Below are 72,089 nucleotides of genomic sequence, written 5' to 3'. Positions count from 1 at the left end.
CCCTGATATACAGCTGCCAACCCCGTTCGTAAGTGTAGTTCCTAAATTAGATTTTTTCTCTATTGCTTCACCACATAGGGGATTCTTTGGAGGAGTTTCCAGTACATTAACCTTTCGACGAACTACTTACCTTAACAAGCTACAGCTGTTCTTATTCTCAGAAGGGATATTGCCTGAGATACAGCTGCCTACCACCTTGGTAAGTGTAGTACTTAAATGAGCTTTTATGTCTCTCCCCTCACCACAAAGAAGATTCTTTTGAAGAGCTCCAGTACATTAACATTTCCACGAACTACTTACCTTAATGAGCACCAGCTGTTCTTAATCTAGAAGGGATATTCCCTGATATACAGCTGGAAACCCCGTTCTTAAGTGTAGTTCTTAAATGAGCTTTTTTCTCTATTGCTTCACCACAAAGCAGATTCTTTGGAGGAGATTTCAGTACATTAAACTTTCCATGAATTATTTACCTTAACAAGCTACAGCTCTTCTTATTCTGATAATGGATATTGCCTGATATACAGCTGCCTACCACCTTGGTAAGTGTAGTTCCTAAATGAGCTTTTATCTCTCTTTCCTCACCACAAAACAGATTTTTTTGACGAGATTAAAGTACATTAACCATTACAAGAAGTACTTAATTACTAAGCAACTGCTATTCTTATTCTCAGAGGAGATATTTACTGATATACAGTTACCTACCCAGTATGTTCATGGAGTTCATAAATGAGCTTTTTTCTCTCTTCCCTCACCACAAAGCAGATACTTTGGAGGATTTTCCAGTACAATAACCTTTCCATGAACTACTTACCTTAACAAGCTACAGCTGTTCTTATTCTGAGAAGGGATATTGCCTGAGATAGAGCTGCCTACCACCTACGTAAGTGTAGTACGTACATGAGCTTTTACGTCTCTTTCCTCACCACAAAGAAAATTCGTTGGAGGAGTTTCCAGTACATTAACATTTCCACGAACTACTTACCTTTACTAGCAACAGCTAGTAAAGGTAAAGGTTTACTTTCCTAAACTACTGTTATTCTTATTCTCAGAGCAGATATTTACTGATATACAGTTACCTACCCAGTATGTTCATGTATTTCCTAAAATCGCTTTTTTCTCTCTTCCCTCACCAAAAAGCAGATTCTTTGGAGGAGTTTCCAGTATATTAACATTTCCAAGAACTACTTACCTTTACAAGGTACAGTTGTTCTTAATCTAGAAGGGATATTCCCTGATATACAGCTGCCAACCCCGTTCGTAAGGAAGAGGATGCAACGAGAGAAATAAAGTAAAAATACTGGAAGACAGATACACAAAACAGAGAAAAATTATTTAAAAAGGAAGAAAAAGTAAATAAAAAGGAAAATAACAGAAAAGGAACAACCCAAACAAATAAACAAACACAAAAAAATTGATAAAACAAACCTGTAAAAATGAAAAACAAACAAACAAAAAACAAACAAACCAAAAAAAAAACAACCAATGATGTTTCAGATGTGAAAAAATTAAAAAGAAAATTTAAAAAAAAGTTAAAAAAAGTTTGAAAAGAAAAAGAAAAAAAAAAAAAAAAGGAGTCCTCTTTGTTTGGGTGGTTTCTCCCCAGTCTCTGGTTTCCCTGCAATGGACTGCAGTCTGTTTTCCTGATTGGCTGGTTTGACTTGATTTCAGTTGGCAAGGGGTGGATCTGTTCTGACCCTTCTCCCCTGTTGGTGCAATCCTGGGTCTCTTGAGGTTCGCACAGCTTGCAGCCAGGCCTTGGGCGTCCTCTGTAGATGGGGAGGTGAGCAGTCTCATGAACTGTGGCTCCTCTGTCTGCTGTGGGGCCGCTGCCTTTGATGCCTGGACTTGACTAGGCTGTGAACTCAGCAGGGCGGGGCACCTCTGGCCTGTTTTGCTCAGCTGAGAGTTGCTTGCCTAAGGGAGGCGGCCTCCTTGGCATAGGTGGATATGGAATGCAGCTGCGTTTTGGGCTGGGAATTAGCTTCCTCTGTGACGGGCCCGTTTAGCTGTCACAGGAACTGTTTGTTCCTCCCTCTGGTGTTTCCATGCCCCTGGTAGCTACGCGGAGCTTTTGCTTTAAGTTTAGAAATTCCTGTTCATGTAGTTCCTAAATGAGCTTTCATTTCTCTTCCCTCACCACAAACCAGATTCTTTCGAGGAGTTTCCAGTACGTTAACCATTCCAAGAAGTACTTAATTTACTAAGCAACTGCTATTCTTATTCTCAGAGGAGATATTTACCTATGTACATTTACCTAACCAGTATGTTCATGGAGTTCCTAAAATCGCTTTTTTCTCTCTTCCCTCACCACAAACAAATTCTTTGGAGGAGTTTCCAGTACAATAACCTTTCCAAGAACTACCTACCTTAACAAGCTACAGCTGTTCTAATTCTCAGAAGGGATATTACCTGAGACACAGCTTCCTACCACCTTGCTAAGTGTCGTTCTTAAATGAGCTTTTATGTCTCTTTCATCACCACAACGAAGATTCTTTGGAGGAGTTTCCAGTACAATAGCATTTCCACGAACTTCTTACCTTAACTAGCAACAGCTGTTCTTAATCAAGAAGGGATATTCCCTGATACACAACTGTCAATCCTGTTCGTAAGTGGACGTCCTAAATGAGCTTTTTTTCTCTATTGCTTCACCACAAAGCAGATTCTTCGGAGGAGTTTCCAGTACATTAACCTATCCACGAATTATTTACCTTAACAAGCTACAGCTGTTCTTATTCTGAGAAGGGATATTGCCTAATATACAGCTGCCTACCACCTTGGTAAGTGTAGTTTCTAAATGAGCTTTTATCTGTCTTTCCACAGCACAAAACAGATTATTTTGACTAGTTTCCACTACATTAACCATTCCAAGAAGTTATTAATTTCCTAAGGTACTGCTATTCTTATTCTCAGAGGAGATATTTACTGATATACAGTTACCTACCCAGGATGTTCATGTAGTTCCTAAATGATCTTTCATCTCTCTTCCCTCACCACAATCCAGATTCTTTCGAGGAGTTTCCAATACATTAACCATTCCAAGGAGTACTTAATTTCTTAAGCTACTGCTATTCTTATTTTCAGAGGAGATATTTACTGATTTACAGTTACCTATCCAGTATGTTCATGTAGTTCTTATAATCGCTTTTTTCTCTCTTTCCTACCACAGAGAAGATTCTTTGGAGGAGTTTCCAGTACATTAATATTTCCAGGAACTACTTACCTTAAAGAACAACAGCTGTTCATAATCTAGAATGGATATTCCCTGATATACAGCTGCCAACCCCTTTCGTAAGTTTATTTCCTAAATGTGCTTTCATCTCTCTTTCCTCACCACAAAACATATTCTTTGGAGGAGATTCCAGTACATTAACCTTTCCATGAACTACTTACCTTAACAAGTTACAGCTGTTCTTATTCTGAGAAGGGATATTACCTGATATACAGCTGCCTACCACCTTGGTAAGTGTAGTTCCTAAATGAGCTTTTATATCTCTTTCCTCACCACAAAACAGCTTCTTTTGACAAGTTTCCAGTACAATAACCATTCCAAGAAGTACGTAATTTCGTTAGCCCCCGCTATTCGTATTGTCAGATAGATATTTACTGATATACAGTTACCTAACCAGTATGTTCATGTAGTTCCTAAAGTAGCTTTCATCTCTCTTCCCTCACGAAAAACCAGATTCTTTCGAGGAGTTTTCAATACATTAACCATTCCAAGAAGTACTTAATTTCCTAAGCTACTGCTAATCTTATTCTAAGAGGAGATATTTACTGATAAACAGTACCTACCCAGTATGTTCATGTAGTTCCTAAAATCGCTTTTTTCTCTCTTCCCTCACCACAAGGCAGATTCATTGGAGGAGTTTCCAGTACAATATCCTTTCCATGAACTACTTACCTTAACAAGCTACAGCTGCTCCAATTCTCAGAAGGGATATTGCCTGAGATACAGCTGCCTTCCACCTTGGTAAGTGTAGAACTTAAATGAGCTTTTCTGACTCTTTCCTCACCCCAAAGATTCATTTGAGGAGTTTCCAGTATATTAACATTTCCTCGAAATACTTAACTTAAGTAACAACAGCTGTTCTTAATCTAGAAGGGATATTCCCTGATATACAGCTGCCAACCCCATTCATAAGTGTAGTTCCTAAATGAGCTTTCCTCTATCTTTCCGCACAACAAAGCAAATTCTTTGGAGGAGTTTCCAGTACATTAAACTTTCCAGGAACTATTTACCTTAACAAGCTACAGCTGTTCTTATTCTGTGAAAGGATATTGCATGAAATACTGGTGCCTAAATGAGTTTCCAGTATATTAACATTTCCTCGAAATACTTAACTTAAGTAACAACCGCTGTTCTTAATCTAGAAGGGATATTCCCTGATATACAGCTGCCAACCCCGTTCATAAGTGTAGTTCCTAAATGAGCTTTTATCTCTATTTCCTCACCAAAAAACAGATTCTTTTGACGAGTTTCCAGTACATTAACCATTTCAAGAAGTACTTAATTTACTAAGCAAGTGCTATTCTTATACTCAGAGGAGATATTTACTGATATACAGTTACCTACGAAGTATGTTCATGTAGTTCTTAAAGAGCTTTCATCTCTCTTCCCTCACCACAAACCAGATTCTTTCGATGAGTTTCCAGTACATTAACCATTCTAAGAAGTGCTTAATTTCCTAAGCTTCTGCTATTCTTATTCTCAGAGGTGATACTTACTGATATACAGTTACCTACCCAGTATGTTCATGTAGTTCCTAAAATCGTTTTTTCTCTCTTCGCTCACCACAAAGCAGATTCTTTGGAGGAGTTTCCAGTACAATACCCTTTCCACGAATTACTTACCTTAACAAGCTACAGCTGATCTTATTCTCAGAAGGGATATTGCCTGATATACAGCTGCCTACCACTTGGTAAGTATAGTTCCTAAATGAGCTTTCATCTCTCTTCCCTCACCACGAACCTGATTCATTCGAGGAGTTTCCAGTACAGTAACCATTGCAAGAAGTACTTAATTTCCTAAGCTACTGCTGTTCTTATTCTCAGAGGAGATATTTACTGATATAAAGTTACCTACCCAGTATGTTCATGTAGTTCCTAAAATCGCTTTTTTCTCTCTTCGCTCAACACAGAGCAGATTATTTGGAGGAGTTTCCAGTACAATAACCTTTCTACGAACTACTTCCCTTAACAAGCTACAGCTGTTCTTACTCTCAGAAGGGATATTGCGTGAGATACAGCTGACTACCACCTTGGTAAGTGTAGTAATAAATGAGCTTTTATGTCTCTTTCCTCACCACAAAGATGATTCTTTTGAGGAGTTTTCAGTACCTTAACATTTCCACGAACTACTTATCTTAACTAGCAACAGCTTTTCTTAATCTAGAAGGGATATTCCCTGATATACAGCTGCCAACCCTGTTCATAAGTGAAGTTCCTAAATGTGTTTTTTCTCTATTGTTTCACCACAAAGCAGATTCTTTGGAGGGGTTTCCAGTAAATTCACCTTTCCACGAACTATTTACCTTAACAAGGTACAGCTGTTCTTATTCTGAGAAGGGATATTGCCTGATATACAGCTGACTACCACCTTGGTATGTGTAGTTCCTAAATGAGCTTTTCTCTCTCTTTCCTCACCACAAAACAGATACTTTTGACGAGTTTCCAGTACATTAACCATTCCAAGAATTACTTAATGTACTAAGCAACTGCTATTCTTATTCTCAGAGGACATATTTACTGATATACAGTTACTTACCCAGTATGTTCATGTAGTTCCTTAAGGAGCTTTCATCTCTGTTCCCTCACCACAAACCAGATTCTTTCGAGGAGTTTACAGTACAATAACCATTCCTAGAAGTACTTAATTGCCAAAGCTACTGCTATTCTTATTCTCAGAAGAGATATTATCTGATATACAGTTACCTACCCAGTATGTTCATGTAGTTCCTAAAATGGCTATTTTCTCTCTTCCCTCACCACAAAGCAAATTCATTGGAGGAGTTTCCAGTACAATAACCTCTCCACAAACTACCTACCTTAACCTGCTACAGCTGTTCTTATTATCACAAGGGATATAGCCTGAGATACAGCTGCCTACCACCTTGGTATGTGTGGTACTTAAATGAGCTTTTATGTCTCTTTCCTCACCAAAAATAAATTTCTTTTGAGGAGTTTCCTGTCATTAACATTTCCACGATCTACTTACCTTAAAAAGCAACAGCTGTTCTTATTCTAGAAGGGATATTCCCTGTTATACAGCAGCCTACCACCTTGGTAAGTGTATTACTTAAATGAGCCTTTATGTCTCTTTCCTCAGCACAAAGAGGATTTTTTTGAGGAGTTTCCAGTACATTAACATTTCCACGAACTACTTACCTTAACTAGCAACAGCTGTTCTTAATGTAGAAGGGATATTCCCTGATATACAGCTGCCAACCACCTTCAAATGTGTAGTTCCTAAATGAGCTTTTTTTTCTATTTCTTCACCACAAAGCAGATTCTTTGGAGGAGTTTCCAGTACATTAACCTTTCCACGAACTATTTACCTTAACAAGCTACAGCTGTTCTTAATCCGAGAAGGAATATTGTCTGATATACAGCTGCCTACCACCTTGGTAAGTTTAGTTCCTAAATGAGCTTTTATCTCTCTTTCCTCACCACAAAACAGATTCTTTTGAAGAGTTTCCAGTACATTAAACATTCCAAGAAGTACTTAATTTACTAAGAAAGTGCGATTCTTATTATCAGAGAAGATATTTACTGATATACAGTTACCTACCCAGTATGTTCATGTAGTTCCTAAATGAGCTTTCATCTCTCTTTCCTCACCACAAACCAGATTCTTTCGACGAGTTTCCAGTACATTAATCATTCCAAGAAGTACTTAATTTCCTAAGCTACTGCTATTCTTCTTCTCAGAGGAGATATTTACTGATATACAGTTACCTAACCTTTATGTTCATATACTTCCTAAAATCGCTTTTTTCCGTCTTCCATCACCACAAACAGACTCTTTTGAGGAGCTTCCAGTACAATAACCTTTAAACAAACTACTTACTTTAACTAGCTACAGTTGTTCTTATTCTCAGAAGGGATATTGCCTGAGATACAGCTGCCTACCACCTTCGTAAGTTTAATATTTAAATGTCCTTTTATGTCTCTTTCCTCAATACAAAGAAGATTCTTTTGAGGATTTTCCAGTACATTAACCTTTCCACAAACTATTTACCTTAACAAGCTATTGCTGTTCTTAATCTAGAAGGGATATTCCCTGATATACAGCTTCCTAACCCGTACGTAAGTGTAGTTCCTAAATGAGCTTTTTTTCTGTATTTCTTCACCACAAAGCAGAATCTTTGGAAAAGTTTCCAGTACATTATCCTTTCCAAGAACTATTTACCTTAACTAGATACAGCTGTTCTTATTCGGAGAATGGTTATTGCATGATATACACCGGCCTACAACCTTGGTAAGTGTAATACTTAAATGAGCTTTTATCTCTCTTTCCTGACCACAAAACAGATTCTTTTGACGAGTTTCCAGTACATTAACCATTCAAAGAAGCACTTAATTTTCTAAGCAACTAATATTCTTATTCTCAGAGGAGATATTTACTGATAAACAGTTTCCTACCCATTATGTTCATGTAGTTCATAATATCGATTTTTTCTCTCTTCCCTCAACACAAAGCAGATTCTTTGTAGCAGTTTCCAGTACAACAACCTTTCCACGAACTACTTACCTTAACAAGCGACAGCTGATCTTATTCTCAGAAGGGATATTGCCTGAGACACAGCTGCCTACCACCTTGGTAAGTGTAGTACTTAAATGAGCTTTTATGTCTCTTTCCTCACCACAAAAAAGATTCTTTTGAGGAATTTCCAGTACACTAACATTTCCACGAACTACTTACCTTAACTAGCAACAGCTGTTCTAAATCTAGAAGGGATATTCCTTGATATACAACTGCCAACCCCGTTTAAATGTAGTTCCTAAATGAGCTTTTCTCTCTCTTTCCTCACCACAAAACAGATTCATTCGACGAGTTTTCAGTACATTAACCATTCCAAGAATTACTTAATTTACTAAGCAACTGCTATTCTTCTCAGAGGAGATATTTACTGATATACAGTTACTTACCCAGTATGTTCATGTAGTTCCTAAATGAGCTTTCATCTCTCTACCCTCACCACAACCCAGACACAAAGGAGTCTTCTTTGTGGTGAGGAAAGAGACATAAAGCTCATTTAAGTACTACACTTACCAAGGTGGTAGTGGTGAAGCAATAGAGAAAAACGCTCATTTAGGAACTACACTTACGAACGGGGTTGCCAGCTGTTTATCAGGGAATATCCCTTCTAGATTAAGAACAGCTGTTGCTAGTTAAGTTAAGTAGTTCGTGGAAATGTTAATGTACTGGAAACTCCTCAAGAAAAATCGATTTTAGGGACTACATGAACATACTGTGTAGGTAACTGTATATCAGTAAATATCTCCTCTGAGAATAAGAATAGCAGTAGTATAGGATATTAAGTAATTCATGGAATGGTTAATGTACTGGAAACTCCTCGAAAGATTCTGGTTTGTGGTGAATGAAGCGAGATGAAAGCTCATTTAGGAACTATATGAACATACTGGGTAGGTAACTGTATATCAGTAAATATCTCTTCTGAGAATAGGAATAGCAGTAGCTTAGGATATTAAGTCCTTCTTGGAATGGTTAATGTACTGGAAACTCCTCTAAAGAATCTGTTTTGTGGTGAGGATAGAGAGATGAAAGCTCATTTAGGAACTACATGAACGTACTGAGTAGGTAACTGTATATCAGTAAATATCTCCTCTGAGAATAACAATAGCAGTTGCTTAGTAAATTAAGTACTTCTTGTAGTGGTTAATGTAGTGGAAAATCGTCAAAAGAATCTGTTTTGTGGTGAGGAAAACGAGATAAAAGTTTATTTAGAAACTCCACTTACTAAGGTGGTAGGCAGCTGTATATCCAGCAATATACCTTCTCAGAATAAGAACAGCTGTAGCTTGTTAAGGTAAATAGTTCGTGGAAAGGTTAGTGTACTGGAAACTAATCCAAAGAATCTGCTTTGTGGTGAAGCAATAGAGAAAAAAGCTCATTTAGGAACTACAATTACTTATGTGGTTGGCAGCTGTATATCAGGGAATATCCCTTCTAGATTAAGAACAGCTGTTGCTAGTTAAGGTAAGTAGTTAGTGGAAATGTTAAAGTACTGGAAACTCCTCAAAATAATCTTTTTACTGGTGAGGAAAGAGACATAAAAGCACACTTAAGTACTACACTTACCAAGGTGGTAGGCAGCTGTATCTCAGGCAATATCCGTTTTGAGAAGAAGAACAGCTGTTTCTTGTTAAGGTAAGTAGTTCGTGGAAAGGTTATTGTTCTGGAAACTCCTCCAAAGATTCTACTTTGTGGTGAGGGAAGAGAGAAATAAGCGATTTTAGGAACTACATGAACATACTGGGTAGGTAACTGTATATCATTAAATGTCTCCTCTGAGAATAAGAATAGCAATTGCTTAGTAAATTAACTACTTCTTGGAATATTTAATGTACTGGAAACTCGGCAAAAGGATCTGTTTTGTGGTGAGGAAAGAGAGATAAAAGCTCATTTAGGAACTACACTTAACAAGGTGGTAGGCAGCTGTACATCAGGCAATATACCTTCTCAGAATAAGAACAGCTGTAGCTTGCTAAGGTAAATAGTTAGTGGAAAGGTTAAAGTGCTGGAAACTCCTCCAAAGAATCTGCTTTTTGGTGAAGCAATAGAGAAAAAAAGCTCATTTAGGAACTACACTTACGTCGGGGTTGGCAGCTGTATATCAGAGACAATCTCTTCTAGATTAAGAACAGCTGATGCTAGTCAAGGTAAGTAGTTCGTGCAAATATTAATGTACTGGAAACACCTCAAATAATGTTCTTCTTGGTGAGAAGAGAGACATAAAAGTTGATTTAAATACTACACTTACCAAGGTGGTAGTCAGCTGTATGCCAGGCAATATCCCTTCTGAGAATTAGAACAGCTGTAGCCTGTTAAGGTAAGTAGTTCGTGGAAAGGTTATTGTACTGGAAACTATTCCAATGAGTCTGCTTTGTGGAGAGGGAAGAGAGAAAAAAGCGATTTTAGGAACTACATGTATATACTGGGTAGGTAACTGTATATCAGTAAATATCTCCTCTGAGAAAAAGAATAGCAGTTGCTTCGTAAATTAAGTACTTCTTGGAATGGTTAATATACTGGAAACTGGTCAAAAGAATCTGACAGTGGTGAGGAAAGAGAGATAATAGCTCATTTAGGAACTACAGTTACCAAGGTGGTAGGCAGCTGTATATCAGGCAATACCCCTTCTCAGAATAAGAACAGCTGTAGCTTGTTAAGGTAAATATTTCTTGTAAAAGATAATGTACTGGAAACTCCTCCAAAGATTCTTCTTGGTGGTGAAGCAATAGAGAAAAAAGGTCATTTAGGAACTACACTTACCACGGTAGTAGGCAGCTGTATATCAGGGAATATCTATTCTAGATTAAGAACAGGTGTTGCTAGTTAAGGTAAGTAGTTCGTGGAAATGTTAATATACTGGAAACTCCATCAACGAATCTACTTTGTGGTGAGGAAAGAGACAAAACAGCTCATTTAATTATTACACTTACCAAGGTGGTAGGCAACTGTATCTCAGGCAATATCCCTTCTGATAATATGAACAGGTGTAGCTTGTTAAGGTAAGTAGTTCGTGGAAAGGTTATTGTACTGGAAACTTCTCCAAAGAATCTGCTTTGTGGTGAGGGAAGAGAGAAAAAAGCGATTTTAGGAACTAAATGAACATACTGGTTAGGTAACTGTATATCAGTAAATATCTCCTCTGAGAATAAGAATAGCAGTAGCTTAGGAAAATAAGTAATTCTTGGAATGGTTAATGTACGGAAAGTCCTCGAAAGAATCTGGTTTGTGGTGAGGGAAGAGAGATGAAAGCTCATTTAGGAACTACAAGAACATACTGGGAGGGTAACTGTATATCAGTAAATATCTCCTCTGAGAATAAGAATATCAGTTGCTTAGTAAATTAAGTACTTCTTGGAAAGGGTAATGTACTAGAAACTCGTCAAAAGAATCTGCTTTGTGGTGAGGGAAGACAGATAAAAGCTCATTTATGAACTACACTAACCAAGGTGGTAGGCAGCTGTATATCAGGCAATATCCTTTCAGGTAAAAAAAAACAGCTGTTGCATGTTAAGGGTTATGTACTGGGTTAGAAAGGGTTATGTACAGGAAACTCCTCAAAAGAATCTGCTTTGTGGTGAGTGAAGAGAGATAAAAGCTCATTTAGGAACTTCACTTATGAACGTCGTAGGCAGCTGTATATCAGGCAATATTCCTTCTGAGAATAAGAACAGCTGGAGCTTGTTAAGGTAATTAGATCGAGGAAAGTTTAATGTACAGGAAACTCCTCAGAAGAATCTGATTTCTGGTGAGGGAAGAGAGATAAAAGCTCATTTAGGAACTTCACTTATGAACGCGGTAGGCAGCTGTTTATTAATAAATACCTCCTCCGCATATAAGAACAGCTGTTGCTTGTTAAGGTAAGTTGTTCGTGGAAAGTTTAATGTACTGGAAACTCCTCAGAAGAATCTGCTTTGTGGTGACGGAACAGAGAAAAAAGCTGGTTTAGGAACTATACTTACGAAGGAAGTAGGTAGCTGTATATCGGGGAGTATCACTTCTGAGAATAAGAACAGCTGGAGCTTGTTAAGGTAATTAGATAGAGGAAAGGTTAATGTACTGTAACTCCTCAGAAGTATCTGATAGGTGATGAGGGAAGAGAGGTAAATGATCATTTAGGAACTATACTTATGAACGGGGTAGGCAGCTGTATATCAGGCAATATCCCTTCTGATAATAAAAAGAGCTGTTGCTTGTTAAGGTAAGTAGTTCGTGGGAACGTTAATGTACTGGAAACTCCTCAAAACAATCTGCTTTGAGGTGAGGGAACAGAGAACAAACCTCATTTAGGAACTACATTTACGAAGGTGGTAGGCAGCTGTATATCATGGAGTATCCCTTCTGAGAATAAGAACAGCTGGAGCTTGTTATGGTAATTAGATACAGGAAAGGTTAATGTACTGGAAACTCCTCAGTAGAATCTGATTTGTGGTGAGGGAAGAGAGGTAAAAGCTCTTTTAGGAACTACACTTACCAACGGAGTAGGCAGCTGTATATCAGGCAATATCCCTTCTGATAATAAGAAGAGCTGGAGCTTGTTAAGGTAAGTAGTTCATGGAAAGGTTAATGTACTGGAAACTCCTCAGAAGAATCTGATTTGTAGTGTTAGAAGATAGAAATAAACTTATTTATTAACTACATGAACGTACTGGGTAGGTAGCTGTTTATCAGTAAATATCTCCCCTGAAAAAAGAATAGCAGTAGCTTAGTAAATTAAGAACTTCGTGGAATGTTTATTGTACTGGAAACTCATCAAAGGAATCTGCTTTGTGGTGAGGGAAGATAGATAAAAGCACATTTAGGAACTAAACTTACGAATGTGGTAGGTAGCTGTATATTAGAGAGTATCCATTTTGAGAATAAGAACAGCTGGAGCTTGTTAAGGTAATTAGATCGAGGAAAGGTCAATATACTGGAAACTCCTCAGAAGAATCTGCCTTGTGGTGAGGGAAGGGAGATAAAAGCTCATTTAGGAACTACACTTGCGAACGGGGTAGGCAGCTGTCTAACAGAACATATCCATTATGAAAATAAGAACAGCTGTTGCTTGTTAAGGTAAGTAGTTCGTGGAATGGTTAATGTACTGGAAACTCAGCAAAAGTATCTGTTTTGTGGTGAGGGAACAGAGAAAAAAGCTGATTTAGGAACTGCACTTACAGAGGTGGTAGGCAGCAGTATATCAGGCAATATCCCTTCTGATAATAGGAATAGCAGTAGCTTAGTAAATTAAGTACTTTCAGGTATGGTTAATGTACTGGAAACTCCTCAAAAGAATCTACTTTGTGGTGAGGGAAGACAGATAAAAGCTCATTGAGGAACTAAACTTACGAATGTGGTAGGCAGCTGTATATCACGCAATATCCCTTCTGATAATAAAAACAGCTTTTGATCGTTAAGGTAAGTAGTTCGTGGAAAGGTTAATGTACTAGAAACTCCTCACAAGAATCTGCTTTGTGGTGAGGGAACAGAGAAAAAAGCTCATTTATCAACTACTCTTACGAAGGGGATAGGCAGCTGTATATCATGGAGTATCCCTTCTGATAATTAGAACAGCTGGAGCTTGTTAAGGTAATTAGATCGAGGAAAGTTTATTGTACTGGAAACTCCTCAAAAGAATCTGATTTGTGTTGAGGGAAGAGAGATAAAAGCTCAGTTGGGAATGACATGACCATACTGGTTAGGTAGCTGTTTATCAGTAAATATCTCCCCTGAGAATAATAATAGAAGTAGCTTAGTAAATTAAGTACTTCCTGATATTCTTAACGTACTGGAACCTCCTCAAAAGAATCTGCTTTGTGGTGCGGGAATAGAGATAAAAGTTCATTTATTAAGTACACTTACGAACGTGGTAGGCAGCTGTATATCAGGCAATATCCCTTCTGAGAATCAGAACAACTGGTGCTTCTTAAGGTAAGTAATTCGTGGAAAGGATAATGTAGCGGAATATCCTCACAAGAATCTGCTTTGTGGTGAGGGAACAGAGAAAAAAGCTCATTTAGGAACTATACTTACGAAGGTGGTAGGCAGCTATATATCAGGGAGTATCCCATCTGAGAATAAGAACAACCAGAGCTTGTTAAGGTGATTAGGTCAAGGAAAGGTTAATGTGCTGGAAACTCCTCAAAAGAATCTGATTCGTTGTGAGGGAAGAGAGATAAAAGCTCATTTTGGAACGACATGAACATACTGGGTATGTAGCTGTTTATCAGTAAATATTTCCACTGAGAATAAGAATAGCAGTAGCTTAGTAAATTAAGTACTTACTCGTATGGATAAGGTACTGGAAACTCCTCAAAAGAATCTGCTTTGTGGTGAGGGAACAGAGAAAAAAAGCTCATTTGGGAACTACGCTTACAAAGGTGGTAGGCAGCTGTATATCAGGGAGTATCCCTTCTGAGAATAAGAACAGCTGGAGCTTGTTAAGGTAATTAGATCGAGGAAAGGTTAATGTACTGGAAACTCCTCAGAAGATGCTGATTTCTGGTGAGGGAAGAGAGATAAAAGCTCATTTAGGAACTACACTTACGAAGGTGGTAGGCAGCTGTATATCATGCAATATCCCTTCTGATAATAAGAACAGCTGTTGCTTGTTAAGGTAAGTAGATCCTCGAAAGTTTAATGTACTTCACTCCTCAAAAGAATCTGCTTTGTGGTGAGGGAACAGAGAAAAGAGCTCATTAAGGAACTACAATGAGGAAGGTTGTAGGCCGCAGTATATCAGGGTGTATCCCTTCTGAGAATTAGAACAGCTGGAGCATCTTAAGGTAATTAGATCGAGGAAAGGTTACTGTACTGGAAAGTCCACAGAAGAATCTGCTGCGTGGTGAGGGAACAGAGAAAATAGCTCATTTACGAACTAATCTCACGAAAGTGGTAGGCAGCTTTATATCAGGCAATATCCTTTCTGATAATAAGAACAGCTTTTGCTTGTTAAGGTAAGTAGTTCGAGGAAAGGTAAATGTATTGGAAACTCCGCAGGAGAATCTGATTTGTTGGGATGGAAGAGAGATAAAATCTCATTTAGGAACGACATGAACATACTGGGTAGGTAGCTGTTTAACAGTGAATATCGCCCCTGGGAATAAGAATAGCAGTAGCTTAGTAAATTAAGTACTTCCTGGTATGGTTAATGTACTGGAGACTCCTCACGAGAGTCTGCTTTGTGGGGGAGGGAACAGAGAAAAAAGCTCATTTAGGACCTGCACTTACGAAGGGGGTAGGCAGCTGTATATCAGGGAGTATCCCTTCTGAGAATAAAAACAGCTGGAGCTTGTTAAGGTAATTACACAGGGGAAAGGATAATGTACTGGGAACTCCTCAGAAGAATCTGATTTGTGGTGAGGGGAGAGAGATAAAAGCTCATTTAGGAACGACATGAACATGCTGCATAGGTAGCTGTTTATCAGTAAATATCTCCACTGAGATTAAGAAAAGCAGTAGCTTAATAAATTAAGTACTTCCTGGTATGGTTACTGTACTGGTAACTCCCCAAAAGAATCTGGATTGTGGTGAGGGAACAGAGAAAAAAGCTCATTTAGGACCTGCACTTACGAAGGGGGTAGGCAGCTGTATATCAGCGAGTATCCCTTCTGAGAATAAAAACAGCTGGAGCTTGTTAAGGTAATTACAAAGGGGATAGGATAATGTACTGGGAACTCCTCAGAAGAATCTGATTTGTGGTGAGGGGAGAGAGATAATAGCTCATTTAGGCAGACAGGTTGCCAGGAGTGCAGAATCCATATAGCGGGAGACCCCACGACACAATGCAGGGTGTGGAGCAAGACACACATGGCAGCGACGAGAAGTTCGGGTCCACACCGGATTCGGATAAGGGAACCCAGCGCGGCAGTAATAGGGAACGGGGGAAGCCACCACAACACTTCGCCAACCCCTGAAGGGCCAACAGCTGCGCGGGACACACACACAAAGCAGCAAAAGTGAGTCCCCCATAATCCCTTCCCCCAACGGGAGACCCAAGCCCGACAAGAAGGTATATCTACCTCCCTCCCCCTCCCCACTCCCGTGGGAACAAAGATTCCCCAAATCAGGCGGGAAGCTCCCATCAGGCGCTGGGAAGCCAGTCTAGCAGGGGAAGGGTGGAACAGCCCCAAGCCCCCAAAGGTTCCTGAACTGGCAGAACCGGCCCCGTCCCCTTCCCAACAGGGGCCAGGGACGGCCGGCAGGGCAAGCCCCACCCGAGGCGCCTAGACCTTGCGGACTCTTACAACTAAAATCTCAGGCGCTGTTGGGCAATACCAGCCCAGCAGGGTCACTTGAGCCTGATCTCGTTCCCCCTCCTCGCAGCGGAGGCGAGGTCTGAGGGTGCCAAGCCACACCCGGACAGTCGATCCCACCGGGCCCCACACATACTGCCTCCCCCCACAACGGACTCGCGGGAGGGCGCAAGCACAACCCAACAACCCAGGGCTCGCTCTGGGAGGCAGACCCCGCTAAAGTGCCTGTTGTAGGGGACTCACAGTGCACAGGAGGGCGGGGCCCCAGCGAAAGCGCCTGCTCTGGTAGGCGTGCCCTGCACTGGTGGGCGGGGCCACAGCGACAGCACCTGCTGCCGTAGACACGCCTACACAGAAGGGAGGGAAGACCTACACAGAGCTCCAGATGCGCAAATCACAAAGAAACATAACTCAGTTCATCAAAGGACAAGCCAACTCGCCAGCTCCCAAAAGCAGCACAACTGAAGAGGAGATGAAGAATAAAAAAGCAAATGAGGCCATGTTAACAGGAATGATCGAAAGCGTCAGAAATGAAATCAGAAAACAATTCCAGGAGTTTAGAGCGGAAATCTGGAAGGACACCCAGGAAGCCAAGAAAGAAATGGAAGCAAAACTGGATACAATGCAAGCCTCGTTTAAAGAAATGGAAGCAAAAATGGATACAATGCAAGCCGCCTTTAAAGAAAATCTCCACACCCTGAGAATTGAAATGCATGAAAAAAATAGATTTAAAATACAACTCTTTAAAGGAAGAAATTTCCACGATCAGAGCTGATATGACAACCATGAATAGCTCTCTGACATCCATAAACTCCGCAATTGAAACCATAACACAAAGAGTTGACCATATGGAATCCAGAATCTCTCGCCTGGACGATGAAGCAGCTGACAACAACCAGAAAATGACCACACTCCAAGAAAAAGTGAAGCTTCAGGGAAGATTAATCCAGGAACTAATGGACAAAGACAAGAGATATAATCTGCGCATAATTGGAATAGAAGAAGGAGCCGAATATCAGAGCAGAGGGCTTAATCATGTTCTCAATAAAGTTATTGCAGAAAACTTCCCCAATCTCACAGGGGACCCCATCCAGGTAACCGAAGCCTATAGGACACCTGGCAGGCCAGACCCCAGGAAAACCACCCCAAGGCACATAATATTCAGGACTACAGACCTCAAGATTAAAGAGCAAATTCTGAATTCAGCCAAAGCGAAGAAGGAAACTTTTTTCAATGGGAAGAGGATTCGAATAACATCCGACTTATCCACACAAACTTACCAAGCTCGAAGTGGGTGGAAGAACACCATCCAAGTACTTCAGAATAACAATTTACAACCTCGGATCAAATATCCAGCGAAACTGGAGTTCACATTCGAAGGGAGAACCAGATCTTTCCACACCAAAGAGGAGCTAAAGGAGTATGTGAATAAAAAACCAGCCCTACAGCGAATATTAAGAGGGGAAGCCCACCCAACAGAGATCGTAAAAGACACACAGACAGAACCAGAAAGAAACTTCAACAGCCAAAGTCCAGCAGAAAGACCAGCTCACTAAAGACAAGAAGAAAAAAAAAAAAAACAGGAAAAAACAGCCCAACAAGAAAATGGAAGGAGAAAAAACACCCTTATCCTTGATCTCTTTAAATATAAATGGCTTAAACTCCCCGATCAAGAGGAGCAGACTGGCAGAATGGATCCGCAAACAAAAAGTTGACATCTGCTGTCTACAAGAGACCCACCTTACAGCAAGGGACAAAAACAGGCTTCGAATGAAAGGATGGAGCAAGATCTACCAAGCAAATGCACCCACCAAAACGGCAGGTGTAGCCATTCTGATCTCAGACAAGCTGGACTTCTCTTTAAAGTCCACTCAAAAAGACAAAGAAGGACACTACATATTAATACAAGGAAAAATCCAGAACCAAGACATCACGGTGATAAATGTATACTCACCGAACAAAAGAGGCCCGACATATGTCCAGCAAATTCTCACAGAATTACAGAGCAAGATAGATGCAAACACAATCATAGTGGGTGACTTTAATACTCCTCTCTCTCCAAGAGACAGATCCAACACCCAGAGGATTAGTAAGGGAGCTGAGGACCTAAATAACACCATTTCCCAAATGGATCTAACAGACCTATATAGAACCTTCCACCCTACAGAGACCCAATACACCTTCTTTTCAGCAGCCCATGGATCATATTCCAAAATAGACCACGTCATAGCCCACACAAAGAACCTCAGCAAATACAAAAGTATTGACATCATCCCATGTATTATATCTGATCACAGCGGATTAAAGGTAACCCTCAACAACAAAGGATACCACAGAGCCTATACACACTCTTGGAGGCTAAACCCCACGCTGCTATCCAACACTTGGGCCACAGATCAAATTAAAGATGAAATCAACGAATTCATAAGCCACAATGACAAAGAAAACACATCACAAAGAAACCTATGGGACACAGCTAAGGCAGTACTGAGGGGCAAGATCATTGCACTCAGTACCCACATTAAAAGAATGGAAGCAGAGCAGGTGAATACCCTCACGATGAAACTAAAACAACTGGAGAAACAAGAAATGACAGAATCTAAAACGACTAGGAGGGGAGAGATTACAAAGATTAAAGAAGAGATAAATCTGATTGAAAATAGAAAGACCATTCAACAAATAAATAAGAGTAAAAGCTGGTTCTTTGATAAAATAAACAAAATTGACAGACCCCTTGCAAGACTCACAAAAAAAAGAAGAGAAGAGACTCATATTCGTAAAATCAGGGACTCCACAGGAAAAGTTACAACAAGTACACACAATATTCAAACAATCATAAGGAGCTATTTCCAAAACCTCTACTCAGCAAAAAACAATAATTTTACAGAAATGGATCAATTCTTAGAGAAGTACAAACTGCCCAAACTGAACCAAGAAGAAATAAATCAACTAAATAAACCAATAACTTACGGTGAGATACAAGAGGTAATCAAGAACCTGCCTACTAAGAAAAGCCCAGGCCCAGATGGATTCACAAACGAATTCTACAAAACCTTTAGTGAGGAGCTAATTCCAATACTCCTCAAACTCTTCCGCGAAATAGAAACGGAGGGAGAAATCCCAAACTCATTCTACGAAGCTAATATCATACTCATCCCCAAACCAGGCAAAGATCCAACAAAAAAAGAGAACTACAGACCAATATCACTAATGAACACAGATGCAAAGCTCCTCAATAAAATATTAGCTAACAGGATCCAGAAAGTGATCAAGAATATCATACATCATGACCAAGTAGGCTTCATCCCTCAGTCACAAGGATGGTTCAACATCCGTAAATCAATCAATGTAATTCACCACATAATCAGAACTAAAATCAAGAATCACATTGTTATCTCAGTCGATGCCCAAAAAGCCTTCGACAAAATACAACATCCATACCTATTAAAAGCTTTGGAGAGAACAGGAATAGATGGAACATTCCTCAAAACAATAAAAGCCATATACAACAGACCAACTGCTAATATCATATTAAATGGAGAGAAACTTAAATCATTCCCCCTAAACACAGGAACAAGACAAGGATGCCCACTCTCCCCACTTCTGTTCAACATAGTGCTGGAATCCCTAGCCATAGCACTAAGGCAAGAGGAGGACATCAAAGGGATCCACATCGGCAAGGAAGAAATCAAGTTATCCCTATTCGCAGACGACATGATCTTATATCTCAAGGACCCAAAAAACTCAGTACCCAAACTCCTACATCTAATAAACCAATTTGGCAAAGTAGCAGGATACAAAATCAATCCACAAAAGTCAGCAGCTTTTCTGTACACCAGCAATAGACAAACAGAAAAGGAAATTATGGAAACAATTCCATTTACAGTAGCCAAAAAAGGAATAAAGTACCTAGGGATCAACTTAACCAAGGACGTGACGGACCTATTCAATGAAAACTACAAAAATCTAATAAGGGAAATCAAAGAAGACACAAGAAGATGGAAAGACCTCCCATGCTCATGGGTAGGCAGAATCAATATAGTGAAAATGGCCATATTGCCCAAATTGTTATACAAATTCAATGCAATACCTATCAAAATACCAGCCACATTCTTCACTGAAATAGAGAAACCAATCCATAAATTCATATGGAACAGCAAAAAACCTAGAATAGCCAAAGCAATTCTAGGCAAAAAACATAGTGCAGGAGGTATCACCATACCAGACTTCAAGCTCTACTACAAGGCCATCATAACAAAAACAGCATGGTATTGGTATAAAAACAGATCGGAAGACCAGTGGATTAGAATTGAAGACCCAGAAATAAAACCGCACTCTTACAGCCAACTGATATTCGACAAAGGAGCTAAAGACGTACAATGGAATAAAAATAGCCTCTTCAATTACTGGTGCTGGGAGAACTGGGCAGTCATATGCAGAAAACTCAAAGTAGACCCAAGCCTATCACCATGCACCAAGATCAACTCAAAATGGATCAAGGACCTCAACATCAGACCTGAATCCTTGAAACTACTGAAGGACAGAGTAGGAAAGACACTAGAACTTATAGGCACAGGAAGGAACTTCCTGAATAGAGTCCCAGGGGCACAACAAATAGGGGAAAGACTCAACAAATGGGACTACTACAAATTAAAAAGTTTCTGCACAGCTAAGGTCATAGCCACCAAAATAGAAAGACAGCCAACGATATGGGAAAGGATATTTACCAGCACAGCAACAGACAAAGGCCTGATATCTGTCATATACAGAGAACTCAAAAAACTAAGCCCCTCCAAGCCCAATAAACCTGTTAGGAAATGGGCAAAAGAGCTAAAGAGAGACTTCACAAGAGAAGATATAAAAATGGCAGAGAAACACATGAGGAAATGCTCAACATCCCTGCTAGTAAAGGAAATGCAAATAAAAACAACCCTGAGATACCACCTCACCCCAGTTAGAATGGCCTATACTCTGAACTCAGGAAACAACAAATGCTGGAGGGGCTGTGGGGAAAGAGGAACCCTTCTCCATTGTTGGTGGGAGTGCAAATTAGTACAACCACTTTGGAGAACAGTATGGAGGTTTCTCAAAAAGCTCAATATAGACCTACCCTATGACCCAGCCATACCACTCCTAGGCATCTATCCTAAACAGCAAAACCCAAGATATCAAAAGGACATTTGTACTTCCATGTTTATCGCGGCACAATTCACAATAGCCAAAATTTGGAAACAACCCAGATGCCCCTCCACAGATGAATGGATCCAAAAAATATGGTACTTATACACAATGGAATACTACATAGCGATTAGGAATGGTGAAATATTGTTATTCGCAGGGAAATGGTCAGAACTCGAGCAAATAATGTTGAGTGAGACAAGCCTAGAACACAGAAAACAAAGGGGCATGATCTCCCTGATATATGACTGTTAACAAAGGGAGATGGAGAGACAGTAGAGACCAAGTCTGTGAACACTGTATATGTGCTTGATACATTGTATATTGCATATGGGTCTACCTGACCTAGACAAAGGATGGAAAAACAGGTTGTAAGATATCAGAAGAAATGTACACACGGCCCTATTATGTAACTGCACCCTCTTTACACAACACCTTGTAAAAAAAATTATGTTCAATTAATAATAAAAAAAATTAAAAAAAAAAAAAGCTCATTTAGGAACGACATGAACATGCTGCGTAGGTAGCTGTTTATCAGTAAATATCTCCACTGAGATTAAGAAAAGCAGTAGCTTAATAAATTAAGTACTTCCTGGTATGGTTACTGTACTGGTAACTCCCCAAAAGAATCTGGATTGTGGTGAGGGAACAGAGAAAAAAGCTCATTTAGGACCTGCACTTACGAAGGGTGTAGGCAGCTGTATATCAGGGAGTATCCCTTCTGAGAATAAAAACAGCTGGAGCTTGTTAAGGTAATTACACAGGGGAAAGGATAATGTACTGGGAACACCTCAGAAGAATCTGATTTGTGGTGAGGGGAGAGAGATAAAAGCTCATTTAGGAACGACATAAAAATGCTGCATAGGTAGCATTTTATCAGCAAATATCTCCACTGAGATTAAGAAAAGCAGTAGCTTAATAAATTAAGTACTTACTGGTATGTTTACTGTACTGGTAACTCCCCAAAAGAATCTGGATTGTGGTGGGGGAACACAAAAAAAGCTCATTTAGAACATGCACTTACGAAGGGGGTAGGCAGCTATATATCAGGGAGTATCCCTTCTGAGAATAAAAACAGCTGGAGCTTGTTAAGGTAATTACACAGGGGAAAGGATAATGTACTGGGAACTCCTCAGAAGAATCTGATTTGTGGTGAGGGGAGAGAGATAAAAGCTCATTTAGGAACGACATGAACGTGCTGCATAGGTAGCTGTTTATCAGTAAATATCTCCACTGAGATTAAGAAAAGCAGTAGCTTAATAAATTAAGTACTTCCTGGTATGGTTACTGTACTGGTAACTCCCCAAAAGAATCTGGATTGTGGTGAGAGAACAGAGAAAAAAGCTCATTTAAGACCTGCACTTACGAAGGGGGTAGGCAGCTGTATTTCGGGGAGTAAACCTTCTGAGAATAAAAACAGCTGGAGCTTGTTAAGGTAATTACACAGGGGAAAGGATAATGTACTGTGAACTCCTCAGAAGAATCTGATTTGTGGTGAGGGGAGAGAGATAAAAGCTCATTTAGGAACGACATGAACATGCTGCGTAGGTAGCTGTTTATCAGTAAATATCTCCACTGAGATTAAGAAAAGCAGTAGCTTAATAAATTAAGACCTTCTTGGTATGGTTACTGTACTGGTAACTCCCCAAAAGAATCAGAATTGTGGTGAGGGAACAGAGAAAAAAGCTCATTTAGGACCTGCACTTATGAAGGGGGTAGGCAGCTGTATATCAGGGAGTATCCCTTCTGAGAATAAAAACAGCTGGAGCTTGTTAAGGTAATTACACAGGGGAAAGGATGATGTACTGGGAACTCCTCAGAAGAATCTGATTTGTGGTGAGGGGAGAGAGATAAAAGCTCATTTAGGAACGACATGAAAATGATGCATACGTAACTGTTTATCAGTAAATATCTCCACTGAGATTAAGAAAAGCAGTAGCTTAATAAATTAAGTCCTTCCTGGTATGGTTGCTGTACTGGTAACTCCTCAAAAGAATCTGGATTGTCGTGAGGGAACAGAGAAAAAAGCTCATTTAGGACCTGCACTTACGAAGGGGGTAGGCAGCTGTATATCAGGCAGTATCCCTTCTGAGAATAAAAACAGCTGGAGCTTGTTAAGGTAATTACACAGGGGAAAGGATAATGTACTGGGAACTCCTCAGAAGAATCTGATTTGTGGTGAGGGGAGAGAGATAAAAGCTCATTTAGGAACGACATGAACATGCTGCGTAGGTAGCTGTTTATCAGAAAATATCTAAACTGGGATTAAGAAAAGCAGTAGCTTAATAAATTAAGTACTTCCTGGTATGGTTACTGTACTGGTAACTCCCCAAAAGAATCTGGATTGTGGTGAGGGAACAGAGAAAAAAGCTCATTTAGGACCTTCACTTAGGAAGGGCGAAGGCAGCTGTATATCAGGGAGTAAACCTTCTGAGAATAAAAATAGCTGGAGATTGTTAAGGTAATTACACAGGGGAAAGGATAATGTACTGGGAACTCCTCAGAAGAATCTGATTTGTGGTGAGAGGAGAGAGATAAAAGCTCATTTAGGAACCACATGAACATGCTGCATGGGTAGCTGTTTATCAGTAAATATCTCCACTGAGATTAAGAAAAGCAGTAGCTTAATAAATTAAATACTTCCTGGTATGGTTACTGTACTGGTAACTCCCGAAAAGAATCTGGATTGTGGTGAGGGAACAGAGAAAAAACCTCATTTAGGACCTGCACTTACGAAGGGGGTAGGCAGCTGTATATCAGGGAGTATCCCTTCTGAGAATAAAAACAGCTGGAGCTTGTTAAGGTAATTACACAGGGGAAAGGATAATGTACTGGTAACTCCCCAAAAGAATCTGGATTGTGGTGAGGGAACAGAGAAAATAGCTCATTTAGGACCTGCACTTACGAAGGGGGTAGGCAGGTGTATATCAGGGACTAAACCTTCTCAGAATAAAAATAGCTGGACCTTGTTAAGGTAATTACACAGGGGAAAGGATAATGTACTGGGAACTCCTCAAAAGAATCTGATTTGTGGTGAGGGGAGAGAGATAAAAGCTCATTTAGGAACGACATGAACATGCTGCGTAGGTAGCTGTTTATCAGTAAATATCTCCACTGAGATTAAGAAAAGCAGTAGCTTAATAAATGAAGTACTTCCTGGTATGGTTCCTGCACTGGTAACTCCCCAAAAGAATCTGGATTGTGGTGAGTCAACAGAGAAAAAAGCTCATTTAGGACCTGCACTTACGAAGGAGGTAGGCAGCTGTATATCAGGGAGTATCCCTTCTGAGAATAAAAACAGCTGGAGCTTGTTAAGGTAATTACACAGGAGAAAGGATAATGTACTGGTAAATCCCCAAAAGAATCTGGATTGTGGTGAGGGAACAGAGAAAAAAGCTCATTTAGGACCTGCACTTACGAAGGCGGTAGGCAGGTGTATATCAGGGACTAAACCTTCTGAGAATAAAAACAGCTGGAGCTTGTTAAGGTAATTACACAGGGGAAAGGATAATGTACTGGGAACTCCTCAGAAGAATCTGATTTGTGGTGAGGGGAGAGAGATAAAAGCTCATTTAGGAACGACATGAACATGCTGCGTAGGTAGCTGTTTATCAGTAAATATCTCCACTGAGATTAAGAAAAGCAGTAGCTTAATAACTTAAGTACTTCCTGGTATGGTTCCTGCACTGGTAACTCCCCAAAAGAATCTGGATTGTGGTGAGTGAACAGAGAAAAAAACTCATTTAGGAACTGCACTTACGAAGGGGGTAGGCAGCTGTGTATCAGGGAGTAAACCTTCTGAGAATAAAAACAGCTGGAGCTTGTTAAGGTAATTACACAGAGGAAAGGATAATATACTGGGAACTCCTCAGAAGAATCTGATTTGTGGTGAGGGGAGAGAGATAAAAGCTCATTTAGGAACGACATGAACATGCTGGGTATGTAGCTGTTTATCAGTAAATATCTCCACTGAGATTAATAAAAGCAGTAGCTTAATAAATTAAGTACTTCCTGGTATGCTTACTGTACTGGTAACTCCCCAAAGGAATCTGGATTGTGGTGAGGGAACCGAGAAAAAAGCTCATTTAGGACCTGCACTTACGAAGGGGGTAGGCAGCTGTATATCAGGGAGTATCCCTTCTGAGAATAAAAACAGCTGGAGCTACTTAAGGTAATTACATAGGGGAAAGGATAATGTACTGGGAACAACTCAGAAGAATCTGATTTGTGGTGAGGGGAGAGAGATAAAAGCTCATTTAGGAACGACATGAAAATGCAGCATAGGTAGCTGTTTATCAGTAAATATCTCTACTGAGATTAAGAAAAGCAGTAGCTGAATAAATTAAGTACTTCCTGGTATGGTTACTGTACTGGTAACTCCCCAAAAGAATCTGGATTTAGGTGAGGGAACAGAGAAAAAAGCTCATTTAGGACCTGCACTTACGAAGGGGGTAGGCAGCTGTATATCAGGGAGTATCCCTTCTGAGAATAAAAACAACTGGAGCTTGTTAAGGTAATTACACAGGGGAAAGGATAATGTACTGGGAACTCCTTAGAAGAATCTGATTTGTGGGGAGGGGAGAGAGATAAAAGCTCATTTAACAACGACATTAAAATACTGCATAGGTAGCTGTTTATCAGTAAATATCTCCACTGAGATTAAGAAAAGCAGTAGCTTAATAAATGAAGTACTTCCTGGTTTGGTTACTGTACTGGTAACTCCCCAAAAGAATCTGGATTGTGGTGAGGTAACAGAGAAAAAAGCTCATTTAGGACCTGCACTTACGAAGGGGTAGGCAGCTGTATATCAGGGAGTAAACCTATTGAGAATAAAAACAGCTGGAGTTTGTTAAGGTAATTACACAGCGGAAAGGATAATGTACTGGGAACTCCTCAGAATAATCTGATTTGTGGTGAATGGAGAGAGATAAAAGCTCATTTAGGAACGAAATGAAGATGCTGCGTAGGTAGCTGTTTATCAGTAAATATCTCCACTGAGATTATGAAAAGCAGTAGCTTAATAAATTAAGTACTTCCTGGTATGCTTACTGTACTGGTAACTCCCCAAAACAATCTGGATTGTGGTGAGGGAACAGAGAAAAAAACTCATTTATTACCTGCCCTTACAAAGGGGGTAGGCAGCTGTTTGTCAGTGAGTAAACCTTCTGCGAATTAAAGCAGCTGGAGCTTGTTTTGGTAATTACACAGGGGAAAGGATAATGTATTGGGAACTCCTCAGAAGAATCTGATTTGTGGTGAGGGGAGAGAGATAAAAGCTCATTTAGGAACGACATCAACATGCTGATTAGGTAGCTGTTTATCAGTAAATATCTCCACTGAGATTAAGAAAAGCAGTAGCTTAATAAATTAAGTACTTCCTGGTATGGTTACTGTACTGGAAATCCCCGAAAGAATCTGGATTGTGGTGAGGGAACAGAGAAAAAAGATCATTTAGTATCTGCCCTTACAAAGGGGGTAGGCAGCTGTACATCATGAAGTAAACCTTCTGAGAATAAAAACAGCTGGAGCTTGTTAAGGTAATTACACAGGGGAAAGGATAATGTACTGGTAACTCCTCAGAAGAATCTGATTTGTGTTGAGGGGAGAGAGATAAAAGCTCATTTAGGAACGACATGAACATGCTGCGTAGGCAGCTGTTTATCAGTAAATATCTCCACTGAGATTAAGAAAAGCAGTTGCTTAATAAATTAAGTCCTTCCTGGTAGGGTTACTGTACTGGTAACTCCCCAAAAGAATCTGGATTGTGGTGAGGGAACAGAGAAAAAAGCTCATTTAGGACCTGCACTTACAAAGGGGGTAGGCAGCTGTATATCAGGGAGTATCCCTTCTGAGAATAAAAACAGCTGGAGCTTGTTAAGGTAATTACACAGGGGAAAGGATAATGTACTGGGAATTCCTCAGAAGAATCTGATTTGTGGTGAGGGGAGAGAGATAAAAGCTCTTTTAGGAACGACATGAACATGCTGCGTAGGTAGCTGTTTATCAGAAAATATCTAAACTGGGATTAAGAAAAGCAGTAGCTTAATAAATTAAGTACTTCCTGGTATGGTTACTGTACTAGTAACTCCCCAAAAGAATCTGGATTTTGGTGAGGGAACAGAGAAAAAAGCTCATTTAGGACCTGCACTTACGAAGGGGGTAGGCAGCTGTATAACAGGGAGTATTCCTTCTGAGAATAAAAACAGCTGGAGCTTGTTAAGGTAATTACACAGGGGAAAGGATAATGTACTGGTAACTCCCCATAAGAATCTGGATTGTGGTGAGGGAACAGAGAAAAAAGCTCATTTAGGAACTGCACTTACGAAGGGGGTAGGCAGGTGTATATCAGGGACTAAACCTTCTGAGAATAAAAACAGCTGGAGCTTGTTAAGGTAATTACACAGGGGAAAGGATAATGTACTGGGAACTCCTCAGAAGAATCTGATTTGTGGTGAGGGGAGAGAGATAAAAGCTCATTTAGGAACGACATGAACATGCTGCGTAGGTAGCTGTTTATCAGTAAATATCTCCACTGAGATTAAGAAAAGCAGTAGCTTAATAAATTAAGTACTTCCTGGTATGCTTACTGTACTGGAAACTCCCCAAAAGAATCTGGATTGTGGTGAGGGAACCGAGAAAAATGCTCATTTAGGACCTGCACTTACGAAGGGGGTAGGCAGCTGTATATCAGGGAGTATCCCTTCTGAGAATAAAAACAGCTGGAGCTACTTAATGTAATAACACAGGGGAAAGGATAATGTACTGGGAACAACTCAGAAGAATCTAATTTGTGGTGAGGGGAGAGAGATAAAAGCTCATTTAGGAACGACATGAAAATGCAGCATAGGTAGCTGTTTATCAGTAAATATCTCTACTGAGATTAAGAAAAGCAGTAGCTGAATAAATTAAGTACTTCCTGGTATGGTTACTGTACTAGTAACTCCCCAAAAGAATCTGGATTTTGGTGAGGGAACAGAGAAAAAAGCTCATTTAGGACCTGCACTTACGAAGGGGGTAGGCAGCTGTATATCACGGAGTATCCCTTCTGAGAATAAAAACAACTGGAGCTTGTTAAGGTAATTACACAGGGGAAAGGATAATGTACTGGGAACTCCTTAGAAAAATCTGATTTGTGGTGAGGGGAGAGAGATAAAAGCTCATTTATGAACGACATGAACATGCTGCATAGGTAGCTGTTTATCAGTAAATATCTCCACTGAGATTAAGAAAAGAAGTAGCTTAATAAATTAAGTACTTCCTGCTATGGTTACTGTACTGGTAACTCCCCAAAAGAATCTGGATTGTGGTGAGGGAACAGAGAAAAAAGGTCATTTAGGACCTGCACTTACGAAGGGGTAGGCAGCTGTATATCAGGGAGTAAACCTATTGAGAATAAAAACAGCTGGAGCTTGTTAAGGTAATTACACAGCGGAAAGGATAATGTACTAGGAACTCCTCACAATAATCTGATTTGTGGTTAGGGGAGAGAGATAAAAGCTCATTTAGGAACGAAATGAAGATGCGGCGTTGGTAGTTGTGTATCAGTAAATATCTCCACTGAGATTAAGAAAAGCAGTACCTTAATAAATTAAGTACTTACTGGTATGGTTACTGTACTGGTAACTCCCCAAAAGAATCTGGATTGTAGTGAGGGAACAGAGAAATAAGCTCATTTAGGACCTGCACTTACGAAGGGGGTAGGCAGCTGTGTATCAGTGAGTAAACCTGAGCATAAAAACAGCTGGAGTTTGTTAAGGTAATTACACAGGGGAAAGGATAATGTACTGGGAACTCCTCAGTAGAATCTGTTTTGTGGTGAGGGGAGAGAGATAAAAGCTCATTTAGGAACGACATGAACATACTGGGTATGTAGCTGTTTATCAGTAAATATCTCCACTGAGATTAAGAAAAGCAGTAGCTTAATAAAGTAAGTACTTCCTGGTATGCTTACTGTACTGGAAACTCCCCAAAAGAATCTGGATTGTGGTGAGGGAACCGAGAAAAATGCACATTTAGGACCTGCACTTACGAAGGGGGTAGGCAGCTGTATATCAGGGAGTATCCCTTCTGAGAATAAAAACAGCTGGAGCTACTTAAGGTAATTACACAGGGGAAAGGATAATGTACTGGGAACAACTCAGAAGAATCTGATTTGTGGTGAGGGGAGAGAGATAAAAGCTCATTTAGGAACGACATGAAAATGCAGCATAGGTAGCTGTTTATCAGTAAATATCTCTACTGAGATTAAGAAAAGCAGTAGCTGAATAAATTTAGTACTTCCTGGTATGGTTACTGTACTGGTAACTCCCCAAAAGAATCTGGATTTTGGTGAGGGAACAGAGATAAAAGCTCATTTAGGACCTGCACTTACGAAGGGGGTAGGCAGCTGTATATCAGGGAGTATCCCTTCTGAGAATAAAAACAACTGGAGCTTGTTAAGGTAATTACACAGGGGAAAGGATAATGTACTGGGAACTCCTTAGAAGAATCTGATTTGTGGTGAGGGGAGAGAGATAAAAGCTCATTTAACAACGACATTAAAATACTGCATAGGTAGCTGTTTATCAGTAAATATCTCCACTGAGATTAAGAAAAGCAGTAGCTTAATAAATGAAGTACTTCCTGGTATGGTTACTGTACTGGTAACTCCCCAAAAGAATCTGGTTTGTGGTGAGGGAACAGAGAAAAAAGCTCATTTAGGACCTGCACTTACGAAGGGGTAGGCAGCTGTATATCAGGGAGTAAACCTATTGAGAATAAAAACAGCTGGAGCTTGTTAAGGTAATTACACAGCGGAAAGGATAATGTACTGGGAACTCCTCACAATAATCTGATTTGTGGTGAGGGGAGAGAGATAAAAGCTCATTTAGGAACGAAATGAAGATGCGGCGTAGGTAGTTGTGTATCAGTAAATATCTCTACTGAGATTAAGAAAAGCAGTAGCTTAATAAATTAAGTACTTCCTGGTATGGTTACTGTACTGGTAACTCCCCAAAAGAATCTGGATTGTAGTGAGGGAACAGAGAAATAAGCTCATTTAGGACCTGCACTTACGAAGGGGGTAGGCAGCTGTGTATCAGGGAGTAAACCTGAGCATAAAATCAGCTGGAGTTTGTTAAGGTAATTACACAGGGGAAAGGATAATGTACTGGGAACTCCTCAGAAGAATCTAATTTGTGGTGAGGGGAGAGAGATATAAGCTCATTTAGGAACGACATGAACATACTGGGTAGGTAGCTGTTTATCAGTAAATATCTCCACTGAGATTAAGAAAAGCAGTAGCTTAATAAATTAAGTACTTCCTGGTATGCTTACTGTACTGGTAACTCCCCAAAACAATCTGGATTGTGGTGAGGGAACAGAGAAAAAAACTCATTTAGGACCTGCCCTTACAAAGGGGGTAGGCAGCTGTTTGTCAGTGAGTAAACCTTCTGCGAATAAAAGCAGCTGGAGCTTGTTTTGGTAATTACACAGGGGAAAGGATAATGTATTGGGAACTCCTCAGAAGAATCTGATTTGTGGTGAGGGGAGAGAGATAAAAGCTCATTTAGGAACGACATCAACATGCTGCGTAGGTAGCTGTTTATCAGTAAATATCTCCACTGAGATTTAAAAAAGCAGTAGCTTAATAAATTAAGTACTTCCCGGTATGGTTACTTTACTGGAACTCCCCGAACGAATCTGGATTGTGGTGAGGGAACAGAGAAAAAAGATCATTTAGTACCTGCCCTTGCAAAGGGGGTAGGCAGCTGTACATCATGAAGTAAACCTTCTGAGAATAAAAACAGCTGGAGCTTGTTAAGGTAATTACACAGGGGAAAGGATAATGTACTGGTAACTCCTCAGAAGAATCTGATTTGTGTTGAGGGGAGAGAGATAAAAGCTCATTTAGGAACGACATGAACATGCTGCGTAGGTAGCTGTTTATCAGTAAATATCTCCATTGAGATTAAAATAGCAGTAGCTTAATAAATTAAGTAACTCCTGGTATGCTTACTGTACTGGTAACTCCCCAACAGATTCTGGATTGTGGTGAGGGAATAGAAAAAAGCTCATTTAAGGCTTACACTTACGAAGGGGTTAAGCAGCTGTATATCAGGGAGTATCCCTTCTGAGAATAAAAACAGCTGGAGCTTGTTAACGTAATTACAGAGGGGAAATGATAATGTACTGGGAACTCCCCAGAAGAATCTTATTTGTGGTGAGGGGAGAGGGTTAAACGCTCATTTAGAACGACATGAACATGCTGCGTAGGTAGTTGTTTATCAGTAAATATCTCCACTGAGATTAAGAAAAGCAATACCTTAATAAATTAAGTACTTCCTGGTATGGGTACTGTACTGGGAACTCCCCAAAAGAATCTGGATTGTGGTGAGGGAACACAGAAAAAAGCTCATTTGAGACCTGCACTTACGAAGGGGGTAGGCAGCTGTATATCAGGGAGTATCCCTTCTGAGAATAAAAACAGCTGGAGCTTGTTAAGGTAATTACACAGGGGAAAGGATAATGTACTGGGAACTCCTCAGAAGAATCTGATTTGTGGTGAGGGGAGAGAGATAAAAGCTCATTTAGGAACGACATGAACATGCTGCGTAGGTAGCTGTTTATCAGTAAATATCTCCACTGAGATTAAGAAAAGCAGTAGCTTAATAAATTAAGTACTTCCTGGTATGGTTACTGTACTGGTAACTCCCCAAAAGAATCTGGATTGTGGAGAGGGAAGAGAGAAAAAAGCTCATTTAGGACCTGCACATAAGAAGGGGGTAGGCAGCTGTATATCAGGGAGTATCCCTTCTGAGAATAAAATAGCTGGAGCTTGTTAAGGTAATTACACAGGGGAAAGGATAATGTACTGGGAACTCCTCAGTAGAATATGATTTGTGGTGAGGGAGAGAACTAAAATCACATTTAGGAAGGACGTGAACATGCTGCGTAGGTAGCTGTTTATCAGTAAATATCTCCAGTGAGATTAAGAAAAGCAGTAGCTTAATAAATTAAGTGCTTCCTGGTATGGTTACTGTACTGGTAACTCCCCAAAAGAATTTGGATTGTGGTGGGGGAACAGAGAAAAAAGCTCATTTAGGACCTGCACTTACGAAGGGGGTAGGCAGCTGTATATCAGGGAGTATCCCTTTTGAGAATAAAAACAGCTGGATCTTGTTAAGGTAATTACACAGGAGAAAGGATAATGTACTGGGAACTCCTCAGAAGAATCTGATTTGTGGTGAGGGGAGAGAGATAAAAGATCATTTAGGAACGACATGAACATGCTGCGTAGGTAGCTGTTTATCAGTAAATATCTCCACTGAGATTAAGAAAAGCAGTAGCTTAATAAATTAAGTACTTCCTGGTATGGTTACTCTACTGGTAACTCCCCAAAAGAATCTGGATTGTGGAGAGGGAACAGAGAAAAAAGCTCATTTAGGACCTGCACTTACGAAGGGGGTAGGCAGCTGTATATCAGGGAGTATCCCTTCTGAGAATAAAAACAGCTGTATCTTGTTAAGGTAATTACACAGGGGAAAGGATAATGTACTGGGAACTCCTCAGAAGAATCTGATTTGTGGTGAGGCGAGAGAGATAAAAGCACATTTAAGAACGACATGTACATGCTGCGTAGGTATCTGTTTATCAGTAAATATCTCCACTGAGATTAAGAAAAGCAGTAGCTTAATAAATTAAGTACTTCCTGGTATGGTTACTGTATTGGTAACTCCCCAAAAGAATCTGGATTGTGGTGAAAGAACAGAGAAAAAAGCTCATTTAGGACCTGCACTTACGAAGGTGGTAGGCAGCTGTATATCAGGGAGTATCCCTTCTGAGAATAAAAACAACTGGGGCTTGTTAAGGTAATTACACAGGGGAAAGGATAATGTACAGGGAACTCCTCAGAAGAATCTGATTTGTGGTGAGGGGAGAGAGATAAAAGCTCTTTTAGGGACGACATGAAAATGCTGCATAGGTAGCTGTTTATCAGTAAATATCTCCACTGAGATTAAGAAAAGCAGTAGCTTAATAAATTAAGTACTTCCTGGTATGGTTAATGTCCTGGTAACTCCCAAAGAATCTGGATTGTGGTGAGGGAACAGAGAAAAAAGCTCATTTAGGACCTGCACTTACGAAGGGGGTAGGCCGCTGTATATCAGGGAGTATCCCTTCTGAGAATAAAAACAGCTGGAGCTTGTTAAGGTAATTACACAGGGGAAAGGATAATGTACTGGGAACTCCTCAGAAGAATCTGATTTGTGGTGAGGGGAGAGAGATAAAAGCTCATTTAGGAACGACATGAACATGCTGCATAGGTTGCTGTTTATCAGTAAATATCTCCACTGAGATTAAGAAAAGCAGTAGCTTGAGGATTGTGGGAAGTCGGCGGAGGAGCGGCTGAGCCCTGCAGAGCTCCCTCCGATATCGTAGTTTTCTCACCTCATAGAAACTGTTTCTCCGAGAAAGACAGCCAAAGTAAGTTCTAACAGTACAGGGATTCTGAACAGGAAGGAAAAATAGACTTTGCTGGTCTGAAAACACAGTTTTGAGCTCCGGGCGGCGTCCCGCTGCTGCGCCAGCGCCGGCTCCGGCACAATGCCGGGCACAGCCCCCCTCACTCCGCGCAGCTAAAGCGAGAAATACTCCAGACGGCAGCCGAGCACGGAAGACCTGACATCGCAGAGACAGCGTGAGTACCCCGCAAAAAAAAAAAAATTATTCTCGCTTGTGCCTACAGTCCAGCTTCTGGAAGGCATCCCTGTCCCCACCGCCAGAGCAAAGTGCCATCTTTGCCACTGGCATAGGGTCAGACCAGACTGGAACTGAAGCGGGCCTGGGGAAAGCGAGGTCAAAAAAGCCATCTTTGAAAAGGGCAGGAGGGGCGGAATCAGTGAGAACCAGCTCTGCCCAGAAGAACGCCCCCTGTCCTGGCGGTAGGCGAGTCCGTGGATTATCCAGAGATGCCCCGCCCTGCCCGCCGGAACTTCTAAACTTAAAGCAAAAGCTGCGAGCAGCTACCAGGGGTACGGAAACAACAGAAGGAGGAACAAACAATTCCGGGGACAGCTAAACGGTCTCGTCACAGAGGAAACTAATTCCCAGCCCAAAACGGAGCTGCATTCCATAGCTACCTATGCCAAAGAGGCCGCCTCCCTCAGGCAAGCAACTCTTAGTGGAGCAAAACAGGCCAGAGGCGCCATGCTCTGCTGAGTTCACAGTCTAGTCAAGTCCAGGCATCAATGGCAGCGGCCCCACAGCAGACAGAGGAGCCACAGTTCCTGTGACTGCCTACGTCCCCATCGACAGAGGACGCCCAAGGCCTGCCTGCAAGCTGTGCGAACCTCAGAGACCCACGATTGCACCAACAGGGGAGAAGGTCAGAACAGATCCACCCCTTGCCAACTGAAATCAAGTCAAACCAGCCAATCAGGAAAATAGCCTGCAGTCCACTGCAGGGAAACCTGAGACTGGTTTCTTTTCTTTTCAAACATTTTTTTTAAACTTTTCTTTTAAATTTTCTTTTTAATTTTTTCACACCTGAAACATCATTGGCTGTTTTTTTTTGTTTGTTTGTTTGTTTTCCATTTTTACTGGTTTGTTTTATCAAGTTTTTTTGTGTTTGTTTATTTGCTTGGGTGTCCCTTTTCTGTTATTTTCCTTTTTATTTACTTATGCTTCCTTGAAATAATTTTTCTCTGTTTTGTGTATCTGTCTTCCAGTATTTTTACTTCATTTCTCTCGTTGCGTCCTCTTCCTTTAAAAATTACTTTCCTATAAATAACACCTACACCCTTTTCTGCTAACTCTCCAGTGTCTGTCATTTTATCAATGTGCTTTCTACTGATTCTACTCTTCTCCACATTTCCACGTCACTGAAACTAAACCAAAATCACCACCACCCCCCCAATACACTTTACTCTATTCTCTTTACTACCTCCAACTTACCCTCCTGACTTACTGCCTGGACCTCCAGGCTCCATTGACTCCTGGTTATTGGATAGAGTATATCCCAGCTTAATACGAGTGAATCAAAGGGGTTCATAGAGAAAGCCAGTCCTAAAAGAACTTAATATAAAAACAAGAATTGTGTATAAGGTTGTAACAGTAAATAAGTAACTACTGAATACAGGGCCCAGGATCAGATGTTATATTGAAATTGAATTCTTTAGGAACACCAAATCTAACTTTATAGACAGGTATACAAGTTATCTGTATATAATTGTGAAATTGTAAGATTTACACAACAGTGCTTGGTAAGGGCTGCTTTGGGTCTTAAACAGTGCTCACAGGTGCTGGTAGACTGGCATTCCCAATCCAAATGGGCAGAAGAAACACAAGAAAGATGGCAAATAATGAAGTCTTATCCCCCACCCAAAACAAGCAGGAAGCAGAGCAGTCAATCAAAAACATAGAAGAAAACCCCCAAAATGCTCTACAAAGTTTACTGATAAACATGATAAATGAAAAGTTTGAATCTCTTCAGTCAATTATGTTAGAGCGTGAGGAGGCAAAGCAAAAATTAATGGAGAATTTCATGGCATCCACAAATAGAAAGATAAGTGAGCTTCAAGAGTCAAATGAAAAGATAGCTACCCAACTTAAAGATTTGAGAGACAACACTCAAAACCAAAGTAATGAAGTTAATGAAGTAAAGAAGTCCATACAGGACCTAAGAAATGACATGGAAATCATCAGGAAAGACCAGTCAGAAGGAAAAGAGATTCGAAATCAAGTAGCTAGCCTACAGTCCCGACTAACTGAAGCAGAGGATCGAATCTCAGGAGCTGAAGATTCCTTAGATTCTAAGGAGAAAGATCAAAAATCAATACAAATACAGTCCAAGCAACAAAACAGATCGCTACAGGAGATTCAAGACACAATCAGGAAGCCCAATTTAAGGATAATAGGTATTGAGGAAAACTTGGAGAACGAGGTTAATGGGATAGGCAACCTATTTAACAGAATATTAGCTGAGAACTTCCCAAACATCCAGAAGGAAAGGCCTATACAGATACAAGAAGCATTTAGAACCCCAAATCAACCAGACCAGAATAGGACTTCCTACCGACACATTGTGATCAAAACAGCTTCAGCAGAGTGCAAGGAAAAAATACTCAAAGCTGTTAGGGCAAAGAAAACAATCACATATAAAGGAAAAGCAATCAGAATTACCCCAGACTTCTCAGCAGAGACCATGAAAGCAAGGAGAGCCTGGAATGAAGTATACCAAACTCTAAATAAAAACAACTACCAACCAAGAATTCTGTACCCCGCCAAACTCTCCTTCAGAGCCGAAGGTCAAATAAAAGTCTTCCACAATAAGGAAAAACTGAAACAATATATCTCCACCAAACCAGCTTTACACAAAATCCTTAAAGATGTACTATACAGGGAAAATAATCAAGATCCCAACACAGACAGAGAAATGAACCCTAATTAGTAAACACTAGATCAAGAAATGGGAAGACACAGCTTTAAACAAGACAGTGATAATGAAAGGAACAAACGATCACCTCTCAATCCTAACTGTCAACATTAATGGACTTAATTCTCCAATCAAACGACATAGGCTCATAACTTGGATCAAAAATCAAGATCCATCTTTCTGCTGCCTCCAAGAGACACATCTATCCAGCAAAAGTAAACATCTTCTAAAAGTGAAAGGCTGGAAACAAATCTATCAAGCAAATGGCCCCCATAAGCAGGCTGGAGTTGCAATCCTAGTATCAGACAAAATTGACTTCAAATTAAAAAAGGTAAGAAGAGACAAAGAAGGTTACTACATACTAGTAAAAGGATCTCTCCAACAGGAAGAAATAACCATCCTAAATATCTACACGCCAAATGCAGGAGCACCCAACTTCATCAAACAAACACTACTGGCTCTAAAAACATTCATAGACCTAAACACAATGATAGTGGGGGACTTTAACACTCCACTATCACCTCTGGACAGATCAACACGCCAAAAACTGAACAAAGAAACCACAGAACTGAACAATTGCATAGACCAACTAGACTTAATCGACATCTACAGAATATTCCACCCAGCAAGGACAGAATACACATTCTTTTCGGCAGCACACGGAACATTCTCCAAAATAGATCACATCTTAGGGCACAAAGAAAATCTGTACAAATTCAGAAGTATCAAAATCATTCCCTGCATTCTTTCAGACCACAATGGAATAAAATTAGAGCTCAACTCATTCAGCCACCACAGAAAAATCCCACAATTCATGGAGACTAAAGAACACACTGCTGAACCATCAGTGGATCATTGAAGAAATTAAAACAGAAATTCAAAGGTTTATGGACTTCAACCAAGTTGAGGGCACAAAGTACCAGCTCCTTTGGGACACAGCAAAGGCAGTACTCAGAGGAAAATTTATATCTCTGAGTACATACATCAACAAACTGGAGAAACAGCAACTCAGTAATTTAAGGAAGCACCTTAATTTTCTGGAGAGAGAAGAGCAAGCCAAACCCCAAGTCAATAGACGGAAGCAAATAATTAAAATCAAATCAGAATTAAATCAATTAGAGACGAAAAAAAACATCGAAAGAATCAACAAAACAAAGAGTTGGTTCTTTGAAAAAATCAACAAGATAGACAGACCCCTGGCAAACCTGACCAAAGAACGAAGGCAGCACACTCAAATAAACAAGATAAGAGATGAAACAGGTAGCATCACCACAGAAATAACCGAAATTCAGAAAATAATAAGGGACTATTTTGCAAACCTTTATGCCAACAAATTCGAGAACTTGGAAGAAATGGATGATTTCCTAGAAAAAATTGATACCCCCAAACTCAACTATGAAGACTTAAAACTTCTAAACAGACCCATATCCAGTATTGAAATAGAAACAGCAGTAAATGATCTCCCATCCAAGAAAAGCCCAGGTCCAGATGGATTCACCGCAGAATTCTACAAGGCCTTCAAAACAGAACTCACTCCAATATTTCTCAAACTCTTCAATGACATTGAAAGAGAACGTTCACTGCCAGACTCATTTTATGAAGCCAGTATAACCCTCATCCCAAAACCAGGCAGAGACTCATCACGGAAAGAGGACTACAGACCAATCTCCCTGATGAACATAGATGCAAAAATTCTCAACAAAATTCTGGCCAATCGACTTCAACAGGTCATCAAAAAAATCATACACCACGATCAAACTGGATTCATCCCAGGGATGCAAAGCTGGTTTAATATACGCAAGTCAATTAATGTAATCCACCACTTCAACCGGAGCAAGGTAAAGAACCACATGGTTTTATCGCTGGATGCGGAAAAAGCATTCGATAAAATCCAGCACCCATTTATGCTAAAAGCCCTGGAAAAACTGGGATTCCAGGGAACATTCCTGAATATAATCAAGGCAGTTTATGACAAACCAACAGCAAGCATAACTCTAAATGGTGAAAAACTAAAGCCATTCCCTTTAAAATCAGGAACAAGGCAGGGATGTCCACTCTCTCCCCTGCTCTTCAACATAGTACTAGAATTCCTAGCCAGAGCAATTAGGCAAGAAGAGAATATAAAGGGGATCCAAATAGGAAAAGATGAAGTTAAACTTTCTCTCTTCGCAGATGACATGATCCTATACCTAAAGAATCCCATAGACTCTACCCCCAAGCTACTAGAGCTGATCCAAAACTTTGGCAAAGTTGCAGGATATAAAATAAACCTTCAAAAATCAACGGCCTTTCTCTATGCTAACAACCCGAAGACCGAGGCTGAAATCAGGAAAGCAACTCCTTTTGCAATAGCCCCCAAAAACATAAAATACCTAGGAATAACCTTAACCAAAGAAGTGAAAGACCTCTTCGAAGAGAACTTTAAAAGCTTGAAAAATGAAATTAAGTCAGAACTAAGAAAATGGAAAAACCTCCCATGCTCCTGGATTGGGAGGATTAATGTAATCAAAATGGCAATATTGCCAAAGGCTATCTACAAATTCAATGCAATACCCATTAATATCCCAACACCATTCTATAAGAAATAGAGGAAGCAATCCAGAAATTCATATGGAACTATAAAAGACCTAGAATAGCAAAAACACTCCTAAGCAGAAAGAACAGTGCTGGAGGAATTACAATACCCAACTTCAAGCTGTATTATAAAGCTATAGTAATAAAAACAGCTTGGTATTGGCACCGGAACAGGCCTGAAGACCAATGGAACAGAATTGAAGACCCAGAATTAAACCCACAGAACTATGCCTACTTAATCTTTGATAAAGGAGCTAAAACAATAGTATGGAAGAAAGATAGCCTCTTTAACAAGTGGTGCTGGCAAAACTGGCTCAACACATGCAACAAACTAAAACTAGATCCTTATATATCACCCTGCACCAAAATTAATTCCAAATGGATTAAAGACCTTGAAATCAAAACAGGCACCCTGAAGACACTAAAGAAAGGAGTAGGAGAAACACTTGGGCTCCTTGGCACAGGACAGAACTTCCTTAACAAAGACCCTGAAAGGCTACAAATCAAAGAAAGGTTGGACAAATGGGACTGCATCAAACTCCAGAGCTTCTGCACGGCAAAGAACATAGCTCTCAAGATAAACAGAAAGCCCACAGACTGGGAGAAGATCTTTACCGGACATTCAACAGACAAAGGCCTCATCTCTAAAATATATGCAGAACTAAAAAAATTACCTTCTTCCAAAACAAAACTGCAAAGAACCAATAGCCCCCTCATCAAGTGGGCTAAAGACTTACAAAGAAACTTCTCTGATGAGGAAATGAGAATGGCCAATAGACATATGAAAAAATGCTCTACATCACTGGCCATAAAGGAAATGCAAATCAAAACAACATTGAGATTCCATCTCACCCCAGCAAGAATGTCATATATCAAGAAAACTAATAATAACAATTGTTGGAGGGGATGTGGCCAAAAGGGAACCCTACTTCATTGTTGGTGGGAATGTAAACTGGTTCAGCCACTCTGGCAAGCAGTATGGAGATTCCTCAGAAGGCTCAATATAGAACTCCCCTATGACCCAGCAGCCCCACTGTTGGGTATCTATCCAAAAGCCCACAAACAAAATCACAGTAATGCCACCAGCACAACAATGTTCATCGCAGCACAATTTGTCATAGCGAGAAGCTGGAACCAACCCAGATGCCCCTCCATAGATGAATGGATCAGGAAAATGTGGTACATTTACACAATGGAATTTTATGCCTCTATCAGAAAGAATGACATTGTTCCATTTGTAAGGAAATGGAAAGACATGGAAAAGGTTATACTAAGTGAAGTGAGCCAGACCCAAAGAAACATGGACTCTACGGCCACCCTTATTGGGAATAATTAGTACAGGTTTAGGCAAGCCATAGCAGAGCATCACAAGGCCCAATAGCTATACCCTCAGAAACACATAAGATGATGCTAATTGAAATGAACTCCATGTTATGGAAACAAGTGATATATCACAGTTGTAACCACTTTCAACGTCCTAAGTATATGTGTAGTTTCTATTATAGATAATGTTTTGTATCACCTTCCTATGTTTGTACCTACACTATCTGTATAATCTTATCTGAGTGTATTGGAAACCGTGTTTACTGGTATTGGAAGTAGGAAATTCAAAGGGAATACCAAATTCGGGAGACACAGGGTAAAAAAAGAGAAATAACTACAAAAGCAATACTTGCAAAACTGTTTGGTGTAAGTGAACTGAACACCAGGGGGGAGGAGGGAAAGGGGGGAGGGAGGGGGGCATGAGGCACAAGGCAACAAACAGTACAAGAAATGTATCCAATGCCCAACGTATGATACAGTAACCTCTCTGTACGTCAGTTTGATAATAAAAATTTGAGACAAAAAAATAAATAAAAACAGCTGGAGCTTGTTAAGGTAATTAAAAAAAAAAGAATCTGGATTGTGGTGAGGGAACAGAGAAAAAAGCTCATTTAGGACCTGCACTTACGAAGGGGGTAGGCAGCTGTATATCAGGGAGTAAACCTTCTGAGAATAAAAACAGCTGGAGCTTGTTAAGGTAATTACAAAAGGGAAAGGATAATGTACTGGGAACTCCTCAGAAGAATCTGATTTGTGGTGAGGGGAGAGAGATAAAAGCTCATTTAGGAACGACATGAACATGCTGAGTAGGTAGCTGTTTATCAGTAATTATCTCCACTGAGATTAAGAAAAGCAGTAGCTTAATAAATTAAGTACTTCCTGGTATGGTTACTGTACTGGTAACTCCCCAAAAGAATCTGGATTGTGGTGAGGGAACAGAGAAAAAAGCTCATTTAGGACCTGCACTTACGAAGGGGGTAGGCAGCTGTATATCAGGGAGTATCCCTTCTGAGAATAAAAACAGCTGGAGCTTGTTAAGGTAATTACACAGGGGAAAGGATAAAGTACTGGGAACTCCTCAGAAGAATCTGATTTGTGGTGAGGGGAGAGAGATAAAAGCTCATTTAGGAACGACATGAAAATGCTGCATAAGTAGCTGTTTATCAGTAAATATCTCCACTGAGATTAAGAAATGCAGTAGCTTAATAAATTAAGTACTTCCTGGTATGGTTACTGTACTGGTAACTCCCCAAAAGAATCTGGATTGTGGTGAGGGAACAGAGAAAAAAGCTAATTTAGGACCTGCACTTACGAAGGGGGTAGGCAGCTGTATATCAGGGAGTAAACCTTCTGAGAATAAAAACAGCTGGAGCTTGTTAAGGTAATTACAAAAGGGAAAGGATAATGTACTGGGAACTCCTCAGAAGAATCTGATTTGTGGTGAGGGGAGAGAGATAAAAGCTCATTTAGGAACGACATGAACATGCTGAGTAGGTAGCTGTTTATCAGTAATTATCACCACTGAGATTAAGAAAAGCAGTAGCTTAATAAATTAAGTACTTCCTGGTATGCTTACTGTACTGGTAACTCCCCAAAAGAATCTGCATTGTGGTGAGGGAACAGAGAAAAAAGCTCATTTAGGACCTGCACTTACGAAGGGGGTAGGCAGCTGTATATCAGGGAGTAAACCTTCTGAGAATAAAAACAGCTGGAGCTTGTTAAGGTAATTACACAGGGAAAGGATAATGTACTGGGAACTCCTCAGAAGAATCTGATTTGTGGCGAGGGGAGAGAGATAAAAGCTCATTTACGAACGACATGAACACGCTGCGTAGGTAGCTGTTTATCAGTAAATATCTCCACTGAGATTAAGAAAAGCAGTAGCTTAATAAATTAAGTACTTCCTGGTATGGTTACTGTACTGGTAACTCCCCAAAAGAATCTGGATTGTGGTGAGGGAACAGAGAAAAAAGCTCATTTAGGACCTGCACTTACGAAGGGGGTAGGCCGCAGTATATCAGGGAGTAAACCTTCTGAGAATAAAAACAGCTGGAGGTTTTTAAGGTAATTACACAGGGGAAAGGATAATGTACTGGGAACTCCTCAGAAGAATCTGATTTGTGGTGAGGGGAGAGAGATAAAAGCTCATTTAGGAACGACATGAACATGCTGCATACGTAGCTGTTTATCAGTAAATATCTCCACTGAGATTAAGAAAAGCAGTAGCTTAATAAATTAAGTACTTCCTGGTATTGTTACTGTACTGCTAACTCCCCAAAAGAATCTGGATTGTGGTGAGGGAACAGAGAAAAAAGCTCATTTAGGACCTGCACTTACGAAGGGGGTAGGTTGCTGTATATCAGGGAGTAAACCTTCTGAGAATAAAAACAGCTGGAGCTTGTTAAGGTAATTACACAGGGGAAAGGATAAAGTACTGGGAACTCCTCAGAAGAATCTGATTTGTGGTGAGGGGAGAGAGATTAAAGCTCATTTAGGAACGACATGAAAATGCTGCATAAGTAGCTGTTTATCAGTAAATATCTCCACTGAGATTAAGAAATGCAGTAGCTTAATAAATTAAGTACTTAAAGGTATGGTTACTGTACTGGTAACTCCCCAAAAGAATCTGGATTGTGGTGAGGGAACAGAGAAAAAAGCTCATTTAGGACCTGCACTTAGGAAGGGGCTACGCAGATGTATATCAGGGAGTAAACCTTCTGAGTATAAAAACAGCTGGAGCTTGTTAAGGTAATTACACAGGGGAAAGGATAAGGTACTGGGAACTCCTCAGAAGAATCTGATTTGTGGTGAGGGGAGAGAGATAAAAGCTCAATTAGGAACGACATGAACATGCTGTGTAGGTAGCTGTTTATCAGTAAATATCTCCACTGAGATAAATAAAAGCAGTAGCTTAATAAATTAAGTACTTCCTCGTATGGTTACTGTACTGGTAACTCCCAAAAAGAATCAGGATTGTGGTGAGGGAACAGAGAAAACAGCTCATTTAGGACCTGCACTTACGAAGGGGGTAGGCAGCTGTATATCAGGGAGTAAACCTTCTGAGAATAAAAACAGCTGGAGCTTGTTAAGGTAATTACACAGGGGAAAGGATAATGTACTGGGAACTCCTCAGAAGAATCTGATTTGTGGTGAAGGGAGAGAGATAAAAGCTCATTTAGGAACGGCATGAACATGCTGCGTAGGTAGCTGTTTATCAGTAAATATCTCCACTGAGATTAAGAAAAGCAGTAGCTTAATAAATTTAGTACTTCCTGGTATGGTTACTGTACTGGTAACTCCCCAAAAGAATCTGGATTTTGGTGAGGGAACAGAGAAAAAAGCTCATTTACGACCTTCACTTACGAAGGGGGTAGGCAGCTGTATATCAGGGAGTAAACCTTCTGAGAATAAAAACAGCTGGAGCTTGTTAAGGTAATTACACAGGGGAAAGGATAATGTACTGGGAACTCCTCAGAAGAATCTGATTTGTGGTGAGGGGAGAGAGATAAAAGCTCATTTAGGAACGACATGAACATGCTGCGTAGGTAGCTGTTTATCAGTAAATATCTCCACTGAGATTAAGAAAAGCAGTAGCTTAATAAATTAAGTACTTCCTGGTACGGTTACTGTACTGGAAACTCCCCAAAAGAATCTGGATTGTGGTGAGGGAACAGATTAAAAAGCTCATTTAAGACCTGCACTTACGAAGGGGCTAGGCAGGTGTATATCAGGGAGTAAACATTCTGAGAATAAAAACAGCTGGAGCTTGTTAAGGTAATTACAGGGGAAAGGATAATGTACTGGGAACTCCTCAGAAGAATCTGATTTGTGGTGAGGGGAGAGAGATAAAAGCTCATTTAGGAACGACATGAACATGCTGCGTAGGTAGCTGTTTATCAGTAAATATCTCCACTGAGATTAAGAAAAGCAGTAGCTTAATAAATTAAGTACTTCCTGGTATGGTTACTGTACTGGTAACTCCCCAAAAGAATCTGGATTGTGGTGAGGGAACAGAGAAAAAAGCTCATTTAGGACCTGCACTTACGAAGGGGGTAGGCAGCTGTATATCAGGGAGTAAACCTTCTGAGAATAAAAACAGCTGGAGCTTGTTAAGGTAATTACACAGGGAAAGGATAATGTACTGGGAACTCTTCAGAAGAATCTGATTTGTGGCGAGGGGAGAGAGATAAAAGCTCATTTACGAACGACATGAACACGCTGCGTAGGTAGCTGTTTATCAGTAAATATCTCCACTGAGATTAAGAAAAGCAGTAGCTTAATAAATTAAGTACTTCCTGGTATGGTTACTGTACTGGTAACTCCCCAAAAGAATCTGGATTGTGGTGAGGGAACAGAGAAAAAAGCTCATTTAGGACCTGCACTTACGAAGGGGGTAGGCCGCAGTATATCAGGGAGTAAACCTTCTGAGAATAAAAACAGCTGGAGGTTTTTAAGGTAATTACACAGGGGAAAGGATAATGTACTGGGAACTCCTCAGAAGAATCTGATTTGTGGTGAGGGGAGAGAGATAAAAGCTCATTTAGGAACGACATGAACATGCTGCATACGTAGCTGTTTATCAGTAAATATCTCCACTGAGATTAAGAAAAGCAGTAGCTTAATAAATTAAGTACTTCCTGGTATTGTTACTGTACTGCTAACTCCCCAAAAGAATCTGGATTGTGGTGAGGGAACAGAGAAAAAAGCTCATTTAGGACCTGCACTTACGAAGGGGGTAGGTTGCTGTATATCAGGGAGTAAACCTTCTGAGAATAAAAACAGCTGGAGCTTGTTAAGGTAATTACACAGGGGAAAGGATAAAGTACTGGGAACTCCTCAGAAGAATCTGATTTGTGGTGAGGGGAGAGAGATTAAAGCTCATTTAGGAACGACATGAAAATGCTGCATAAGTAGCTGTTTATCAGTAAATATCTCCACTGAGATTAAGAAATGCAGTAGCTTAATAAATTAAGTACTTAAAGGTATGGTTACTGTACTGGTAACTCCCCAAAAGAATCTGGATTGTGGTGAGGGAACAGAGAAAAAAGCTCATTTAGGACCTGCACTTAGGAAGGGGCTACGCAGATGTATATCAGGGAGTAAACCTTCTGAGTATAAAAACAGCTGGAGCTTGTTAAGGTAATTACACAGGGGAAAGGATAAGGTACTGGGAACTCCTCAGAAGAATCTGATTTGTGGTGAGGGGAGAGAGATAAAAGCTCAATTAGGAACGACATGAACATGCTGTGTAGGTAGCTGTTTATCAGTAAATATCTCCACTGAGATAAATAAAAGCAGTAGCTTAATAAATTAAGTACTTCCTCGTATGGTTACTGTACTGGTAACTCCCAAAAAGAATCAGGATTGTGGTGAGGGAACAGAGAAAACAGCTCATTTAGGACCTGCACTTACGAAGGGGGTAGGCAGCTGTATATCAGGGAGTAAACCTTCTGAGAATAAAAACAGCTGGAGCTTGTTAAGGTAATTACACAGGGGAAAGGATAATGTACTGGGAACTCCTCAGAAGAATCTGATTTGTGGTGAAGGGAGAGAGATAAAAGCTCATTTAGGAACGGCATGAACATGCTGCGTAGGTAGCTGTTTATCAGTAAATATCTCCACTGAGATTAAGAAAAGCAGTAGCTTAATAAATTTAGTACTTCCTGGTATGGTTACTGTACTGGTAACTCCCCAAAAGAATCTGGATTTTGGTGAGGGAACAGAGAAAAAAGCTCATTTACGACCTTCACTTACGAAGGGGGTAGGCAGCTGTATATCAGGGAGTAAACCTTCTGAGAATAAAAACAGCTGGAGCTTGTTAAGGTAATTACACAGGGGAAAGGATAATGTACTGGGAACTCCTCAGAAGAATCTGATTTGTGGTGAGGGGAGAGAGATAAAAGCTCATTTAGGAACGACATGAACATGCTGCGTAGGTAGCTGTTTATCAGTAAATATCTCCACTGAGATTAAGAAAAGCAGTAGCTTAATAAATTAAGTACTTCCTGGTACGGTTACTGTACTGGAAACTCCCCAAAAGAATCTGGATTGTGGTGAGGGAACAGATTAAAAAGCTCATTTAAGACCTGCACTTACGAAGGGGCTAGGCAGGTGTATATCAGGGAGTAAACATTCTGAGAATAAAAACAGCTGGAGCTTGTTAAGGTAATTACACAGGGGAAAGGATAATGTACTGGGAACTCCTCAGAAGAATCTGATTTGTGGTGAGGGGAGAGAGATAAAAGCTCATTTAGGAACGACATGAACATGCTGCGTAGGTAGCTGTTTATCAGTAAATATCTCCACTGAGATTAAGAAAAGCAGTAGCTTAATAAATTAAGTACTTCCTGGTATGGTTACTGTACTGGTAACTCCCCAAAAGAATCTGGATTGTGGTGAGGGAACAGAGAAAAAAGCTCATTTAGGACCTGCACTTACGAAGGGGGTAGGCAGCTGTATATCAGGGAGTAAACCTTCTGAGAATAAAAACAGCTGGAGCTTGTTAAGGTAATTACACAGGGAAAGGATAATGTACTGGGAACTCTTCAGAAGAATCTGATTTGTGGCGAGGGGAGAGAGATAAAAGCTCATTTACGAACGACATGAACACGCTGCGTAGGTAGCTGTTTATCAGTAAATATCTCCACTGAGATTAAGAAAAGCAGTAGCTTAATAAATTAAGTACTTCCTGGTATGGTTACTGTACTGGTAACTCCCCAAAAGAATCTGGATTGTGGTGAGGGAACAGAGAAAAAAGCTCATTTAGGACCTGCACTTACGAAGGGGGTAGGCCGCAGTATATCAGGGAGTAAACCTTCTGAGAATAAAAACAGCTGGAGGTTTTTAAGGTAATTACACAGGGGAAAGGATAATGTACTGGGAACTCCTCAGAAGAATCTGATTTGTGGTGAGGGGAGAGAGATAAAAGCTCATTTAGGAACGACATGAACATGCTGCATACGTAGCTGTTTATCAGTAAATATCTCCACTGAGATTAAGAAAAGCAGTAGCTTAATAAATTAAGTACTTCCTGGTATTGTTACTGTACTGCTAACTCCCCAAAAGAATCTGGATTGTGGTGAGGGAACAGAGAAAAAAGCTCATTTAGGACCTGCACTTACGAAGGGGGTAGGTTGCTGTATATCAGGGAGTAAACCTTCTGAGAATAAAAACAGCTGGAGCTTGTTAAGGTAATTACACAGGGGAAAGGATAATGTACTGGTAACTCCTTAGAAGAATCTGATTTGAGGTGAGGGGAGAGAGATAAAAGCTCATTTAGGAACGAAATGAATATGCTGCGTAGGTAGCTGTTTATCAGTAAATATCTCCACTGAGATTGAGAAAAGCAGTAGCTTAATAAATTAAGTACTTCCTGGCATGGTTACTGTACTGGTAATTCCCCAAAAGAATCTGGATTGTGGTGAGGGAACAGAGAAAAAAGCTCATTTAGGATCTGCACTTACGAAGGGGGTAGGCAGCAGTATATCAGGGACTAAACCTTCTGAGAATAAAAACAGCTGGAGCTTGTTAAGGTAATTACACAGGGGAAAGAATAATGTACTGGGAACTCCTCAGAAGAATCTGATTTGTGGTGAGGGGAGAGAGATAAAAGCTCATTTAGGAACGACATGAACATGCTGCGTAGGTAGCTGTTTATCAGTAAATATCTCCAATGAGTTTAAGAAAAGCAGTAGCTTAATAAATTAAGTACTTCCTGGTATGGTTACTGTACTGGTAACTCCCCAAAAGAATCTGGATTGTGGTGAGGGAACAGAGAAAAAAGCTCATTTAGGACCTGCACTTACGAAGGGGGTAGGCCGCAGTATATCAGGGAGTAAACCTTCTGAGAATAAAAACAGCTGGAGATTGTTAAGGTAAATACACAGGTAAACGATAATGTACTGCGAACTCCTCAGAAGAATCTGATTTGTGGTGAGGGGAGAGAGATAAAAGCTCATTTAGGAACGACATGAACATGCTGCGTACGTAGCTGTTTATCAGTAAATATCTCCAGTGAGATTAAGAAAAGCAGTAGCTTAATGAATTAAGTACTTCCTGGTATGGTTATTGTACTGGTAACTCCCCAAAAGAATCTGGATTGTGGTGAGGGAACAGAGAAAAAAGCTCATTTAGGACCCGCACTTACGAAGCGGGTAGGCAGGTGTATATCAGGGAGTAAACCTTCTGAGAATAAAAACAGCTGGAGCTTGTTAAGGTAATTACACAGGGGAAAGGACAATGTACTGGGAACTCCTCATAAGAATCTGATTTGTGGTGAGGGGAGAGAGATAAAAGCTCATTTAGGAACAACATGAACATGCTGCGTAGGTAGCTGTTTATCAGTAAATATCTCCACTGAGATTAAGAAAAGCAGTAGCTTAATGAATTATGTACTTCCTGGTATGGTTACTGTACTGGTAACTCACCAAAAGAATCTGGATTGTGGTGAGGGAACAGAGAAAAAAGCTCATTTAGGACCTGCAATTACGAAGGGGGTAGACACCAGTATATCAGGGTGTAAACCTTCTGAGAATAAAAACAGTTGGAGCTTATTAAGGTAATTACACAGGGGAAAGGATAATATACTGGGAACTCCTCAGAAGAATCTGATTTGTGGTGAGGGGAGAGAGATAAAAGCTCATTTAGGAACGACATGAACATGCTGCGTACGTAGCTGTTTATCAGTAAATATCTCCACTGAGATTAAGAAAAGCAGTAGCTTAATAAATTAAGTACTTCCTGGTATGGTTACTGTACTGGTAATTCCCCAAAAGAATCTGGATTGTGGTGAGGGAACAGAGAAAAAAGCTCATTTAGGACCTGCACTTACGAAGGGGGTAGGCAGCAGTATATCAGGGAGTAAACCTTCTGAGAATAAAAACAGCTGGAGCTTGTTAAGGTAATTACACAGGGCAAAGGATACTGTACTGGGAACTCCTCATAAGAATCTGATTTGTGGTGAGGGGAGAGAGATAAAAGCTCATTTAGGAACGACATGAACATGCTGCGTAGGTAGCTGTTTATCAGTAAATATCTCCACTGAGATTAAGAAAAGCAGTAGCTTAATGAATTATGTACTTCCTGGTATGGTTACTGTACTGGTAACTCCCCAAAAGAATCTGGATTGTGGTGAGGGAACAGAGAAAAAAGCTCATTTAGGACCGCAATTACGAAGGGGGTAGACAGCTGTATATCAGGGAGTAAACCTTCTGAGAATAAAAACAGCTGGAGCTTGTTAAGGTAATTACACAGGGGAAAGGATAATGTACTGGGAACTCCTCAGAAGAATCTGATTTGTGGTGAGGGAGAGAGATAAAAGCTCATTTAGGAACGAAATGAATATGCTGCGTAGGTAGCTGTTTATCAGTAAATATCTCCACTGAGATTGAGAAAAGCAGTAGCTTAATAAATTAAGTACTTCCTGGCATGGTTACTGTACTGGTAATTCCCCAAAAGAATCTGGATTGTGGTGAGGGAACAGAGAAAAAAGCTCATTTAGGATCTGCACTTACGAAGGGGGTAGGCAGCAGTATATCAGGGACTAAACCTTCTGAGATTAAAAACAGCTGGAGCTTGTTAAGGTAATTACACACGGGAAAGAATAATGTACTGGGAACTCCTCAGAAGAATCTGATTTGTGGTGAGGGGAGAGAGATAAAAGCTCATTTAGGAACGACATGAACATGCTGCGTAGGTAGCTGTTTATCAGTAAATATCTCCAATGAGTTTAAGAAAAGCAGTAGCTTAATAAATTAAGTACTTCCTGGTATGGTTACTGTACTGGTAACTCCCCAAAAGAATCTGGATTGTGGTGAGGGAACAGAGAAAAAAGCTCATTTAGGACCTGCACTTACGAAGGGGGTAGGCAGCTGTATATCAGGGAGTAAACCTTCTGAGAATAAAAACAGCTGGAGCTTGTTAAGGTAATTACACAGGGGAAAGGATAATGTACTGGGAACTCCTCAGAAGAATCTGATTTGTGGTGAGGGGAGAGAGATAAAACCTCATTTAAGAACGTCATGAACATTCTGCGTAGGTAGCTGTTTATCAGTAAATATCTCCACTGAGATTAAGAAAAGCAGTAGCTAAATAAATTAAGTACTTCCTGGTACGGTTACTGTACTGGTTACGCCCCAAAAGAATCTGGATTGTGGTGAGGGAACAGAGAAAAAAGCTCATTTAGACCTGCACTTACGAAGGGGGAGGCAGCTGTATATCAGGGAGTAAACCTTCTGAGAATAAAAACAGCTGGAGCTTGTTAAGGTAATTACACAGGGGAAAGGATAATGTACTGGGAACTCCTCAAAGAATCTGATTTGTGGTGAGGGGAGAGAGATAAAAGCTCATTTAGGAACGACATGAACATGCTGCGTAGGTAGCTGTTTATCAGTAAATATCTCCACTGAGATTAAGAAAAGCAGTAGCTTAATAAATTAAGTACTTCCTGGTATGGTTACTGTACTGGTAACTCCCCAAAAGAATCTGGATTGTGGTGAGGGAACAGAGAAAAAAGCTCATTTAGGACCTGCACTTACGAAGGGGGTAGGCAGCTGTATATCAGGGAGTAAACCTTCTGAGAATAAAAACAGCTGGAGCTTGTTAAGGTAATTACACAGGGGAAAGGATAATGTACTGGGAACTCCTCAGAAGAATCTGATTTGTGGTGAGGGGAGAGAGATAAAAGCTCATTTAGGAACGACATGAACATGCTGCGTAGGTAGCTGTTTATCAGTAAATATCTCCACTGAGATTAAGAAAAGCAGTAGCTTAATAAATTAAGTACTTCCTGGTATGGTTACTGTACTGGTAACTCCCCAAAAGAATCTGGATTGTGGTGAGGGAACAGAGAAAAAAGCTCATTTAGGACCTGCACTTACGAAGGGGGTAGGCAGCTGTATATCAGGGAGTAAACCTTCTGAGAATAAAAACAGCTGGAGCTTGTTAAGGTAATTACACAGGGGAAAGGATAATGTACTGGGAACTCCTCAGAAGAATCTGATTTGTGGTGAGGGGAGAGAGATAAAAGCTCATTTAGGAACGACATGAACATGCTGCGTAGGTAGCTGTTTATCAGTAAATATCTCCAATGAGATTAAGAAAAGCAGTAGCTTAATAAATTAAGTACTTCCTGGTATGGTTACTGTACTGGTAACTCCCCAAAAGAATCTGGATTGTGGTGAGGGAACAGAGAAAAAAGCTCATTTAGGACCTGCACTTACGAAGGGGGTAGGCAGCTGTATATCAGGGAGAAACCTTCTGAGAATAAAAACAGCTGGAGCTTGTTAAGGTAATTACACAGGGGAAAGGATAATGTACTGGGAACTCCTCAGAAGAATCTGATTTGTGGTGAGGGGAGAGAGATAAAAGCTCATTTAGGAACGACATGAACATGCTGCGTAGGTAGCTGTTTATCAGTAAATATCTCCACTGAGATTAAGAAAAGCAGTAGCTTAATAAATTAAGTACTTCCTGGTATGGTTACTGTACTGGTAACTCCCCAAAAGAATCTGGATTGTGGTGAGGGAACAGAGAAAAAAGCTCATTTAGACTGCACTTATGAAGGGGGTAGGCAGCTGTATATCAGGGAGTAAACCTTCTGAGAATAAAAACACTGGAGCTTGTTAAGGTAATTACACAGGGGAAAGGATAATGTACTGGGAACTCCTCAGAAGAATCTGATTTGTGTGAGGGGAGAGAGATAAAAGCTCATTTAGGAACGACATGAACATGCTGCGTAGGTAGCTGTTTATCAGTAAATATCTCACTGAGATTAAGAAAAGCAGTAGCTTAATAAATTAAGTACTTCCTGGTATGGTTACTGTACTGGTAACTCCCAAAAAGAATCTGGATTGTGTTGAGGGAACAGAGAAAAAAGCTCATTTAGGACCTGCACTTACGAAGGGGGTAGGCAGCTGTATATCAGGGAGTAAACCTTCTGAGAATAAAAACAGCTGGAGCTTGTTAAGGTAATTACACAGGGGAAAGGATAATGTACTGGGAACTCCTCAGAAGAATCTGATTTGTGGTGAGGGGAGAGAGATAAAAGCTCATTTAGGAACGACATGAACATGCTGCGTAGGTAGCTGTTTATCAGTAAATATCTCCTGAGATTAAGAAAAGCAGTAGCTTAATAAATTAAGTACTTCCTGGTATGGTTACTGTACTGGTAACTCCCAAAAGAATCTGGATTGTGGTGAGGGAACAGAGAAAAAAGCTCATTTAGGACCTGCACTTACGAAGGGGGTAGGCAGCTGTATATCAGGGAGTAAACCTTCTGAGAATAAAAACAGCTGGAGCTTGTTAAGGTAATTACACAGGGGAAAGGATAATGTACTGGGAACTCCTCAGAAGAATCTGATTTGTGGTGAGGGGAGAGAGATAAAAGCTCATTTAGGAACGACATGAACATGCTGCGTAGGTAGCTGTTTATCAGTAAATATCTCCAATGAGATTAAGAAAAGCAGTAGCTTAATAAATTAAGTACTTCCTGGTATGGTTACTGTACTGGTAACTCCCCAAAAGAATCTGGATTGTGGTGAGGGAACAGAGAAAAAAGCTCATTTAGGACCTGCACTTACGAAGGGGGTAGGCAGCTGTATATCAGGGAGTAAACCTTCTGAGAATAAAAACAGCTGGAGCTTGTTAAGGTAATTACACAGGGGAAAGGATAATGTACTAGGAACTCCTCAGAAGAATCTGATTTGTCGTGAGGGGAGAGAGATAAAAGCTCATTTAGGAACGACATGAACATGCTGCATAGGTAGCTGTTTATCAGTAAATATCTCCACAGAGATTAAGAAAAGCAGTAGCTTAATAAATTAAGTCCTTCCTGGTGTGGTTACTGTACTGGTAACCCCCCAAAAGATTCTGGATTGTGGTGAGGGAACAGAGAAAAAAGCTCATTTATGACCTGCACTTACGAAGGGGGAAGGCAGCTGTATATCAAGGAGTAAACCTTCTGAGATTAAAAACAGCTAGAGCATGTTAAGGTAATTACACAGGGGGAAAGGATAATGTACTGGGAACTCCTCAAAAAAATCTGATTTGTGGTGAGGGGATAGAGATAAAAGATCATTTAGGAACGACATGGACATGCTGCGTAGGTAGCTGTTTATCAGTAAATATCTCCACTGAGATTAAGAAGAGCAGTAGCTTAATAAATTAAGTACTTACTGGTATGGTTACTGTACTGGTAACTCCCCAAAAGAATCTGGATTGTGGTGAGGGAACAGAGAAAAAAGCTCATTTAGGACCTGCACTTACGAAGGGGCCAGGCAGCTGTATATCAGGGAGTAAACCTTCTGAGAATAAAAACAGCTGGAGGTTGTTAAGGTAATTACACAGGGGAAAGGATAATGTACTGGGAACTCCTCAGAAGAATCTGATTTGTGGTGAGGGGAGAGAGATAAAAGCTCATCTAGGAACGACATGAACATGCTGCGTAGGTAGCTGTTTATCAGTAAATATCTCCACTGACAATAAGAAAAGCAGTAGCTTAATAAATTGAGTACTTCTTGGTATGGTTACTGTACTGGTAACTCCCAAAAGAATCTGGATTGTGGTGAGGGAACAGAGAAAAAAGGTCATTTAGGACCTGCACTTACGAAGGTGGTAGGCAGCTGTACATCAGGGAGTAAACCTTCTGAGAATAAAAACAGCTGGAGCTTGTTAATGTAATTACACAGCAGAAAGGGTAATGTACTGGGAACTCCTCTGAAGCATCTGATTTGTGGTGAGGGGGAGAGAGATAAAAGCTCATTTAGGAACGACATGAACATGCTTCGTAGGAAGTTGTTTATCAGTAAATATCTCCACTGAGATTAAGAAAAGCAGTGGCTTAATAAATTAAGTACTTCCTGGTATGGTTACTGTACTGGTAACTCCCCAAATGAATCTGGATTGTGGTGAGGGAACAGAGAAAAAAGCTCATTTAGGAACTGCACTTACGAAGGGGGTAGGCAGCAGTATATTAGGGAGTAAACCTTCTGAGAATAAAAACAGCTGGAGCTTGTTAAGGTAATTACACAGGGGAAAGGATAATGTACTGGGAACTCCTCAGAAGAATCTGATTTGTGGTGAGGGGGAGAGAGATAAAAGCTCATTTAGGAACGACAAGAACATGCTGCGTAGGTAGCTGTTTATCAGTAAATATCTCCACTGAGATTAAGAAAAGCAGTAGCTTAATAAATTAAGTACTTCCTGGTATGGTTACTGTAAAGGTTACTCCCCAAAAGAATCTGGATTGTGGTGAGGGAACAGAGAAAAAAGCTCATTTATGACCTGCACTTACGAAGGGGGAAGGCAGCTGTATATCAGGGAGTAAACCTTCTGAGAATAAAAACAGCTGGAGCTTGTTAAGGTAATTACACAGGGGAAAGGATAATGTACTGGGAACTCCTCAGAAGAATCTGATTTGTGGTGAGGGGAGAGAGATAAATGCTCATTTAGGAACGACATGAACATGCTGCGTAGGTAGCTGTTTATCAGTAAATATCTCCACTGAGATTAAGAAAAGCAGTAGCTTAATAAATTAAGTACTTCCTGGTATGGTTACTGTACTGGTAACTCGCCAAAAGAATCTGGATTGTGGTGAGGGAACAGAGAAAAAAGCTCATTTAGGACCTGCACTTATGAAGGGGTATGCAGCTGTATATCAGGGAGTAAACCTTCTGAGAATAAAAACAGCTGGAGCTTGTTAAGTTAATTACACAGGGGAAAGGATAATGTACTGGGAACTGCACAGAAGAATCTGATTTGTGGTGAAGGGAGAGAGATAAAAGCTCATTTAGGAACGACATGAACATGCCGCGTAGGTAGCTGTTTATCAGTAAATATCTCCACTGAGATTAAGAAAAGCAGTAGCTTAATAAATTCAGTACTTCCTGGTTTGTTTACTGTACTGGTAACTCCCCAAAAGAATCTGGATTGTGGTGAGGGAACACAGAAAATAGCTCATTTAGGACTTGCACTTACGAAGGGGGTAGGCAGCTGTATATCAGGGAGTAAACCTTCTGAGAATAAAAAGATCTGGAGCTTGTTAATGTAATTACACAGGGGAAAGGATAATGTACTGGGAACTCCTCAGAAGAATCTGATTTGTGGTGAGGGGAGAGAGATAAAAGCTCATTTAAGAACGAAATGAACATGCTGCGTAGGTAGCTGTTTATCAGTAAATATCTCCACTGAGATTAAGAAAAGCAGTAGCTTAATAAATTAAGTACTTCCTGGTATGGTTACTGTACTGGTAACTCCCCAAAAGAATCTGGATTGTGGTGAGGGAACAGAGAAAAAAGCTCATTTAGGACCTGCACTTACGAAGGGGGTAGGCCGCAGTATATCAGGGAGTAAACCTTCTGAGAATAAAAACAGCTGGAGCTTGTTAAGGTAATTACACAGGTAAACGATAATGTACTGGGAACTCCTCAGAAGAATCTGATTTGTGGTGAGGGGAGAGAGATAAAAGCTCATTTAGGAACGACATGAACATGCTGCGTACGTAGCTGTTTATCAGTAAATATCTCCAGTGAGATTAAGAAAAGCAGTAGCTTAATGAATTAAGTACTTCCTGGTATGGTTATTGTACTGGTAACTCCCCAAAAGAATCTGGATTGTGGTGAGGGAACAGAGAATAAAGCTCATTTAGGACCCGCACTTACGAAGCGGGTAGGCAGGTGTATATCAGGGAGTAAACCTTCTGAGAATAAAAACAGCTGGAGCTTGTTAAGGTAATTACACAGGGGAAAGGACAATGTACTGGGAACTCCTCATAAGAATCTGATTTGTGGTGAGGGGAGAGAGATAAAAGCTCATTTAGGAACGACATGAACATGCTGCGTAGGTAGCTGTTTATCAGTAAATATCTCCACCGAGATTAAGAAAAGCAGTAGCTTAATGAATTATGTACTTCCTGGTATGGTTACTGTACTGGTAACTCACCAAAAGAATATGGATTGTGGTGAGGGAACAGAGAAAAAAGCTCATTTAGGACCTGCAATTATGAAGGGGGTAGACACCTGTATATCAGGGTGTAAACCTTCTGAGAATAAAAACAGTTGGAGCTTATTAAGGTAATTACACAGGGGAAAGGATAATATACTGGGAACTCCTCAGAAGAATCTGATTTGTGGTGAGGGGAGAGAGATAAAAGCTCATTTAGGAACGACATGAACATGCTGCGTACGTAGCTGTTTATCAGTAAATATCTCCACTGAGATTAAGAAAAGCAGTAGCTTAATAAATTAAGTACTTCCTGGTATCGTTACTGTACTGGTAATTCCCCAAAAGAATCTGGATTGTGGTGAGGGAACAGAGAAAATAGCTCATTTAGGACCTGCACTTACGAAGGGGGTAGGCAGCAGTATATCAGGGAGTAAACCTTCTGAGAATAAAAACAGCTGGAGCTTGTTAAGGTAATTACACAGGGGAAAGGATAATGTACTGGGAACTCCTCAGAAGAATCTGATTTGTGGTGAGGGGAGAGAGATAAAAGCTCATTTAGAAACGACATGAACATGCTGCGTAGGTAGCTGTTTATCAGTAAATATCTCCAATGAGATTAAGAAAAGCAGCAGCTTAATAAATTAAGTACTTCCTGGTATGGTTATTGTAATGGTAACTCCCCAAAAGAATCTGGATTGTGTTGAGGGAACAGAGAAAAATGCTCATTTAGGACCTGCACTTACGAAGGGGGTAGGAAGCTGTATATCAGGGACTAAACCTTCTGAGAATAAAAACAGCTGGAGCTCGTTATGGTAATTACACAGGGGAAAGGATAATGTACTGGGAACTGCACAGAAGAATCTGATTTGTCATGAGTGGAGAGAGATAAAACTCATTTATGAACGACATGAACATGCTGCGTAGCTAGCTGTTTATCAGTAAATATCTCCACTGAGATTAAGAAAAGCAGTAGCTTAATTAATTAAGTACTTCCTGGTATGGTTACTGTACTGGTAACTCCCCAAAAGAATCTGGATTGTGGTGAGGGAACAGAGAAAAAAGCTCATTTAGCACGTGCACTTACGAAGGGGGTAGGCAGCTGTATATCAGGGAGTAAACCTTCTGAGAATAAGAACAGCTGGAGCTTGTTCAGGTAATTACACAGGGGAAAGGATAATGTACTGGGTACTCCTCAGAAGAATCTGATTTGTGGTGAGGGGAGAGAGATAAAAGCTCATGTAGGAACGACATGAATATGCTACGTAGGTACCTGTTTATCAGTAAGTATCTCCACTGAGATTAAGAAAAGCAGTAGCTTAATAAATTAAGTACTTCCTGGTATGGTTACTGTACTGGTAACTCCCCAAAAGAATCTGGATTGTGGTGAGGGAACAGAGAAAAAAGCTCATTTAGGACCTGCACTTATGAAGGGGGTAGGCAGCTGTATATCAGGGAGTAAACCTTCTGAGAATAAAAACAGCTGGAGCTTGTTAAGGTAATTACACAGGGGAAAGGATAATGTACTGGAAACTCCTCAGAAGAATCTGATTTGTGGTGAGTGGAGAGAGATAAAAGCTCATTTAGGAACGACATGTACATGCTGCGTAGGTAGCTGTTTGTCAGTAAATATCTACACTGAGATTAAGAAAAGCAGTAGCTTAATAAATTAAGTACTTCCTGGTATGGTTACTGTACTGGTAACTCTCAAAAAGAATCTGGATTGTGTTGAGGGAATAGAGAAAAAAGCTCATTTAGGACCTGCACTTACGAAGGGGTTAGGCAGCTGTATATCAGGGACTAAACCTTCTGAGAATAAAAACAGCTGGAGCTTGTTAAGGTAATTACACAGGGGAAAGGATAATGTACTGGGAACTCCTCAGAAGAATCTGATTTGTGGTGAGGGGAGAGAGATAAAAGCTCATTTAGGAACGACATGAACATGCTGCGTAGGTAGCTGTTTATCAGTAAATATCTACACTGAGATTAAGAAAAGCAGTAGCTTAATAAATTAAGTACTTCCTGGTATGGTTACTGTACTGGTAACTCTCCAAAAGAGAATCTGGATGGTGGTGAGGGAACAGAGAAAAAAGCTCATTTAGGACCTGCACTTACGGAGGGGGTAGGCAGCTGTATATCAGGGAGTAAACCTTCTGAGAATAAAAACAGCTGGAGCTTGTTAAGGTAATTACACAGGGGAAAGGATAATGTACTGGGAACTCCTCAGAAGAATCTGATTTGTGGTGAGGGGAGAGAGATAAAACCTCATTTAAGAACGTCATGAACATTCTGCGTAGGTAGCTGTTTATCAGTAAATATCTCCACTGAGATTAAGAAAAGCAGTAGCTAAATAAATTAAGTACTTCCTGGTACGGTTACTGTACTGGTTACGCCCCAAAAGATTCTGGATTGTGGTGAGGGAACAGAGAAAAAAGCTCATTTATGACCTGCACTTACGAAGGGGGAAGGCAGCTGTATATCAAGGAGTAAACCTTCTGAGATGAAAAACAGCTAGAGCTTGTTAAGGTAATTACACAGGGGAAAGGATAATGTACTGGGAACTCCTCAAAAAAATCTGATTTGTGGTGAGGGGATAGAGATAAAAGATCATTTAGGAACGACATGGACATGCTGCGTAGGTAGCTGTTTATCAGTAAATATCTCCACTGAGATTAAGAAGAGCAGTAGCTTAATAAATTAAGTACTTACTGGTATGGTTACTGTACTGGTAACTCCCCAAAAGAATCTGGATTGTGGTGAGGGAACAGAGAAAAAAGCTCATTTAGGACCTGCACTTACGAAGGGGCCAGGCAGCTGTATATCAGGGAGTAAACCTTCTGAGAATAAAAACAGCTGGAGGTTGTTAAGGTAATTACACAGGGGAAAGGATAATGTACTGGGAACTCCTCAGAAGAATCTGATTTGTGGTGAGGGGAGAGAGATAAAAGCTCATTTAGGAACGACATGAACATGCTGCGTAGGTAGCTGTTTATCAGTAAATATCTCCACTGACATAAGAAAAGCAGTAGCTTAATAATTAGTACTTCTTGGTATGGTTACTGTACTGGTAACTCCCCAAAAGAATCTGGATTGTGGTGAGGGAACAGAGAAAAAAGGTCATTTAGGACCTGCACTTACGAAGGTGGTAGGCAGCTGTACATCAGGGAGTAAACCTTCTGAGAATAAAAACAGCTGGAGCTTGTTAATGTAATTACACAGCAGAAAGGGTAATGTACTGGGAACTCCTCTGAAGATCTGATTTGTGGTGAGGGGAGAGAGATAAAAGCTCATTTATGAACGACATGAACATGCTTCGTAGGAAGTGTTTATCAGTAAATATCTCCACTGAGATTAAGAAAAGCAGTGGCTTAATAAATTAAGTATTCCTGGTATGGTTACTGTACTGGTAACTCCCCAAATGAATCTGGATTGTGGTGAGGGAACAGAGAAAAAAGCTCATTTAGGAACTGCACTTACGAAGGGGGTAGGCAGCAGTATATCAGGGAGTAAACCTTCTGAGAATAAAAACAGCTGGAGCTTGTTAAGGTAATTACACAGGGGAAAGGATAATGTACTGGGAACTCCTCAGAAGAATCTGATTTGTGGTGAGGGGAGAGAGATAAAAGCTCATTTAGGAACGACAAGAACATGCTGCGTAGGTAGCTGTTTATCAGTAAATATCTCCACTGAGATTAAGAAAAGCAGTAGCTTAATAAATTAAGTACTTCCTGGTATGGTTACTGTAAAGGTTAACTCCCCAAAAGAATCTGGATTGTGGTGAGGGAACAGAGAAAAAAGCTCATTTAGGACCTGCACTTACGAAGGGGGAAGGCAGCTGTATATCAGGGAGTAAACCTTCTGAGAATAAAAACAGCTGGAGCTTGTTAAGGTAATTACACAGGGGAAAGGATAATGTACTGGGAACTCCTCAGAAGAATCTGATTTGTGGTGAGGGGAGAGAGATAAATGCTCATTTAGGAACGACATGAACATGCTGCGTAGGTAGCTGTTTATCAGTAAATATCTCCACTGAGATTAAGAAAAGCAGTAGCTTAATAAATTAAGTACTTCCTGGTATGGTTACTGTACTGGTAACTCCCCAAAAGAATCTGGATTGTGGTGAGGGAACAGAGAAAAAAGCTCATTTAGGACCTGCACTTATGAAGGGGGTAGGCAGCTGTATATCAGGGAGTAAACCTTCTGAGAATAAAAACAGCTGGAGCTTGTTAAGGTAATTACACAGGGGAAAGGATAATGTACTGGGAACTCCTCAGAAGAATCTGATTTGTGGTGAGGGAGAGAGATAAAAGCTCATTTAGGAACGACATGAACATGCTGCGTAGGTAGCTGTTTATCAGTAAATATCTACACTGAGATTAAGAAAAGCAGTAGCTTAATAAATTAAGTACTTCCTGGTATGGTTACTGTACTGGTAACTCTCAAAAGAATCTGGATTGTGGTGAGGGAATAGAGAAAAAAGCTCATTTAGGACCTGCACTTACGAAGGGGGTAGGCAGCTGTATATCAGGGACTAAACCTTCTGAGAATAAAAACAGCTGGAGCTTGTTAAGGTAATTACACAGGGGAAAGGATAATGTACTGGGAACTCCTCAGAAGAATCTGATTTGTGGTGAGGGGAGAGAGATAAAAGCTCATTTAGGAACGACATGGACATGCTGCGTAGGTAGCTGTTTATCAGTAAATATCTACACTGAGATTAAGAAAAGCAGTAGCTTAATAAATTAAGTACTTCCTGGTATGGTTACTGTACTGGTAACTCTCCAAAAGAATCTGGATGTGGTGAGGGAACAGAGAAAAAAGCTCATTTAGGACCTGCACTTACGGAGGGGGTAGGCAGCTGTATATCAGGGAGTAAACCTTCTGAGAATAAAAACAGCTGGAGCTTGTTAAGGTAATTACACAGGGGAAAGGATAATGTACTGGGAACTCCTCAGAAGAATCTGATTTGTGGTGAGGGGAGAGAGATAAAAGCTCATTTAAGAACGTCATGAACATTCTGCGTAGGTAGCTGTTTATCAGTAAATATCTCCACTGAGATTAAGAAAAGCAGTAGCTAAATAAATTAAGTACTTCCTGGTACGGTTACTGTACTGGTTAACTCCCCAAAAGAATCTGGATTGTGGTGAGGGAACAGAGAAAAAAGCTCATTTAGGACCTGCACTTACGAAGGGGGTAGGCAGCTGTGTATCAGGGAGAAAACCTTCTGAGAATAAAAACACCTGGAGCTTGTTAAGGTAATTACGCAGGGAAAGGATAATGTACTGGGAACTCCTCAGAAGAATCTGATTTCTTGTGAGGGGAGAGAGATAAAAGCTCATTTAGGAACGACATGAACATGCTGCGTACGTAGCTGTTTATAAGTAAATATCTCCACTGAGATTACGAAAAGCAGTAGCTTAATAAATTAAGTACTTCCTGGTATGGTTACTGTACTGGTAACTCCCCAAAAGAATCTGGATTGTGGTGAGGGAACAGAGAAAAAAGCTCATTTACGACCTGGACTTCCGAAGGGGGTAGGCAGCAGTATATCAGGGAGTAAACCTTCTGAGAATAAAAACATCTGGAGCTTGTTAAGGTATTTACACAGGGGAAAGGATAATGTACTGGGAACTCCTCAGAAGAATCTGATTTGTGGTGAGGGGAGAGAGAAAAAAGCTCATTTAGGAACGACATGAACATGCTGCGTAGGTAGCTGTTTATCAGTAAATATCTCTACTGAGATTAAGAAAAGCAGTAGCTTAATAAATTAAGTACTTCCTGGTATGGTTACTGTACTGGTAACTCCCAAAAAGAATCTGGATTGTGGTGAGGGAACAGAGAAAAAAGCTCATTTAGGAACCTGCACTTACGAAGGGGGTAGGCAGCTGTATATCAGGGAGTAAACCTTCTGAGAATAAAAACAGCTGGAGCTTGTTAAGGTAATTACACAGGGGACAGGATAATGTACTGGGAACTCCTCAGAAGAATCTGATTTGTGGTGAGGGGAGAGAGATAAAAGCTCATTTAGGAAAGACATGGACATGCTGCGTAGGTAGCTGTTTATCAGTAAATATCTCCAATGAGATTAAGAAAAGCAGTAGCTTAATAAATTAAGTACTTCCTGGTATGGTTACTTACTGGTAACTCCCCAAAAGAATCTGGATTGTGGTGAGGGAACAGAGAAAAAAGCTCATTTATGACCTGCACTTACGAAGGGGGTAGGCAGCTGTATATCAGGGAGTAAACCTTCTGAGAATAAAAACAGCTGGAGCTTGTTAAGGTAATTACACAGGGGAAAGGATAATGTACTGGGAACTCCTCCGAAGAATCTGATTTGTGTGAGGGGAGAGAGATAAAAGCTCATTTAGGAACGACATGAACATGCTGCGTAGGTAGCTGTTTATCAGTAAATATCTCCACAGAGATTAAGAAAAGCAGTAGCTTAATAAATTAAGTACTTCCTGGTGTGGTTACTGTACTGGTAACTCCCAAAAGAATCTGGATTGTGGTGAGGGAACAGAGAAAAAAGCTCATTTAGGACCTGCACTTACGAAGGGGGAGGCAGCTGTATATCAGGAGTAAACCTTCTGAGATTAAAAACAGCTAGAGCTTGTTAAGGTAATTACACAGGGGAAAGGATAATGTACTGGGAACTCCTCAAAAAAATCTGATTTGTGGTGAGGGGAAGAGATAAAATATCATTTAGGAACGACATGACATGCTGCGTAGGTAGCTGTTTATCAGTAAATATCTCCACTGAGATTAAGAAAGCAGTAGCTTAATAAATTAAGTACTTCTGGTATGGTTACTGTACTGGTAACTCCCCAAAAGAATCTGGATTGTGGTGAGGGAACAGAGAAAAAAGCTCATTTAGGACCTGCACTTACGAAGGGGGTAGGCAGCTGTATATCAGGGAGTAAACCTTCTGAGAATAAAACAGCTGGAGCTTGTTAAGGTAATTACACAGGGGAAAGGATAATGTACTGGGAACTCCTCAGAAGAATCTGATTTGTGGTGAGGGGAGAGAGATAAAAGCTCATTTAGGAACGACATGAACATGCTGCGTAGGTAGCTGTTTATCAGTAAATATCTCCACTGAGATAAGAAAAGCAGTAGCTTAATAAATTAGTACTTCTGGTATGGTTACTGTACTGGTAACTCCCAAAAGAATCTGGATTGTGGTGAGGGAACAGAGAAAAAAGGTCATTTAGGACCTGCACTTACGAAGGTGGTAGGCAGCTGTACATCAGGGAGTAAACCTTCTGAGAATAAAAACAGCTGGAGCTTGTTAATGTAATTACACAGGAAAGGGTAATGTACTGGGAACTCCTCAGAAGATCTGATTTGTGGTGAGGGGAGAGAGATAAAAGCTCATTTAGGAACGACATGAACATGCTTCGTAGGTAGTGTTTATCAGTAAATATCTCCACTGAGATTAAGAAAAGCAGTGCTTAATAAATTAAGTACTTCCTGGTATGGTTACTGTACTGGTAACTCCCCAAAAGAATCTGGATTGTGGTGAGGGAACAGAGAAAAAAGCTCATTTAGGAACTGCACTTACGAAGGGGGTAGGCAGCTGTATATCAGGGAGTAAACCTTCTGAGAATAAAAACAGCTGGAGCTTGTTAAGGTAATTACACAGGGGAAAGGATAATGTACTGGGAACTCCTCAGAAGAATCTGATTTGTGGTGAGGGGAGAGAGATAAAAGCTCATTTAGGAACGACATGAACATGCTCGTAGGTAGCTGATATCAGTAAATATCTCCACTGAGATTAAGAAAAGCAGTAGCTTAATAAATTAAGTACTTCCTGGTATGGTTACTGTACTGGTAACTCCCCAAAAGAATCTGGATTGTGGTGAGGGAACAGAGAAAAAAGCTCATTTAGGACCTGCAATTACGAAGGGGGTAGGCAGCTGTATATCAGGGATAAACCTTCTGAGAATAAAAACAGCTGGAGCTTGTTAAGGTAATTACACAGGGGAAAGGATAATGTACTGGGAACTCCTCAGAAGAATCTGATTTGTGGTGAGGGGAGAGATAAAAGCTCATTTAGGAACGACATGAACATGCTGCGTAGGTAGCTGTTTATCAGTAAATACCTCCACTGAGATTAAGAAAAGCAGTAGCTTAATAAATTAAGTACTTCCTGGTATGGATACTGTACTGGTAACTCCCCAAAAGAATCTGGATTGTGGTGAGGGAACAGAGAAAAAAGCTCATTTAGGACCTGCACTTACGAAGGGGGTAGGCAGCTGTATATCAGGGAGTAAACCTTCTGAGAATAAAAACAGCTGGAGCTCGTTAAGGTAATTACACAGGGGAAAGGATAATGTACTGGGAACTCCTCAGAAGAATCTGATTTGTGGTGAGGGGAGAGAGATAAAAGCTCATTTAGGAACGACATGAACATGCTGCGCAGGTAGTGTTTATCAGTAAATATCTCCACTGAGATTAAGAAAAGCAGTAGCTTAATAAATTAAGTACTTCCTGGTATGTTACTGTACTGGTAACTCCCCAAAAGAATCTGGATTGTGGTGAGAGAACAGAGAAAAAAGCTCATTTAGGACCTGCACTTACGAAGCGGTAGGCAGCTGTATATCAGGGAGTAAACCTTCTGAGAATAAAAACAGCTGGAGCTTGTTAAGTAATTACACAGGGGAAAGGATAATGTACTGGGAACTCCAGAAGAATCTGATTTGTGGTGAGGGAGAGAGATAAAAGCTCATTTAGGAACGACATGAACATGCCGCGTAGGTAGCTGTTTATCAGTAAATATCTCCACTGAGATTAAGAAAAGCAGTAGCTTAATAAATTAGTACTTCCTGGTTGGTTACTGTACTGGTAACTCCCCAAAAGAATCTGGATTGTGGTGAGGGAACACAGAAAAAGCTCATTTAGGACTTGCACTTACGAAGGGGGTAGGCAGCTGTATATCAGGGAGTAAACCTTCTGAGAATAAAAAGATCTGGAGCTTGTTAATGTAATTACACAGGGGAAAGGATAATGTACTGGGAACTCCTCAGAAGAATCTGATTTGTGGTGAGGGGAGAGAGATAAAAGCTCATTTAGGAACGACATGAACATGCTGCGTAGGTAGCTGTTTATCAGTAAATATCTCCACTGAGATTAAGAAAAGCAGTAGCTTAATAAATTAAGTACTTCCTGGTATGGTTACTGTACTGGTAACTCCCCAAAAGAATCTGGATTGTGGTGAGGGAACAGAGAAAAAGCTCATTTAGGACCTGCACTTACGAAGGGGGTAGGCAGCTGTATATCAGGGAGTAAACCTTCTGAGAATAAAAACAGCTGGAGCTTGTAAGGTAATTACAAGGGGAAAGGATAATGTACTGGGAACTCCTCAGAAGAATCTGATTTGTGGTGAGGGGAGAGAGATAAAAGCTCATTTAGGAACGACATGAACATGCTGCGTAGGTAGCTGTTTATCAGTAAATATCTCCACTGAGATTAAGAAAAGCAGTAGCTTAATAAATTAAGTACTTCCTGGTATGGTTACTGTACTGGTAACTCCCCAAAAGAATCTGGATTGTGGTGAGGGAACAGAGAAAAAAGCTCATTTAGGACCTGCACTTACGAAGGGGGTAGGCAGCTGTATATCAGGGAGTAAACCTTCTGAGAATAAAAACAGCTGGAGCTTGTTAAGGTAATTACACAGGGGAAAGGATAATGTACTGGGAACTCCTCAGAAGAATCTGATTTGTGGTGAGGGGAGAGAGATAAAAGCTCATTTAGGAACGACATGAACATGCTGCGTAGGTAGCTGTTTATCAGTAAATATCTCCACTGAGATTAAGAAAAGCAGTAGCTTAATAAATTAAGTACTTCCTGGTATGGTTACTGTACTGGTAACTCCCCAAAAGAATCTTCATTATGGTGAGGGAACAGAGAAAAAAGCTCATTTAGGACCTGCACTTACGAAGGGGGTAGCAGCTGTATATCAGGGAGTAAACCTTCTGAGAATAAAAAAAGCTGGAGCTCGTTAAGGTAATTACACAGGGGAAAGGATAATGTACTGGGAACTCCTCAGAAGAATCTGATTTGTGGTGAGGGGAGAGAGATAAAAGCTCATTTAGGAACGACATGAACATGCTGCGCAGGTAGCTGTTTATCAGTAAATATCTCCACTGAGATTAAGAAAAGCAGTAGCTTAATAAATTAAGTACTTCCTGGTATGGTTACTGTACTGGTAACTCCCCAAAAGAATCTGGATTGTGGTGAGAGAACAGAGAAAAAAGCTCATTTAGGACCTGCACTTACGAAAGCGGTATGCAGCTGTATATCAGGGAGTAAACCTTCTGAGAATAAAAACAGCTGGAGCTTGTTAAGTTAATTACACAGGGGAAAGGATAATGTACTGGGAACTCCTCAGAAGAATCTGATTTGTGGTGAGGGGAGATAGATAAAAGCTCATTTAGGAACGACATGAACATGCTGCGTAGGTAGCTGTTTATCAGTAAATATCTCCACTGAGATTAAGAAAAGCAGTAGCTTAATAAATTAAGTATTTCCTGGTATGGATACTGTACTGGTAACTCCCCAAAAGAATCTGGATTGTGGTGAGGGAACAGAACAAAAAGCTCATTTAGGAACGACATGAACATGCTGCGTAGGTAGCTGTTTTTCAGTAAATATCTCCACTGAGATTAAGAAAAGCAGTAGCTTAATAAATTAAGTACTTCCTGGTATGGATACTGTACTGGTAACTCCCCAAAAGAATCTTTATAGTGGTGAGGGGAGAGAGATAAAAGCTCATTTAGGACATGCACTTATGAAGGGGGTAGGCATCTGTATATCAGGGAGTAAACCTTCTGAGAATAAAAACAGCTGGAGCTTGTGAAGGTAATTACACAGTGAAAAGGATAATGTACTGGGAATTCCTCAGAAGAATCTGATTTGTGGTGAGGGGAGAGAGATAAAAGCTCATTTAGGAACGACATGAACATGCTGCGTAGGTAGCTGTTTATCAGTAAATATCTCCACTGAGATTAAGAAAAGCAGTAGATTAATAAATTAAGTACTTCCTGGTATGGTTACTGTACTGGTAACTACCAAAAAGCATCTGGATTGTGGTGAGGGAACAGAGAAAAAAGCTCATTTAGGACCTGCACTTACGAAGGGGGTAGGCAGCTGTATATCAGGGAGTAAACCTTCTGAGAATAAAAACAGCTGGAGCTTGTTAAGGTAATTACACAGGGGAAAGGATAATGTACTGGGAACTCATCAGAAGAATCTGATTTGTGGTGAGGGGAGAGAGATAAAAGCTCATTTAGGAACGACATGAACATGCTGCGTAGGTAGCTGTTTATCAGTAAATATCTCCACTGAGATTATGAAAAGCAGTAGCTTAATAAATTAAGTACTTCCTGGTATGGTTACTGTACTGGTAACTCCCCAGAAGAATCTGGATTGTGGTGAGGGAACAGAGAAAAAAGCTCATTTAGGAACGACATGAACATGCTGCGTAGGTAGCTGTTTATCAGTAAATATCTGAGATTAAGAAACAGTAGCTTAATAAATTAAGTACTTCACAGGAAAGGTTACTGTACTGGTAACTCCCCAAAAGAATCTGGATTGTGGTGAGGGAACAGAGAAAAAGCTCATTTAGGACGACATGAACATGCTGCGTAGGTAGCTGTATATCAGTAAATATCTTGAGAATAAAAAAGCAGTAGCTTAATAAATTAAGTACTTCCAGGGGAAAGGTACTGTACTGGGAACTCCTCAGAAGAATCTGATTTGTGGTGAGGGGAGAGAGATAAAAGCTCATTTAGGAACCTGACACTGACGATGGGTAGGTAGCTGTTTATCAGTAAATATCTCCACTGAGATAAAAACAGTAGCTTAATAAATAAGTACTTCCTGGTATGGATAATGTACTGGTAACTCCCCAAAAGAATCTGATTGTGGTGAGGGAACAGAGAAAAAAGCTCATTTAGGAACGACATGAACATGCTGCGTAGGTAGCTGTTTATCAGTAAATATCTCCACTGAGATTAAGAAAAGCAGTAGCTTAATAAATTAAGTACTTCCTGGTATGGATACTGTACTGGGTAACTCCCCAAAGAATCTGGATTGTGGTGAGGGAACAGAGAAAAAAGCTCATTTAGGACCTGCAATTACGAAGGGGGTAGGCAGCTGTATATCAGGGAGTAAAACTTCTGAGAATAAAAACAGCTGGAGCTTGTTAAGGTAATTACACAGGGGAAAGGATAATGTACTGGGAACTCCTCAGAAGAATCTGATTTGTGGTGAGGGGAGAGATAAAAGCTCATTTAGGAACGACATGAACATGCTGCGTAGGTAGCTGTTTATCAGTAAATACCTCCACTGAGATTAAGAAAAGCAGTAGCTTAATAAATTAAGTACTTCCTGGATGGTTACTGTACTGGTAACTCCCAAAAGAATCTGGATTGTGGTGAGGGAACAGAGAAAAAGCTCATTTAGGAAGACATGAACATGCTGCGTAGGTAGCTGTTTATCAGTAAATATCTCAACTGAGATTAAGAAAAGCAGTAGCTTAATAAATTAAGTACTTCCTGGTTGGTTACTGTACTGGTAACTCCCCAAAAGAATCTGGATTGTGGTGAGGGAACAGAGAAAAAAGCTCATTTAGGACCTGCACTTACGAAGGGGGTAGGCAGCTGTATATCAGGCAGTAAACCTTCTGAGAATAAAAACAGCTGGAGCTTGTTCAGGTAATTACACAGGGGAAAGGATAATGTACTGGGAACTCCTCAGAAGAATCTGATTTGTGGTGAGGGGAGAGAGATAAAAGCTCATTTAGGAACGACATGAACATGCTGCGTAGGTAGCTGTTTATCAGTAAATATCTCCACTGAGATTAAGAAAAGCAGTAGCTTAATAAATTAAGTATTCCTGGTATGGATACTGTACTGGTAACTCCCCAAAAGAATCTGGATTGTGGTGAGGGAACAGAGAAAAAAGCTCATTTAGGAACGACATGAACATGCTGCGTAGGTAGCTGTTTCAGTAAATATCTCCACTGAGATTAAGAAAAGCAGTAGCTTAATAAATTAAGTACTTCCTGGATGGATACTGTACTGGTAACTCCCCAAAAGAATCTGATTATTGTGGTGAGGGGAGAGAGATAAAAGCTCATTTAGGACATGCACTTATGAAGGGGGTAGGCATCTGTATATCAGGGAGTAAACCTTCTGAGAATAAAAACAGCTGGAGCTTGTGAAGGTAATTACACAGGGAAAAGGATAATGTACTGGGAACTCCTCAGAAGAATCTGTTTGTGGTGAGGGGAGAGAGATAAAAGCTCATTTAGGAACGACATGAACATGCTGCATAGGTAGCTGTTTATCAGTAAATATATCCACTGAGATTAAAAAAGCAGTTGCTTAATAATTAAGTACTTCCTGGTATGGTTAATGTACTGGTAACTCCCCAAAAGAATCTGATTGTGGTGAGGGAACAGAGAAAAAAGCTCATTTAGGACGTGCACTTACGAAGGGGGTAGGCAGCTGTATATCAGGGAGTAAACCTTCTGAGAATAAAAACAGCTGGAGCTTGTTTAAGTAATTACACAGGGGAAAGGATAATGTACTGGGAACTCCTCAGAAGAATCTGATTTGTGGTGAGGGGAGAGAGATAAAAGCTCATTTAGGAACCATGAACATGCTGCATAGGTAGCTGTTTATCAGTAAATATCTCCACTGAATTAAGAAAAGCAGTAGCTTAATAAATTAAGTACTTCCTGGTATGGTTACTGTACTGGTAACTCCCCAAAAGAATCTGATTGTGGTGAGGGAACAGAGAAAAAAGCTCATTTAGGAACGACATGAACATGCTGCGTAGGTAGCTGTTTATCAGTAAATATCTCCACTGAGTTAAGAACAGCAGTAGCTTAATAAATTAAGTACTTCCTGGTATGGTTACTGTACTGGTAACTCCCCAAAAGAATCTGGATTGTGGTGAGGGAACAGAGAAAAAAGCTCATTTAGGACCTGCAATTACGAAGGGGGTAGGCAGCTGTATATCAGGGAGTATCCTTCTGAGAATAAAAACAGCTTGAGATTGTTAAGGTAATTACACAGGGGAAAGGATAATGTACTGGGAACTCCTCAGAAGAATCTGATTTGTGGTGAGGGGAGAGAGATAAAAGCTCATTTAGGAACGACATGAACATGCTGCGTAGGTAGCTGTTTATCAGTAAATATCTCCACTGAGATTAAGAAAAGCAGTAGCTTAATAAATTAAGTACTTCCTGGTATGGATACTGTACTGGTAACTCCCCAAAAGAATCTGGATTGTGGTGAGGGAACAGAGAAAAAAGCTCATTTAGGACCTGCACTTACGAAGGGGGCAGGCAGCTGTATATCAGGGAGTAAACCTTCTGAGAATAAAAACAGCTGGACTTATTAAGGTAATTACACAGGGGAAAGGATAATGTACTGGGAACTCCTCAGAAGAATCTGATTTGTGGTGTGGGGAGAGAGATAAAAGCTCATTAGGAACGACATGAACATCTTGCGTATGTAGCTGTTTATCAGTAAATATCTCCACTGAGATTAAGAAAAGCAGTAGCTTAATAAATTTAGTACTTCCTGGTATGGTTACTGTACTCGTAACTCCCCAAAAGAATCTGGATTGTGGTGAGGGAACAGAGAAAAAAACTCATTTAGGACCTGCACTTACGAAGGGGGTAGGCAGCTGTATATCAGGGAGTAAACCTTCTGAGAATAAAAACAGCTGGAGCTTGTTAAGGTAATTACACAGGGGAAAGGATAATGTACGGGGAACTCCTCAGAATAACCTGATTTGTGGTGAGGGGAGAGAGATAAAAGCTCATTTATGAACGACACGAACATGCTGCGTAGGTAGCTGTTTATCAGGAAATATCTCCACTGAGATTAAGAAAAGCAGTAGCTTAATAAATTAAGTACTTCCTGGTATGGTTACTGTACTGGTAACTCCCCAAAAGAATATGGATTGTGGTGAGGGAACAGAGAAAAAAGCTCATTAAGTCCTGCACTTACGAAGGGGGTAGGCAGCTGTATATCAGGCAGTAAACCTTCTGAGAATAAAAACAGCTGGAGCTTGTTAAGGTAATTACAAAGTGGAAAGGATAATGTACTGGGAACTCCTCAGAAGAATCTGATTGTGGTGAGGGGAGAGAGATAAAAGCTCATTTATGAACGACACGAACATGCTGCGTAGGTAGCTGTTTATCAGGAAATATCTCCACTGAGATTAAGAAAAGCAGTAGCTTAATAAATTAAGTACTCCCTGTATGGATACTGTACTGGTAACTCCCCAAAAGAATCTGGATTGTGGTGAGGGAACAGAGAAAAAAGCTCATTTAGGACCTGCACTTACGAAGGGGGTAGGCGCTGTATATCAGGGAGTAAACCTTCTGAGAATAAAAACAGCTGGAGCTTGTTAAGGTAATTACACAGGGGAAAGGATAATGTACTGGGAACTCCTCAGAAGAATCTGATTTGTGGTGAGGGGAGAGAGATAAAAGCTCATTTAAGAACGACACGATCATGCTGCTTAGGTAGCTGTTTATCAGTAAATATCTCCACTGAGATTAAGAAAAGCAGTAGCTTAATAAATTAAGTACTTCCTGGTATGGTTACTGTACTGGTAACTCCCCAAAAGAATCTGGATTGTGGTGAGGGAAAGAGAA

Source organism: Perognathus longimembris, chromosome 5 (genome assembly GCF_023159225.1).
Source record: "Perognathus longimembris pacificus isolate PPM17 chromosome 5, ASM2315922v1, whole genome shotgun sequence".
Taxonomy (NCBI): domain Eukaryota; kingdom Metazoa; phylum Chordata; class Mammalia; order Rodentia; family Heteromyidae; genus Perognathus; species Perognathus longimembris.
This window is presented reverse-complemented; position numbering follows the sequence as displayed.